The 64,997-nt window shown below is 42.6% G+C and overlaps 1 protein-coding gene across 1 annotated transcript; it reads right to left on the bottom strand.

The window, feature by feature from the left end:
* Positions 1-19,624: 19,624 nt before the first annotated feature.
* Positions 19,625-28,235, bottom strand: GPR78 (G protein-coupled receptor 78). Its single transcript, XM_007060039.3, has 3 exons — positions 27,163-28,235; positions 26,535-26,648; positions 19,625-22,009 (listed from the first exon to the last, which is right to left on the bottom strand). Exons 1-3 carry the CDS (start codon positions 27,828-27,830, stop codon positions 21,772-21,774), a joined length of 1,020 nt encoding a protein of 339 aa, XP_007060101.2. The 5' UTR covers positions 27,831-28,235; the 3' UTR covers positions 19,625-21,771.
* Between the last annotated feature and the right edge of the window lie 36,762 nt (positions 28,236-64,997).

Here is a 64,997-nt window from a genome sequence, read left to right as displayed (position 1 = left end):
AATGTTCCAGTCATCTATAAAAAAAAGTTGATGGGAAAAGGGAGGCAAAAGGTTGTGTTAATCCAAACAAAAAGTCTCATGATATAACTTAAGGACTGTGCTAAGGTCATGTCTGGTAAACAAGAGGTGTGGGACTCGACCCCATGCTCTGAGTGTCCCTAGCCTCTGCTTGCCAGAAGCTGGGAATGGGTGACAGAGGATGGATCACTTGACGATTACCTGTTCTGTTCATTCCCTCTGGGGCACCTGGCATTGGCCACGGTCGGCAGACAGGATACTGAGCTAGATGGACCATTGGTCTGACGCAGTATGGCCGTTCTTATGTTCTTAAATCAATGGACAAAAATTGGTGTGTCAGAAATTAAACCTATTTGCTCAGCAAAATAATGAGACCATGGGCTATTCCAACCATCACTCCCTTTTGAGATCCTAAAAAAAACTTCAGAGGAGGCGAACCAAATTAACTGGCTGGTTGGTGGAGACAGATGGTCTGGGAAGGAGCAAGCATTACCATAATGGCTGCTATTCCCACCATCTTCTGGGTCCCAGAGATCCACCTTGGCATCATTGGGCCTTTGTTGACCTGATCCTGACCGGACTGGGCCAGAGAAAAGGACCCAGATGACATCATCATCTCCATTGGTTTCTGCTAAATCCCAAATGCCATGTGGCTGTCACACACCCCTATATATGGCCTTTTCCTTCCCCACTTTATTTCTTCCCTCTTCTTTCCCTCTCCTTTTGCCTTCTGTCTAATAAGAGCCTGTCTTAGCCAGCCAGGTCTGTATATTTTGCTACACTGCTGTGAGCCTGTGACAAATAAGGCAATTAAAAGCAATGCCCTAAACAGCCTTACGCAAGTAAGACTTCTCCAGGTTTCAAAGCGGCTAAGACCATATGCTATGTCAATGTTTTTCCAGCAGTGAGGCTGCAAGTGAGAGTCAGCACTGGAGATGGAATCTTGTGTTTCTCTCTTCGTTATTCTTCTCTTTTTCCTTTTGTGTGTGTTTGTCTTGTTTTGTCTTATTAAAAGTGGACTGGACTTCAACAACAGCAATAACAACAGCTCCAGCCCATCTCAGCTTACTTTTCCTCTTTTCCCCCCCAAACAATGGTGTTTTCCTTATAGAAACTCTTTACAGCTAAAGGGAAAGGGAAACAAAATTGTATTGTTAAAACAAAAGCCTTTACTTAATACTTCATATTTCGAGTACTTTAACTGTTTTTCCTTCTTTTTTGTATCTTTAATAAAAGGTTTAAATGATGTTTAATTATGTGTTTGCCATGGCACTAAGCAGGACAAGGTCTCTGTACTTGAAACCCTGAGTCATGTTTAACTGTTTAGTGTTGTATAGTGACAGGGTTACATTAACACTTTTGAATCTTGAATTTTGATCATAGAAATGATCACAACAGGGGCATGGGGGGGGGTGGCCAGAGTGTGCTGCACACCAGCTATTGCCAGCTAGCATATGGTCCGTTGGGGACAATAACCTGCCTGCAGAGTTTAGAATAGCTCTGCAGTGCTGAGTGGATCGTGGCCTAATAGAGAATCAAACCCTCTAATCATAGTAGACTGACTCACACTGATGACTATCAAATATAATTGTAAGTAAAATATTGCACTGTATGGTAATGTAATCAAAGGGTAACTACCCCCTCCTACAGAGAAGCCCACAGGACAGGAAAATATCAATAGCATCTGCAGAAGCATTTGATTCCTCTTGGAATTTGGAATGGGTGAAGCAACCACGTGGCTTCTGGGGATTAGCAGAATCCTCAGAGGTTCAGCAGCAGGAACCTCTTTTGCTCCCCAGATGCGCAGAGGCAGGAGACATTTGCATGAGCACCTCCTGCCTCCATGCTGCTCCACTACTTCCTTCGAGATCTGAAGAATGCAAGATCCGTGCTTGGTTCCAAGATGCTATGGTGAAGTGCACCATAGACATGTGTGATAACTACAACAAAGGTCATAAGCAATTCATTAAAAAAAAATTCTAGGGAGACGCATTCCATTTGTATGGCTCTTTTCTGATCAAAGCTCTGTGTGTGTATTAACAAAAAGAGCTCCTCTCTAGTCCCAGTGGTGGTAACCTCCTTGAAACTGATGGGGTTGCTCAGATTTTATTTGATGGTTGAATTTGGCCCAAATTATCTCTAGAACTACTGATTTTTTCCATGAAATCTCTTAATTTCCACCAGTTAAAAGGGCAAAATCTACAACCCTTATTCACCTCGAGTGGCACTTGATCACATAATTAGAAGGGTTCATTTCTATGCTATTCAAGGGTGAGGAAGGGTTGCAGAACTGATCCCTAAATGTTTGGCTCCTAAAAGCTTTCCCATGTCCCACTGCTTTTTCCTACAGTGCCCTCTGATGTCCTTCCCATTGTCTCCCATTCCTATGCCTGGACGACATTTCTTCCATGGATTCCTTTTTCCTCTCCACTATACAATTTTTCAGGTTCTCTACACTTATTTACATACCACAGATCCTGTAATTTACATTTTCCACAGCTACGTAGATCAGCAAACAGAAGCTCAGTTTATTAGGTTCTGCCAAATCATTCTGTAAACCACAGTATCCAGCTTTCAACAGCTGCATTAGCTCAGCTATTTGTTTTTATAACAACTTGACCCTAATGTCAAATACTAATAAAATAAAGTAACGATTGCCTGTCATTCTGGGAATACTTATTCAGATGATTTTAGAAATAACCACAGCTATCAATTATTTCTCTGAAGGAAGTATTCTGGGGAGCCACAACATTAGATCGGCTTTCTTTCTGAAAAAGATTTTATGCATTTAGAATTGTATTGTATGTTGTATACAATTCATTTGCCTGTCCCAACAGACAAGCTGTCATGTGCAGCGAATGAGATCCTATTTAGCAGTATCAAACAGAAGACAATAAAGGGCCAGCTCCTCAGCTGACTTCAACAGAGCTCTCCCAGTTTACACCCGCTGAGGATCTGGGCCCCAGTGTCTTAAAAGAAATGCTGTACCTGATTTGACTGTCTTTGCCTTGTGAGGATCTGACACTCAGAAAGTTAGAGAGCCAGCATTCTGTATTACAGCAGCACTTAGAGACCCCAACTGAGACCATGTCCCCATCATACTAAGCACTATACTACACATGTACCCCTCTGGCCTGGTCTGCCCTTGAAGGTGCAGGTAAGTAGAAAACAGTATAACCCAAGCATTGCACTCCCCACAGTGTGGGTGCGTCCTAAGGTATAAGGAGGGGATTCAGTTGTCAGAATTAAACTCTAAAAATCTCTAAATAAATAAATACAATAAATACCCACTTTTCCCCAAAGAGACTGGATTGTAGGAATGTACATTTAAGACTGAGAGAGTCGACTGAAGATACTCCCAGGAACAGTTATATTAATGTCTGTTGGATTTTGTCAGTTTGCAGGAAGCTCCTACAGTTGTATTGCTATTTCCTCAGCATTGAAAAGTTGGCAAGAAAACAAATTAGCCCAAGCAAAACTCTGTTATCCCCTCCGCCCCCCCACCTCCACCATAAATACAGGTGTCTCCCTTCCTCAAGTCCAGGCATCCCTCACCTACTGCACAGCTCTGAACGGACTCTCTGTCTCTCTGTGTCTCTCACACCACTTGTGTCACTCTCATTGATTACACACGCACATACACATTCTGGATTTTCTTATGTGTGGATGCATGCTCGCACCTCGACTATCACACACAAACATACATACTCCCCACATCACAAAAGCACACTTCCCATGTTTCTCACACACTCTCCAGCCCCACACTACACCACCTCACCTTTCACTCACTGCCTTGACTCACTCTGATTTACCCCATTCATTCCCACACATTAGTCAGAGGTACACAAGAATTGTCACACTGGATCAGACCAAAGGTCCATCTAGTCCATATCCTGTCTCAAACAGTGGCCAGTGCTGGATGCTTCAGAGGAAGATGCAGGAAACCCACAATAGGCAGAAATGGGATAATCTGCTTCCATGGAGGTCTCATCTTAATCCATAATACTGAGAGACTGTCTTAAACCCTGGTGCATGAGATTTAATATCCCTTCCAAATTTTTCATAGCATTAACCAGTATAACTTGGACTATTCTTGTTACCTTACAAATGACCAGTCCCTCTGTGAATCTTGCTAAATTCTTGGCCTCAACAACCACCTGTGGCAATGAGTTCCCCAGTCTATGCTGTCATAACCATACAGCTAAGGGTAACCTAGAATTCCTCCTTACCTTTAAGGGGTTAAGAAGCTCAAATAAACTGGTTGGTACCTGACCAAAAGGACCAATGGGGAAAGAAGATACTTTCAAATCTTGGGTGGGGGTGGGAGAAGGCTTTGTTGTGTGTGTTCTCTTGGGAAGTAGAGAAGCATCAGGTCAGAAAACTCCTTCTCCTATAAACCATCCTAAAAGTCTCTCATATTACAAAAATTGTAAGTAAGAGGCAGGCAAGGCATGTTAGATTATCTTTCGTTTTGCTTGTGAATTTATCCTTTGCTGGAGGGAGGTTTATTCCTGTTTTTTGTAACTTCGAAACTAAGCCTAGGGGAAGTTCTGCTGTATTTTTGAATCTTTTGTTACCCTGTAAAGTTATTTTCCATCCTGATTTTACAGAGGTGATTTTTACCTTTTTTTTAAATAAAATCCTTCTTTTAAGAACCTGACTGATTTCTCTATCGTCCTAAGACCCAGGGGTTTGGGTCTGTGATCACTTTGTAACCAATTGGTTAGGATATTATTCTCAAGCCTCCCCAAGAAAGGGGGTATAAGGGCTTGGGGGGATATTTTGGAGGAATAGGAACTCCAAGTGGTCCTTTCCCTGATTCTTTGTTAAATCACTTGGTGGTGGCAGCCTCCAAGGGCAAAGAATTTGTGCCTAGGGGAAGTTTTAACCTAAGCTGGTAGAAGTAAGCTTAGAGGGTCTTTTATGTGGGTCTCCACATCTGTACCCTAGAGTTCAGAGTGGGGAGGGAACCCTGACATATGCATTGTGTAGAAGTATTTCCTTATATCAATTTTTAATTTGCCACCTTTTACCTTGTTCTTTTTTTGGGAAACATGGAGAGCACAAGCTCCCAATGTCCCTTCTCTAGGCCATTCATTATTTTATATACTTTTATCAGGATGCCTCTTATTTGTCTCCTTTTTAAGGTAAACAATCCTAGTCTTTATATCCCAGTCCCAATATCTTTCTATAGGATAGTTTTTTTCATTCCCCTACCATTCTTGTTGGGTCCTGCTCCATATCTAGGGCTCCTATGTGCAACAGAAATGGAAATTGTCATCCTCATCATCTGAGATGGGTGGCCGGGAATCATTACCAGTCTAGTCACTTACTCCTCCAATCATCCAGTATTTATTCTAATCTAATAAGCCATTCTTTATTATCCATATGTGACACTGTATGATTGAAAAATGACCAGTTATATCATTAATATTGCCATTGTTATACAATCGCAACAAATCTTGTACAAATTATGTCATGTCATGTAAGGTATCAATGGAAAAGTTACCTCTTTCCTGCTCTGATTTCTGGACTATGGACTTACACTAACAGGAACATTACAACCAATGGACTGAGGATCTTCCAATCCTTTAGAAGTTATCAGAGACTTTACAAGCCAGGAATCTGTAACATCATTGCTACAAACTTGCTCCAAGAACTTTGCAATGATTCTGTGTAAGTGATTTCTTTGACTGTTTCAACTCTCTCCTTATTCTTTTCTCTTACAAGTAAACCTTTAGATATTAGATATTAAAGGATTGGCAACAGCGTGATTATTGGCTAAGATCTGGGTTATATATTGACCTGAGTATATGGCTAATCTTTTGAGATCTGAAGAACCCCTTGTTTGGTTAAATTGGTTTTAAGTAGCCACCCATCATAAAGTCTAGTGTCTGGGTGGTGAAACAAGGGCTGGGAAGCCTAAGGAGACTGAAGTTTGGACTTCTTGTTAACCAGTGTGGTGAGACAGAAGTTTACTTTTGTTTCTGACTTGGTATATCTAATAATAGAATAATCACCAGTTTGGGGTGAGTCTGCCCTATTTCTCAGTGGTTTGTCCTAACTCTGGTGTCCTCAGCTGTGACCCACTGAAGCATGGTGACATTTGGTGTAGTTGGCAGGATCCATAGAACCAGGTCAATTAAGCTTTGGGTCAGAACCCCATGCTAATCAGACACTCGCAATTTGATATTGAGAGATTTGGTGATTGAAGAGGACTGACAATGAGTGAATCACAATCATATGTGGATTGTGACTCAAAGAAGTTTAAATAATTATGTAAAGAATGAAAAATAATCCTTAAAGGGGATAGCTCAGATCAGGGAATGAGAGATTTGCTTATGGACAATGACCAGGGAGCAGGGGTTCTGCCCTCACCTGCCCCAGATGCCGCTGCTGAAGCAGAAGCAGTGAGAATGCTATTAGTGAAAAACAAGCTATAGTTTGAACATGAACAAAAAGTGGCAGATCTTTGATTGCAGGAAAAGCAAAAGATAGCTGATATGGACAAAGAAGCAAGCCCTGATTTAGGGGGTGACCCTAAACTGAACCTCACTTGCTAACCAGAGGGTAAGGATGCCAAATCCCAGTGAAGGGGATAGTTGTTGGCCGGGGCCAGGGGGTGGGGGAGGTGTTCTTATCTGGTAGCACAGACTTTGCCCAAGGACTCCTTGATGCTATTTGATTGGCATCTTTCCAGAAGTTAACGATAGAGCTGATTGGACTCAGTTGAAAGTCCACGTTTCCGGTTGGTGATTCCCAGAGGTGACATCACTGCTGAGCCTTAGGCCTTGTTTGGCGACAGTGAAAGACAGCATAGAGACTGTACTAGCCGTGAGGTTCCCCACAACTTGCTGAAATCACTGAGAGCTGGGTTAAATGGTAGAACCTCAGAAAGTGCTGTTGTGGGCGGAGCAAGCAGCAGTGGCTAGTGGCAGCAGAGGGACAGTGGCCAGCAGTGGCAGGGAAGCAATGGCAGCAGTAGTCAGCAGCTGCAGAGGGACAGCAGCCAGTGAGCCAGTTGCAGAGGCAGGAACAGAGGCCTGGCTTGATCCCCCCCACCCCGCCCCCGCTCCAGGAGAGGGAGGTGAACCCCCATGAGCTCTCCTCCTGACCTCTGGGTCTTCACTAACCAAGGACCACCAACTGTGAGTGGGGTGCTGCAAGAGAGAGGGGAATTATGTCTTAAAGGGGCATTCATTCGTTGGACTGAGGCAAAGGACAATGCTTAGTACAGGCTGGGGTTGGGTTTGCTTATGGTCACATGCTTTGGTAAGTGGTTGTGGTGTTTTCCCAAATTAATGCCAGGTTCCCTTTCCCTCCTAATAAAAGTTCTCTTTTGTTATACACAGACTCAGTGCTTGAGCGAGGGGACATATTGCCTTCTAGACGCACCCAGAGGTGGTGTTAAGTTTCCCCTCATTATTAGCTGGTGGATCCAGGCAGTTCTGTTTTGTATTGTTAAGAGGAACCTCTGGCCATTGAACCCAGCCATGTTGCTGCCGACTCCACCTGGCAGAAGGATTACACATGCACACAAGCGTTTGCAGGTTTGGGACCTAAAAGTGTTTGCACTCAAAGCAATGGTGTCCATTCGCCCCTCTGGCTACTGTTAAACCTTCCAGGCAGGGGAATTCATTGATACCTGGCTCTGGCTTCAGTTTAATTGTATTACCAACGCATTTCCTAGCAGTAGACAAGAGAATCATAAATAAAAAGATTGGATTGGCTCTGGTTGGATGCAGCAGAATAACTTGCAGCAAGGGCTGACTTGAGCAGAGCCACTTGCAGGTTATTGCAAACATGCCAGGAGACAGTGTTACTAATGCTTATTACTGACCTATGTCACCTATGCCAAATCCATTCCTTTCCCTCTGACCAGAGCCAATGTGCTATGACCATAATTAAACACCAGCTGAAAACCACATTAGGATTCCTCTGCTGCTCCACACTTCACAACACTGCAGCCACAAAAGGGCTTGATTCGTATTTACCCAAAGGCACTCTCCTTAATTCTAATTTATTCTCACTTTAAGGCCCCTTTGGACTGCCAGAAAGACGTTGTATAAATACTCAGCTGGAGTACTGTGTCCCATTCTGGGAGCCACACTGTATGAAAGATGTGGAGCAACTGGAGAGAGTCCAGAGGAGAGCAACAAAATGATAAAAGGTTTAGAAAACCTGACATATGAGGAAAGGTTAAAAAGACTGGGCAGATTTAGTCTTGAGAAAAGAAGACTTGATATCAGTCTTCAAATATGTTAAGGACTGTTATAAAGACAACTGTGATCCATTGTTCTCCATGTCCACTGAAGGTTGGACAAGAAGTATTGGGCTTAATCTCAGCAAGGAAGATTTAGGTTAGGTATCAGGAAACACTTTCTAACTAGAAGGGTAGTTAAGCACTAGAATAGGCTTCCAAGGGAAGTTGTGGAATCCCCATGACTGGAGGATTTTAAGAACAGGTTGAAGAAATACCTGTCAGATTTACTTGGTTCTGCCTCAGCATTTGGGACTGGATTAGATGGCCTCTCAAGGTCCCTTCTAGCCCTACATTTCTGTGATTCTACAAGAATCAGGCCCAGAATATTTTCCCCTATATGACTGTCTGCAAAACCTGTATAGGCCACTTGTGCTCAAAAAATCACACTTGTGAACATTAAGGGAGGAGAAGCTGCCAAAGCCAAGCAGCCTAGATTAGTGTTTCCTCAATTGTGGTTTATGGACTACAAGTGGTCTGAGCAGGACTGGCTAGACACACGGCCCTGGCTCCCCTCTCTGCTTCCAGCTGCTAAATTTTGTTAAAAGCAGCTAACAACCCATGAAAGACTTGCCCATTTAATTAGTATTTCAATTTATTATTTAACATGATTAAGGACACAAGAATCTGGATCTGATTAATCTACAGCACCAAAACAAGCAGAAGATATTAGAATTTAGACTGGCCAAAGGACTAGAGAAAAATCCTGCACTTGCCAAGAGAGAGGCAGTGGGTGTTTTGATCAGTTCCCCTCCGCCCTCACACATCTCTGCCTTTTATGACAATTTTCACAATATTTAGCAAGGTTGGAATTTTTCTGCAAATATGGCCCTGAGCAACGTTTATCTCAACATTCTGTTTATCCTCCTTTATGATCCATGCCACTGTATCAGTCTTAGCAGTTAATGCATATGAGTATCTGTGGCAGAGGAAGAAATTGAAATTTAATTTATGGATTAAAATAGGAGGGTATTAGAAAAAGAGGGTGGAAGACTATGCTTTTCCTAAATTGCACCCTAGGATTTTTACCTCTAATGGATCATGGGCTAAAATCATCTACTCATCTCAATTATGGCTCTGAATCTCTGTCAACTAGTAATTATTTTTATCATTATCGACCTGAGCCCATATTTGAATCAGTTCACTAATGGCAAAAGGATAAGTGTTCTGTCAGAAATTCTCAGAGCAATTTAAAAATTAGATTTTCTGCAGTGAGTTTAAAATATGGCTTTAACCATTTAATTATTTTACTGGTTTTTTCCCCTATTTCTCTTCCCCTGAATTTTCTCATATATTAGAAGGGAAACCAAAATAAAATAATAATGATGGGCACAGTTTATGCTAGGATCAGAAAACTTTTGACTCTTTCTGGATAAATGTAATAACAAAAAATAAATTTACCAAAATAAATAAAATAAAATAAGCACTTAAAAGAACTCCAACTCATTTAAATTCAATAAAAACACCTACCATGATAATTATATTTTATTGTGCATTCTCTTCCCAGCTGGTCACAGGTTAACAAAATCAATGACTCTCAAAATAAGGTCCTTATACCCATTCCAGGTGGTCCACAGAGCTGATTCTGTTATAGTGCTGAAGCATGCTATTAAAACTGAAAACTGTCTTATCATCTTAGAAAGATTCAACAGTGCATATGTCAGTCTACTGTTATGCAGTACCATGGGTGCCAGCCACAGTTCCCTTGTACTTTCTGCTTATTTTGGCTGATGCATAAGAAGTGAAGTCTCTTAAAAGGTCTTTTTCTTTGTCGGGTGCAAGTTCTCTGTGATGAAAATTCAACTGCAATCAAATTTATGGATGACACCAAAACTGGAAAAGGAACAAACACAAGAGGATAGAACCATGCTGCAAAGTGATTCAGGATGGGCTTTAAATGACAGTGAAGAGATATTAGGTATTAATAAATATAAAACTGTCAAGGTTCCTTCCCCACTCTGAACTCTAGGGTACAGATGTGGGGACTTGCATGGAAGACCCCCTACGCTTATTCATACCAGCTTAGGTTAAAAACTTCCTCAAGGTACAAACTTTGCCTTCTCCTTGAACAGTATGCTGCCACCACCACGCGTTTTAAACAAAGAACAGGGAAAGAGCCCACTTGGAGACGTCTTCCCCCCAAATATCCCCCCAAGCCCTACACCCCCTTTCCTGGGGAAGGCTTGATAAAAATCTTCACCAGTTGGTACAGGTGAACACAGACCCAAACCCTTGGATCTTAAGAACAATGAAAAAGCAATCAGGTTCTTAAAAGAAGAATTTTAATTAAAGAAAAGGCAAAAGAATCACCTCTGTAAAATCAGGATGGTAAATACCTTACAGGGTAATCCGATTCAAAACATAGAGAATCCCTCTGGGCAAAACCTTAAGTTACAAAAAGACACAAAAACAGGAATATACATTCCCTCCAGCACAGCTTATTTTACCAGCCATTAAACAAAAGAAAATCTAAAGCATTTTCTAGCTAGATTACTTACTAACTTAACAGGAGTTGGAAGGCTTGCAGCCTTGATCTGTTCCTGGAAAAAGCATCACACAGACAGACAGACCCCTTTGTTCCCCCCCACCTCCAGATTTGAAAGTATCTTGTCCCCTCATTGGTCATTTTGGGTCAGGTGCCAGAGAGGTTACCTTAGCTTCTTAACCCTTTACAGATGAAAGGGTTTTGCCTCTGGCCAGGAGGAATTTTATAGCACTGTATACAGAAAGGTGGTTACCCTTCCCTTTATATTTATGACAAAAGCCTTATGCCCAGAGAGACGAAATAAGCAGCAGAGATACAAAATGACAGGACATCAGTGTGACCTTAAGAGCAGCCCAATGCCAGTTGTCACACTGATGTCAAAATATATACCGAAAAGGTGATATTGGAAAACTAATAACCTACTGATCATTCGTATTCTTGCAGGATGTCTGCACAGTAACCCCACAGAGGCCTTGATAGACATGTGCTGGAAACGTGTTCTTAAAATATATTTGCCAAGCAGTGCCTAAGCCATGTTGTTGCAGACCAAGGAATGTGAGTCTTCTTTCTTGAATGTGTCTCCAATGTAAATTAGGCAAGGTCTGACCAAAGACAAAGAAAAGCACATTTATACGCAAGGTGAACAAAGCCATCAGGAAAGTAATTAGGAAGGATGACTACTCAACAATCTGCATGGGGGATGGAGACTGCACTGCCCCAGTAGGCATTCCTGCCCCTTGGAACAGGGTCAGTGAACTTTGGGAGGCTATGAGGAGAGAGAAATGGGCATTTTTACATCCATCACTTGAGGGAGTAAAGAGGCCAGAGCTCTTGAAATCACAGAACATTGGGTCCTCCAAACAAAGGAGCTGAAGTCTCTGGGAACTGAGTTTAGATGAGAAATCTTCTTAGGCTGAAATTAAGTTTTAGTTTTAGAAATGTATTTTTACTCTTGTTTATATGTAACCTTTCTATCTTAATTCCTTATGCATGATATCACTTAAATCAATGCCTTTTTGATTAATACTTGCTTTACTTTTAACACAACTTTTAACGTAAATCAACACAGTTCTGTGATTGAAAGAAGAGGTGTTAGTCAAACCCCACTTAAATTAATGAGATGCAGTTTACTGTCTCTTTAAAGGTGCAGCAAACTGAATAACTTCTGTGAGTGTTGCAGGAGAAGGTGGGACACTATACCACTGACAGTTTGGGGGAAATCTGGGATTGGGGAGAGTTTTGGAGTCATGCTGCAAAAAGTTACTGGGTGATGGAGCTTCATGCGTGTTCACTGGCTTTGGTACCCAGGCTGTGAGAGACAGTAGCATAGTATTTAAGGCATCCATAGGTAAGGCATCCATAGGCATCCATTTAAGGCATGGCAGGTGGTGATACAACCCCTTACTGGTCTGGGTTTCAAGCAGCTGAGCAACATGTGTTATTATGTGCATTATAGTAATACTTTGAGGCTGCAACTCAGGGCAGGGCCCCGTTCTGCTAGGCATTGTACCCATAGCATGAAACAGTCCCTGCCCTGGGCAGCTTACAATTTAATTGGGGGGGGGGGAAGATGAAGGGTGGGAGAAAGGAATCAATATTATTTACTGATGGGGAACTGAGGTCCAGCGAGAGAGACAGAGTGATTTGCACAAGGTCACATTAAAAGTCTGTGGCACAGCTGGAAATTCAACCCAGAACTTCCAAGTCCCAGTCCAGCATTTCAACTGCAAAGCCAAGCTGCCTCTCAAAGGCACCAAAGGGCATTTATTTTTACCTAGTCCCCTTAATGTTACTGCATTGCTTTTTGGATGCCTAGTGGGCTTGCATGAACATTGTTAAGGGAAGTTGTGGACATCCAGTTTGGCTTGTTAGGAAAGATGAGATCCATGAGTGACAAATCTCTAGCTCCCTTAAAATGTGACTGAAAATTTGAATATGTCTGAGCACCACAGAACTAAACAAGGGGAAATAAGAATGCTGAAAAGATTTGTGCTGAGAATCAAAGGTCTTTCTCTTCTCCTGATCACAGATGGAATATTAAAAATTAATATGAGCTCTACCAGAAAAGAACTTAAAAGTCCTATTTTGAGGCTCAGTTCAATTACTCTCTTTCTCAGCTCAGAAAGCTTTATAGTCAAAAGGTGTAAGAATGTTCTCCAGGGCTAACTTGGGATAGTGCTGTGACACTGGCAAACCAGGTGCCAGCTTCTGCCAAGGCCCTTAGTTTTCAGCTGAACACTGCCAATACCTAGCTGGAACCAGTCTGGCTCACCTGTGTGTTAGTACTGTTAAAATAAGTATTAGAATTATTTAAAAAAGAGCTCAGTGTTTAGACTTTATGGAATGCTTGTAAGTTGCTGCATGCATTAATCTCACCTATAATATCTGAATCCCATGTTATAAGGTAATATTTAAGTGTTTGCTCTATAATTGCAAATCACCAGTCAGGAAAGAAGCATTAACAAGTGTGAAATACTAGTTTGCCACAGGAGGTGTTATCTCCCGTCTAACAAAAGGAGGCCCATCGACACCTGACAAAGCATTGTGGAACATCAGAGGACAAAAAGGCTTTGTCGATTGTTTCCCCTTCCATTCCGCCCCTGTGAAGAGGACACATGCAACTGAATTCCTCCCAAAAGCTGAACTTGCCACTTGAAGCATAATGGGGAAGAAATAAAAGGCCATAACAAGAAGAAACTGTATCTTTTATGCTTCTTGGACTCTGAGGGGCAAGGATTACTAAGCATAAGCAAAAGATCCCCAGTACTTAGCCTCAGTAAAGGACACGCACAGCTTGCTTATTATAGAAGTTTCTATTACCTTTTGAAACTTAAAACTGTAACTCATTTGTGTTTATATGTTTACCTGCTTTAACCTTGTAAATAACTCTCATTTCTTTTTCCTAATTAATAAATCTTTTGATAGTTTATTATAGGATTGGCTACCAGCATTGTCTTTGGTGTCAGATCTAATGTGTAACTGACCTGGGGTAAGTGACCGGTCCTTTTGGATTGGATACTGAATACTGCTGTGATGTTTGGTGTATGGGACCATCAATCACAAAGGTAAGCTTACCTATCCTAATCAGTGAGAGCTTTTTGATTGGCCTCCATAGGCATTGGGCCAAACCTATATATAGCAGCTCTTCCCTCCAAAGAAATCATGTGTACAATGAGCTCTAGATGCAGTGATTTTGGTCTGACTATTAGCAGGAAGCTCATTAGGTCCTGCACCTGAAAAGAGAAAAAACATATTGGTTGTAACAGTATCCAGTGGACTCAATGGCTCCTGTTATGCAGTTCAGCCTAGAAAACAAAGTTCAGACTTATCAGCACCACTGTGCATCCCTCCCTTATTCCCATCTTGCACTAAAACATTGAAAGCACAGGTATTTCAGTACCAGAAATGTCAACAAATTGAAAGGAATTTGTAGAGGAGCAACAAAAATTGTGAAAGGGCTTGAAGGACTGATTCATCAGGAAGTAGTATATGAACGTCAGTATATATGTTTTCCTTGGCCAAATGATGATTAACGGCTGATGCAAGAACCATTTACAAGTATTGGATGTATATACAAAATGGAGGAAGTAACGAATTGTTAAGGGTGGCCCAAGTGAGTGTTAGTGGGACTCGGATTAAAATGAATGAAAAGAAAATGAAACTGAATAGCAGGATACTTTTCAGAGGAAAATAGGATTTGCAATATCAGCACTGACCTTCAGCTAAAGTTTCCTCTTAGTTACATGTGTACATCTCCCACTGGCCAATCAAGCCAATTCTCCTGCTTCTGGCAGTGGTCAGTATTTTGGGCCCAATCCTCAGCAGGTGTAAGTCATTTACATCAATGGAACTACACCAGTTTGTACCATCTGAGGATCTGGCCCTTGCTGATAGTGTTTGGAAGAAGATGAGCTATTACAAATAATGTCCTTACACAACTCTATTTGATAGGAGCTTTTCCTAATTAAAGATTGCAGAAAAAGGACCATAATGGGCACAACAACAACTGTCATCAGTAATCTTAACATGATCCAGCCCTTTTTAATATCTAGCCATACTATTTAACTCCAGGACCTACCATGCCAACAGTTTCTACAGGATGACGGTACACTGTTGCTTGTTCTAAATTTCCCAGCCATTAGTTTCCGCGGGTTATCCATTGTTGTTCTTTCCATAGGGGAAGGGGAAGAAAGAGGAAGACTTATTCATCTAAATGCCTCACTGTGCCCTTCAGAATTCTAATGACTTCAGTCAGGTCCTACCAGGGAGCGGGACAAATCACTGCTTCCCAGCACACCTCTGGAGCACTGTTCACATCCTGAGAGGGGAGGACACCACAATGCCTCCTGGAGAATAGCTGCAGAGCTGCTCTGAGGCTAAGCCTCAAGGTGGTGACCCAGACTCCAGCGGCCCTGCTGCTATATATTGCTGCTGGGTCACAAGGGAGTAGTGATCCCTCCAGTGTCCCTTTGTGGAGAGCAGAGTCTCCCGGCTGAGTAACTCCCTCTCTCAGTGTCGGACCCATATGCTACCTCTCGAGTGGTGGTGTCAGCCCAGCCATTAGGGTCAAGTCGTTCCCTTCTATTGGGAGGCAAAATGTCTGCATGTCAAAAGGTTCTCCCTCCACCCCAATGTAATTTCCATCACCCCCATGGCATTCAGCTGAGAGTAAGGGAACCCAAGTACAAATCCCTGCTCTGCATCAGCAGAGGGGAGAGTTGACCACAGGTCTCCTGTATCTTGGGTGAGTTCCCAAACCACTGGACTAAAGGTTACAAGGGACTTCTCCCTTGCCCATGTCATTTTATGTGGAGTTGGGAGTACTCTGAGTACACCTACCAGATTGGTCCTGCAGGAGAGATAGGTTAGGCAATGGTTTGAGGATCCTCCTGGGGCTTAGGTGTGAGATAAGCTCCAGCCTCAGGACTGAGGCAGTAGCGTGTGTGTCCAGAGGCAGAAATTTAGGCATCTCAAGGACTTTAACATCAAAAACGTATGTGCAAAGGGCTTCAGTACTTCCAGGGTTAGGCAGCAGCTGATCAGGGTGGTGAGGATCTCAGTGGCACTTAACTTTTGGAATTAGGTACCTAAAGTGAGAGTCAGGTGCTACGTCCTTTGGTGGATCTGGGCCCCAATCACTTTGGATCTGCTCCTGCTCCCCTTTAAGTCAATGTCAAAACTCCTATTGATTTGAATGACACAGGATGAGTCCTTCCAACTCAGTTTCCTATTGCTGTACCAGTTTTTAAGCCAGGTCAAGATTTTGTCTCTTACTTTTTAGTTATTTGTGATTAGGGTGTGGGGAAGGGTCTTTGTCAATGCAGCTAGACAGATGCTGCACAGGGTTTAAACGTTGCAAGAAGAGGCTTTCTGGCTGTATTTAATAATACTTACCAAGTATTCAAGTGCTCTTCATCTCTGGCTCTCCAGATACTTTATAAAGGTGAGTAAACAATATTATGCCCATTTTACAGGTGAGGAAACTGAGGCACAGTGCAGATAAGTCAAAGAAATACAGTGTCAATGATGGATCCAGAAATAAGGCCCAGGTTTCATAAAGCCAAATCAAATGCCCTCTTCAGAGCATCAAACTTACTCCTGTAATTGTTTTTATATTTTAAAATAACATGCAGTATAACCCAAAATCACAGATTATACTTTCCCTTGCAGATCACAAAAATCACAATCAAACAATAAACACAATTCAAGATCCTGTTTACCAGTATTTACAGGCACATGTTTATGCAAACTAGGTACCTTTCAGAGTGCACTAGCATAGTCTACATGGGCAGTTAGAGTGCAACACATTAGCATGCTTTACAAATCACACCACTCAAACACGTTTGCAAGCATCAAGCAGACAAGCCCTGACTCCTGCATCAAGCCTGTTACACAGCTCTGAAGGCAGGGGACCAGCATGTTCCATGTCTTGTTGGACTGAGGTCAGCTCAATGCTTTATATAAGAGCCTGGTGGTTTGAATAATCAGATATAGCAGTCACGACTTATTTCCCAAACCAAATATATTAAAAATAGATTGACATGTCTGTTATCACCAAGAAAAAAATGGCTTTACTGGTCCTCTTTAAGTTTTCCCTTTGCCAGTTGTACAGCAGCGTTAACACACTGGAGGCCTTCAGTGCTTCAGCAATCCCTTGGCCAAATTTAGGGCCCATCTCGCCCTCGTGATCCCTCTGATCAGCTGATTTTCCCCTCACTTGCTCGGCACAACCTTCATCAACAATGAATAAAGAGGCAGTGTTTGTTTAGCCTGCATGCCAGATTCAAAGCTGAATTCCAATCTGAGCTGTGCAAATGCAAGGAGGGATGTACGTTAGTTCCATTGCACAAAGGTCATGTCGAGCCAATTAGCATTTTCTACCGGTGAAGTACCAGTCTAATACGAAGGCAATGGTGTAAAAAAAAAAATCAGTATTATTGTTGAAATACCTGGCCAATCAGCGAGGGTGCTGCTGCGTTCTCCGTGTAAGGCTTAGGACAGTTATTTACTGTGTTTGAACAAAACAGTCTGAAAATGAGCTGCAGCATGTGGCTGCTGCAAAGAAAGAAAACAGGGTGATTGGGTGTATAAAGAGGGGAATTATAAAGTGAAGTGAAGGTGGTAATGAGGCTGCTGTATAACGGCCTCGTCAGGCCTCATTTGGAATATTGTGGGAGTATTAAAGCTTGAGCTTAATACTTAAAAAAAAGACATTTGAATGTTAGAAAAATGTGTCTAGAGAAGGGAAGCAAAGCTAACTTAGTGTATGGGGAGAATGTCTTCTTAGTAAAGGTTTCAGAGTAGCAGCCATGTTAGTCTGTATTCACAAAAAGAAAAGGAGTACTTGTGGCACCTTAGAGACTAACAAATTTATTTGAGCATAAGCGTTCGTGAGCTAGAGCTCACTTCATCAGATGAGCTGTAGCTCACGAAAGCTTATGCTCAAATAAATTTGTTAGTCTCTAAGGTGCCACTAGTCCTCCTTTTCTTCTTAGTAAAGGTTTCAAGAATTGAACACATTTACCCTAGAAAGAGAAAGGAAGCTTAGTTGCATACCTAATTAAGGTTTACAAACACCTGACATGATGCCACAAAGGCTTGAATAAGAATCTGTTCACGCGATGTGAAAAGGGCAAGATTCAGAGTGTAGCCCATATTAACCTCAAAAAAACCAGGCAACAAAGGGAATGGACACAGGATGCAGAAGAAAAGTTTAGGTTGGATATCAAAAATGACATTTTCATCCAGAGGGTCTTTAACATATACAATAGGACTCCTAGCAACCTAACGGGAGCCATTAGTGCTAATGGACTGAAATCTAGGATGAGGACTTTTTCAGTAATCAATAACATTTCTAAGCACACCTGCTTAAAAAGGAGATGGCAGGAGTAGACTAAAATGATTGATGGTTCTCTCTGTTCAAACATGGTTTTGTTCCCATTTATACACACCAAAAATCCCAAGTACTTTATTTACAATGAATGAACACGATTCTAGTTAAGAGCCACTGGAGTTTTATTGCATACTCATAAAAGTCACCAGAAACGATTCAGCCATGACTCTGCACTCACTATCATGCTGACCTCCCTGCATGTCTGGGGGAAAAGGGAATACCAATGGTGAGAGGAGGACTGGGAAAGATGGGAGTGGGACAAATCATAGCACTCTCCACTGCGGCTATTCTGGCCTGTGTCACTTCCCTAGGTAGTAGAGAGAGGCTGCTGTAATTTAGAGCATCCCCTGGGCTGCATAAATTATGTCAGTTGCCATTTTGCCAACACTGGGAGGACATAAAGGTGGTTTAAATCCTTGCCTCGGCCTTCTGTGCTTCGTCAATGTACAGCACAGAATCTGACCCACAGACTGGAGAGATTTACTTGGACCTGCTTTTCAAAAAATCAGATGCACAACTGTGCACCTAACCTGCTCGTGTAGTTACCATGACAAGATACACACACTGGCTAGCCACATTAATTACAAACATACCAGGACACTTGCAGATACAAATACCTGAATCATGCTAAGTGTCCATGAAATTGTACACATAATTGCACAGGCATTTCTGTATGCACAACTGCACATGTAGCTTTTATGAAAAAGAACATGCTCATCGTGTCATCTAGTCTGCATCTCCCTGCTAGTATAGGCTTCTTTCTCTACAGTATCTTTTCAAGGGCTTTGTCTAGCTGAGTACTAAGTATCTCACGAAATGATGAACTGCATTTCTAAGGGTAATTTTAACACATTAAGATTCAAAGCTGCTATTTTTTCAAGCAACCTTAAGTTTAACCCCCACTCACTGAACTTAAGGTTGCTTTCTAAATGCACTGTAACACGTGGGGTACAAACGATGCTTAAAGAATTCTGATTCCACTGTATTTTCATATAGAAAGCCTGAAACAGAAGAATGCTGCATATGTCTGTCACAGTGAAGTTAAAAATCTCTCTGTGTTAGTCAGACTAGGGTGGGATAATTCCATATTCAGTAATCATTCTGTGATGATGATTATTCACAAAGGTACATCAAGTGCTAATTTATACATCTGAATTATCTGCTCTTAGGGCTCCATCCTGAAAGGTACTTAGCAACTTCTGGAATTGAAGTTCATGGGACCTGAAGGCACTAAGCACTTCCGGTAGGTACTCAGCATCTTGCTGCATTGAGCTTCTATTCTAAAATACATGCATGACACTCTATCCTCAGCTGGTATGAATCAGCACAGTTCACTTGACTTCAAAAGAGGTGTACCAGGCTTCACCGGGTTCTGGCTCTTGATTTTTAAAAGAGTGCTGTCCTGATTTCAGATGTTGTCACAATATCTTATGTTTCTCCTCTCATATTCATTTAACACTAGAAAATGTAAACACAAATAATATTTTTATTCATTTCCATATTGTTTTGGAGGTCACATTTTGCAATACATTCAGCTAAGTATTAAATGTAATATTCAAAGGGAGCAGCATTTTCTTTAAAAAACTATAGCCCAGCTAAACATTGCAGCTATCATTAAACTCACCAAAGTTAACAGATCAATGTCGTAGTGACAGATGTCAGAGCACATCGAAACTTTCTGGCACAAAAATGCTTGACTCTAAAACAAATTAACATTCCTCCAGGAGAGATGTCTAATTATTACACTGCTGATGCTGTTGCTATAAAAGATTTAAACACCAGGTTTCATTATTATAGGGAGTAGAGGGAGGGGAGGAGAAGGAAGAAAAGAAACTGAACATGTCATACACAAATACTCTTTCTGAAATATTGTATTTACACAAAGTTAGAGAGAGTACAAATACTTTACTAAGTAGACAAAAACGTGATAGCACATTCAGCTTTAATACTAGCCAGCTATAGATGCAGAACATGGAGGCCTAATTTACTTGCATGGCAACAGAGCATTAGAAAGGCCTCAACTTTTGAAAGCAGAGGATAACATAATGACATTGTATTTGTTATGCAGTATGAGCCTTTTCATTGGCTTCAGTGAAATTTCAATACGGGCCTTTAATCCTCTGCAGATTGCAGTCCTTCAAGCTACTGAACACCTGACCCTGGTCCTGCAAAGTCCTTAAACATATGCTTAACGTTAATCATGTGCATAGTCCCATTGACTTCAATAGGATTTATGTAAGTGCTTAAAGTAAATCACATGCTTAAGTGCTTTGCTGAATCAAGATCAGAATTCTCAGCTTTTTGCAGGATCAAAGCCAATATTCTATCCCTAATTTTTAATGCTACTATAACCTAAAAAATAAATACAAACTTTATACGTTGTCTTACAGGTATGCTTCTTCTTAAAAATACATCTTAAAATTGCTTTTGTTTGGCTACAAAGCATTAGTTTATTGAGCTCCACAGAACACTACTCATTCATATCCATTATAACATATAATTGATGGACTACTGTTCATAATTTGTTCCAGTATTTTCCAAAAGACTTTTTAGATGAATAATAATTATTATTATAATAAGTAATAAGTAATTAAATAGGTAAATCAAAGGGAAAAGCTCATACCATATTGCGGCTATTCATAAAATTTACCTGATGTATGAAAGATTTTTTCCCCATTATACTTTCTTTAAAAATAATTACTCTATTTTATCCTGGTATATGTTATCAGATAGCTCTTGAACAAAAAATATCTTAAATATAGTGTCACTTCTACAATCTAATTGACCTGATTTCCTCCTAATGAAAGGTGTGTTGAGTGGACCTGGCTCAGTGACATAAATTACAATGCTAGTTAACTAAACTCTGATTATGTCTTTGTTGCTGTCACTGCGATTACGGTAATTATGTAGTATCACAAAAGTGCTAAATATTAGTAAATCAGATACATGGCCTTTGGTTATGCTTGATAAAATACTGGCACATTGAATACACATATCACTTTTAAAGTCTATGTTACAATCATGTTGCCTTATAATAAATAATAGTAATCTCATTTTCAAAGTGCCCATCCATAATACCCATTCTAGGCATCAATACAACAAGTCATCAATTGAAATACTCTTTTAAAATGTTCTAAAATTAAGACAAATCCAGGATTGCAGACGCAACTATACTGTACAAGTGGTGCTCCAACTATCTGTTCATGCCCTAGGCTCCAATGGTCCCATAATCTTTGCTTTAAGAGAGTAGGTTGCTGGATCCTCAGTAAAATACCAGGACACGGCATCTGGAATGTTATAGGCTTTAAAAGTTAAACCCCAAACCTTGAACTTATTTCACTTACCAAGAAGCAGTCAGTGCAGAAGGCAAAGCAGTGGTTAGACAGAATCACCTCTGCCCATCCCTGACAGTGACTATGCAGCTACATTCTGTACTAAATGCAGACAATGGAAGAGCCTGTTTTGAAAGCCCATAATCAAACGCATTGCAGGAATCCAGCTTTCATATCCAAAAGGTATGTGTCACCATTGTCCAGTCAACATGTGATAGATCAGGTGATATCCTTATGGTGGCAAAAGTCAGGCCTAACTTGAAGACTAATGACTGTCATGATGTTAGCATGTTCTGTGTAAGCAATAATCATTTTCAGTGTCTAGAGAGCTGTTGTAGCCAGATGAAGGATACAGATCCCTTTTAAGTATCCTATTGACAATGTTGATCATGACTTTCTTGTACTGTTGACGTAAAAGAGAATAAACAAATGGATCTGATGCAGCCTTACTGTAGGTGAGGCACTTGCTTACAATTCCCCAGTAGTAGTTTATGGTAACAAAAGGAAGAAGTTCTATCAACCTGTTAAACATTAACAAAGAGGAAAAGCTGAATGTTACATCCACACTAGCAAACCGTTCAACTCACATTTTCAGGAATAATAGCATCTTAAGAATTAATTTTTATACTATGCAGCACCTGAGGGGATGATCCTGCAGTCATTGCACAGATAAATTTATCGGAGATTTTCCTGAGTAAGGACAGCCATGAGGAGGAAAAAGTGTTTTAACTATATATTTAAGCCCTGAGGCCACATACTCCCATGTCTTGTATACAAAGAAGTGTAGCAACTTATTGCAAAACTTCTGCCTAATTCTACTTGGTGAGCTGTCCTAGCAATTGACAATATATTCAAGATCTCTGTGCTGTCTGACAAGGTTTTGCCTTCCTGACTCCTCCCGTCTCCCTAGGCAAGCTGTAGAAAGACATGTAACATGTACTATAGAATATGGAGCTATATATTAATATATCCTTACTTAACGATATTGTGAAATGTTATGTATGAAGAGAGAATACATGCTGCATTGGTGTGATATACAACACCTCAAGATAATACACGTTGTCTCATGGACATTTGCTCTCCTTCTCGATCATTCAGACTACTTCCCCTCTCTTTTGCAATCACAAGATATCCATGTGCAAACTACTGCAATTGCTTACTTGGAAAAGTGAAATTAGGAAAGTATTTATGCATTTTAACTGTCTGTTAATGTTATATAGCAGATGGAAACAAGCAAGAGATGTTATTGCTATGTGACCAGCTACCTGTCTTTAGACCACCAACATGTGCTCTGTGAATAACCAGTAGTCACTGACCCCAGTTTTAGAATCTTGGGCATAAAGGCTTTATCAGCATGAGTTTGATATGGGTGCATTAATCATGAGTAAGGCTGCGAGTCTATCAGGGATGTCATGGAAGTCATAGATTCCGTGACTTTCTGGGATCTCCATGACTTCTATAGTGGCTGGTGCGGCTGACTCAGGGGCTGCCTGAGCAACTCGGCTGGCCCCCAAGCCAGCTGCTCTGACTACTGCTGGAGCAGTCTCAGACCATGGCACCCCTCCCCCACAGCAGCAGCAGGAGTTTGGGTGTGTGAGGGGGCTCAGGGCTGAGGCAGAGGGTTGGGCTTGGGGTGCGGGAGGGGGTGAGGGCTCGGGGGGGCAGGCTTCCAGGAAGAAGCAACATGTCCCTCCCTTGGCTCCTAGGCGGAGGTGTGGCCTGGCAGCTCCTCAAGACACCATAAATACCTTTGAGAATGACCTAACCTAGCTTTTCTATATATTAAAATGTAATGACTTCAAAGTGTGATATCCCAGACATTCCCAGAGCTAGGAATGAGCTCTTGGTCTCTTTGGGAAACTTGGAATTTCCCTTTTCTTGTAGTTCAAAACTCCCATTTTTCAGGGCTGAAGAATATTGGATTTTAAAGTTATATTCCTATAAATCCTGGCACACATCCAGGACTGAATCTTGCCCACCCTGAGCCTCAGATAGGTGAAATACTGCAGCAAATTCCACAGCTGTGTGTGTGCATAGGGTGTGGAGGGGAGAACACTTCTCTGGCAAGTGAATTTAAAGAAGGTAGATGCTCCAGTGCTTGGAATGTTAGAACAAGCCTCAGGGAGACGGATTAATGACAGAAAGCAAGCAAGGAGGTCAAAAAGTGCATTATAAATAAGAGTATCATGTGGATCTGCAATTTATCACATGGTACCTCAGTTTATCCTATCTTAGATATCACCTCCACATATGGCATATATGCTTGATCTGTACAAAATGAATATTTTTGTAGAACACTGTCAAACAGAAGATCTGTATATATAGATATACTTGAGTGTGTATGTGTATTATATGATAGATTGTGGTCCCAGTCCTAATCTAAAGTAAATGGAAAAACTCCCCTTGACCTCAGTGAGATAAAGGGTAGTATCCCATTAATAGCAATGCTGTTATATCAAAGATGAACTTCATCCATTGGGTTTAGTCCCAACAGACAGAATTTATTGTTGATTTCCAAAATCTCATTAACATTTCTTCAGTTAGGGGCAAATCCTGATCTCAGAGCATAGCCTGAGAAGCCAGGCCATGTGCTGGGGAATCCTCTATCCCAGAGCATCCATGAAGACTCTTCTAACTAAAAGGATGGCGTGGTCTCTGTGGACCCGACACAGCCCATCAAGTAGGGAAAGAACAGAAGGTCTGCATGGCAACAAATACTCCAGCCCTACCCCAACTTTACCCCCTGGCCTAACCCTGTAAGGAGCCCTCATAGATGCCTACATAGCCCTCCCCAAATCCTTTCCATTCTGCTGCCCTCTGAGGCCATGGGAGCAGGGACAGAATTCACCCCTTGATAAGTTTATTTTAACTTTCTCTCTACTGACATACGCAGTGTCACTTAATGCATTAAGAAAATGCATTAGCTGACATTTACAAAACACCTTGTCTGAGGAATGCAGTGGCTTTTTGTTTCAATTGTTTATGGGAAATATTTCAGAATTAAAAAGTGTCTGGAGGCCGGAATTTGCTGAACAGGGTATATATAATACAGCCTGAATGAAGATGGCAGAATTCATCCTTTGCTTGGTATAAAGTTATAGCTTGATGGTCACAATAATGAACAGAAAATGACTCATAAGATACTGAACATTAATAAATTAACCTTTTAACTTTCTGGTGTCAAGTTAATATTTGTAACAATTCTTCCAAAAGAAGAGGAAATGCAACGGCCTAGCCAATCAGGCAAGAACCTTTCAACTAATAAAAAAGTGAAATACTAAAAAGTGTCATCTCAAAAGTTAAAACATAGCTTTCCTTGGTCCAGCTGTACCACTGAAGGCAAGTGTGGTAGGAACAGGGTGAGGAAAGATGATAGAATATGTCCCTAATTATGCAAAACCAGCATACCAAACTCAAGATTTTCAAAAGTTAGTAGTATTTTGGGTGCCTCAGTGTTTGGGTCTCCTATCTGATGTGTCTTCAGAGGGCCTGATTGTAAGAATATAGATGCTCAACACTTTCTGAAAATCAGGCCCCTTCAAGGTATCGTAAATTGGTCACCCCAAAAATTCAGGTTCCCACAAAAACTAGTCACTTTTGAAAATCATGATTCAGGTTCAGCCATGGTAAAAATAATGGGCTGGATTCTCAGTTGGTGCAAATCAGTGTAGCTCCATTGGCTTCTACCCTGCAGATTTACACCAGCTGAAGATCTAGTCTGCTGACATTTTAACTAACCTCTGATTTAAACTGGATATTTCTTAGTGTTTAGGAGCTGACACTTCCTGGAAAACTATCCTGCACCACTGAAGTTAGTGGGAGTTTTGCCACTGACTTCCATGGGCACAGGATCAAACTCTAGATTATTTCATCAATGATATTTCCAGGCATAGAAACTATGGGCCAGATCATCAGCTGGTGCAAATCTTTGTGGCTCCATTTAAGTCAATGAGCTTCAACCTTTGGACTATAATAAGGGACCTGCTGATGATAAGCCAAACTGCTAAAAAAAACCAATGAGATGTGATGAACTCCTGGTTCCAGTCCTAAAAGCCCACTCTTTCTGGAAGAGGCATCTATACCTTGTCGTAAAAAACAAACAAAAAGATCTTATAAGACTGCAAAGTCTCATATTACTTTATCAGTTTACCAATAAATCTATTTTAGGATGATTTGGCTCCCTGTGTTTATATGTTATATATGCCTATACAAATCCATGGTACGCCCACACCTTGAATACTGCATGCAGATGTGGTCGCCACATCTCAAAAAAGATATATTGGAATTGGAAAAGATTCAGAAAAGGGCAACAAAAATTATTAGGGTATAGAACAGCTTCTGTATGAGGAGAGATTAATAAGACTGGGACTTTTCAGCTCAGAAAAGAGGTGACTAAGGGGGGATATGATAGAGGTCTATAAAATCATGAGTGGTAAATGAGACAGTAAATAAGGAAGTGTTATTTACTCCGTCTCATAATACAAAAACAAGGGGCCACCAAATGAAATTAATAGGTAGCAGGTTTAAAACAAACACAAGAAAGTATTTTTTCATGTAACACACTGTCAACTTCTGGAACTCCTTGCCAGAGTGTGTTGTGAAGGCCAATACTATAACAGGGTTCAAAAGGGAGCTAGATAGATTCATGGAAGATAGGTCCAACAATGGCTATTGCTAGGATGGGCAGGAATGGTGTCCCTAGCCTCTGTTTGCCAGAAGCTGGGATTGGGTGACAGGGCATGGATCACCTGATGATAACCTGTCTGTTCATTCCCCTTGGGGCATCTGCCACTGGCACCTGTCAGAGGACAGGATACTGGGCTCGATGGACCTTTGGTCTGACCTAGTATGGTTGTTCTTATGTTCATATTTCCCCAAATTTATCACCCTTGGTCCAACCCAGTATCCCTAATGACTTTTAAGGAAGGTTTGTTTGTTTATTGCTATCATCTCAATGTCTTTTTGCTGTCCCAGGAATCTTGGGGTAGCTTATTCTTGATGACATATTGCCCCCTAAGGCTCCCGAAAGAGGCAGGGAGTACTAACCTGGTGATAATGTAAGGAGCAAAGCAGATCACGAAAGACCCTATAAAAATACTGATTTTCTTAGTAGCCCGCTGCCGCCTCCTTTTCTGCTCATTAAGACAACGCTGTTTCACGCTGAAAAGGGAAAATAACAATCACTGCGTTAAGACAAGAAGCGAGGAGACTCTTGAGCCAAGAGTAAAGTCTGCCATGGAGACTCGGTCTCAGGTGCGGGAACTTGGCAAATGAAGGGTATGAGACCGAACAAAAGCCCAGAACCCACCAACCCTCTGGATACTGTTAGCGACATACACCCTGTATGCGTATCAGCTACATGAGGGACTCAGCCGTTCAGTGTCCTGGCTTTTCTGGGAACCTTCGCTTCCCGTTTAAACAAAGCTGCCTGTCAATATAGAGCCACAGGCTCTGACACTGAATGAACAGCTGAATTCATTAAACAGCTTTTGAAGTTTGAAAAGAAACGCTGTACCAGAAGGGGCCATCATATCTGCAGGACATGAATTAAGACGTCAAAAGGTGCTCAGGAAAGCAAGACATGGGTTTGGGTCCTTAAGGAAGAGGGTGATTTAAAACACAGTGAACACATCGAATTAACACACACACACACACACACACACTCACGCATTACCTGGGATGGATATCTACCAGCAAAACCAGCGTTTGCATTGTAATAATGTCTATCCTTTTGCAGTGGAACCTGGCCACTTTAAACACCTTTAAGTAGGTGAAACACAGTATCACCAGGGAGAGCATGAAACTGGTGGCGTGAAACACGATGGTGAACACGGTAAACCTCCTCCTCTCCGTCTCTTCTCTCAGGTGCAAGGTGCAAGAGGCGTACACGTTGCTGTAATCTACCCAAGAGAAAAACAGCGAGACCAAAGGGAAGGTCAAGGAATGAATCCAGGAATAGCTCATCAGAATCACGGCGTCTTTGTACCGCATCTTGCTGGTGTAACTCAAGGGGAACACCACGGCAATCCACTTGTCTATGCTGAGGGCTGCCATGCTCAGCATGGTGTTGGAGGTGAGGAAAGTTTCCAGGAAGCCCACCGCTTGGCAGACGCAGTCACCGACGGGCGGCTGGTTTCTCAGGATCCCCAGCAAAGTGAAGGGCATGTTTAAGACCGTCAGGAGCAGGTTGCAGAAGGACAAGTTCACCAGGAAGACCCCGGGGACTTGCTTGCGGAGCTCGGTACTGTAGATGAAGCATAGCAGCACCAGCAGGTTGGACAGCAGAGAAATCACCAGCACCAGCACCAGGAAGAAAGCCAAGAGAACTCCTGCCAAGTCCATTTCTTACCAGGTAGCCATGCGCCCCTTGGTGAGCAGAAGGCAGGCTTCAGAGACGGAGCGGCAAGGGGACATGGCAGGTGCCTCTCGGGGGGCCTTCCGGAGATCCCCAGGCATGTTGGTGGAGACTCGGGGTGGATCTGAAGCTCCGGCTGCCAGAAAGCACAAGCGACCGGCCCGCCGGCGCTGTCCAGGGTCCTGAAACGAGCCCACCCTCTGCCCAGGTCCCCCCCCGACCTGCCTGCTTCAAAGCGCGGGCAGAAGTTCCTCCCTTCCCCTTCCCCGACCGACCGACCCGACCCCGGCCCCAGGGGGGAGGCGCCTGCTCAGCTCCCAGCGAGCCCCTCCGGCGTCTCCTCGGCCGCTCGGCAACTCCGCTGCTCAGCCCCTGAAATAGTCAAACCGCCCCAGCCTCCCGGGGTGACTCATGCGCAGACGAGGAGCGCGGAGCAGCCTTGCCTCCCTTCTGCGCTCGGCCCAGAGCAGCGGGGGGAGCCGCCGGCCGCCAAGGGCGAGACAAACTTCCCGCTGGCGCGCGGCAGGGGCGGGATCCGTGCAGCCCGCTGCCAACGAGTTATTAATCCTTCAGCGATTGACGGCGCGCATGCATCCCTGGAAGCTGCCTGGTGCTTTGCAAGCCACGCCAGCACACTAGTAGTTATGATGCCCGCGGGGGGGGGGGGTATTTTATTTAGTCTTATTTGGGAGGGGTGGGGTGTGTGGCTGTAGCAAACCTGGCCCCCGCGTCCCATAGCAGGTTCCCCCTGCTCATTTTGAGTGATGTATTCTCTGGCACCGTTTCCCCTAGCGCCTCAAAGAGCCCACAGGTGCAATCAGCATTCAGGGACGGGGATCATCTCCCATGGGTCATCACCAGAGCAAAGAAATCCACCAGTGGGCAGTATTAATGTACCGCACAACCTGCTAGCCCTGGACTAACCCTTCTATTAAACCTGTAGACCCTGCTGGCTAAAGAAGGGATGGGCCCAAGGCTGTGATAGCACTTTCAGTAGACACCTAAGGTCTCTCTGAAACCACTTCCAAATCAAATTGTTAACATAAGAACAGAAGAATGGCCCTACTGGGTCAGACCAAAGGTCCATCAAGCCCAGTATCCCTGTCTACCGACAGTGGCCAATGCCAGCTGCCCCAGAGGGAGCGAACCTAACAGGTAATGATCTTGTGATCTCTCTCCTGCCATTCATCTCCACCCTCTGACAAACAGAGGCTAGGAACACCATTCCTTACCCATCCTGGCTAATAGGCATTAATGGACTTAACCTCCATGAATTTATCTAGTTCTCTTTTAAACCCTGTTATTGTCCTAGCCTTCACAACCTCCTCAGGCAAGGAGTTCCACATGTTGACTGTGCTGAGTGAAGAAGAACTTCCTTTTATTTGTTCTAAACCTGCTACCCATTAATTTCATTTGGTGGCCCCTAGTTCTTATGGGAACAAATAAATAACTTTTCCTTATTCACTTTCTCCACACCACTCATGATTTTATATACCTCTATCATATCCCCCCTTAGTCTCCTCTTTTTCAAGCTGAAAAGTCCTAGCCTCTTTAATCTCTCCTCATATGGGACCCATTCCAAACCCCTAATCATTTTAGTTGCCCTTTTCTGAACCTTTTCTAATGCCAGTATTTCTTTTTTGAGATGAGGGGACCACATCTGTACGCAGTATTCAAGATGTGGGCGTACCATGGATTTATATATGGGCAATAAGATATTCTCCATTTTATTCTCTATCCCATTTTTAATGATTCCTAACATCCCGTTTGCTTTTTTGACTGCTGCTGTACACTGCATGGATGTCTTTAGAGAACTATTCACGATGACGCCAAGATCTTTCTCCTGATTAGTTGTAGCTAAATTAGCCCCCATCATACTGTATGTATAGTTGGCGTTATTTTTTCCAATGTGCATTACTTTACATTTATCCACATTAAATTTAGTTTGCCATTTTGTTACCTAATCACTTAGTTTTGTGAGATCTTTTTGAAGTTCTTCACAGACTGCTTTGGTTCTTAACTATCTTGAGCAGTTTAGCATCATCTGCAAACTTTACCACCTCTCTGTTTACCCTTTTCTCCAGATCATTTATGAATAGGTTGAATAGGACTGGTCCTAGGACTGACCGTTGGGGAACACCACTAGTTACCCCTGTCCATTCTGAAAATTTAACATTTATTCCTACCCTTTGTTCCCTGTCTTTTAACCAGTTCTCAATCCATGAAAGGATCTTCCCTCTTATCCCATGACAACTTAATTTACGTCAGAGCCTTTGGTGAGGGACCTTGTCAAAGGCTTTCTGGAAATCTAAGTACACTATGTCCACTGGATCCCCCTTGTCCACATGTTTGTTGACCCCCCTCAAAGAACTCTAATAGATTAGTAAGTCATGATCTCCCTTTACAGAAACCATACTGACTTTTGCGCAACAATTTATGTTCTTCTATGTGTCTGACAATTTTATTCTTTACTGTTGTTTCAACTAATTTGCCCGGTACTCCCTTAGCATTTCATCGTCACTATCACTGTCCTGGTCAGGTGGTCGATAATAGATCCCTATTGTTATATTCTTATTAGAGCATGGAATTACTATCCATAGAGATTCTATGGAACATATGGATTCATTTAAGATTTTTATTTAATTTGATTCTACATTTTCTTTCACATATAGTGCCCCCCCAAACCACCCCACCCACACGACCTGTTCTGTCCTACCGATATCTTTTGTACCCTGGAATGATTGCGTCCCATTGATTGTCCTCACTCCATCAGCTTTCTGTGATGCCTATTATATCAATATCCTCCTTTAACATGAGGCACTCTAGTTCACCCATCTTATTATTTAGACTTCTAGCATTTGTGTACAAGCACTGTAAAAACTTGTCACTGTTTATTTGTCTGCCCTTTTCTGATGTGTCAGATTCTTTATGTGAATGTTTCTCATCTGATCTGGCCCATGCTTTATCCTCTTTCATCCTCTCCTCCTGACTAAAACCTAGAGACTCTCTATCAATAGACTCTCCTCTAAGAGAAGTCTCTGTCCGATCCACGTGCGCCTCTGCAGTCATCGGCTTTCCCCATCTCTTAGTTTAAAAACTGCTCTGCAACCTTTTAAATGTTAAGTTCCCGCAGTCTGGATCCACTCTGGTATAGGTGGAGCCCATCCTTCCTGTATAGGCTCCCCCATCCCAAACGTTTCCCCAGTTCCTAATAAATCTAAACCCCTCCTCTCTACACCATTGTCTCGTTCATGCATTGAGACTGACGCTTTGCCTGCCTACCTGGCCCTGAGGGTGGAACTGGAAGCATTTCTGAGAATGCCACCATAGAGGTCCTGGATTTCATTCTCTTTCCTAGCAGCCTAAATTTGGCCTCCAGGACATCTCTCCTACCCTTCCCTATGTCATTGGTACCTACATGTACCACGACCACCAGCTCCTTCCCAGCACTACACATAAGTCTATCTAGATGCCTCGAGAGATCCACAACCTTCGCACCAGGCAGGCAAGCCACCACATGGTTCTCCTGGTCATCACAAGCACAGCTATCTATGTTTCTAACAATCAAATCTCCCATTACTAACACCTGCCTTTTCCTAATGACTGGAGTTCCCTCCCCCGGAAAGGTAACCTCAGTGCGAGAGGACACCTCATCATCATCTGGAAGGAGGGTCCCAAATATGGGAAGGTTTCCCTCTATTCCCATTGACTGCTCTCCTTCTCTGGGCCTTTCATCCTGCTTAATGGCGCAGGGGCTGTCTGACTGGAAGTGGGACAAATCTACAGTGTCCCAGAAAGCCTCATCAACATACCTCTCTGCCTCCCTTAGCTCCTCCAGTTCTGCCACCCTGGTCTCCAAAGCCCGTACACAGTCTGAGGGCCAGGAGCTACTTGTACCGAATGCAAAAATACATCACCCACCCACAGGGCAGGTAATCATACATGCTACACTGAGTGCAATAAACAGGATAGCCCCTACTCTGCAGCTGGGCTTCTGCCTGCATTTTCTCCTACAGTTACCTAGGTTAATGATACGGTTTTTGTTTAAATCAAGAAGTTCTGATTATAGTTTAGTGTAAAGGTTTTAAAGAATGGCAAGTGTATCTTGCCCCCTTCCCACTCCCCTTCCAAACTTCCTCTCGAAACTCTCTGTTAGTGGCCCCTGGTTGCAAAGCTCCCTGGTCACTTGCTCACTACTTTATAAAGCCCCGGCCTCCTTGATAGCCCTGCCCCATGACTAAGGCTCAGCCAATGAACAGAGGCTTCTAGATTTCAAACCTTGTTTAGAAGCTCACAGCTTCCAACTGCTGGCCACAGCACATGGTCCTACAAACAAACAAACAGACAGGCAGACAAACATAAGCTCAGCACACAGCACATAACCCCCAAACACAAACACACACTACAGACAGCCACTTTTAGTTGATAGGGAAAATATTTCTATAGTTAGAAGACTCCGTTCATTTTCTTTCATCTAATAGTCACAGGGGAGAGCCAAACAAGATTTTATAAGGCATACTTAAGGAGGACCCATAGAACATTAGGGAAAGTTTGGGGGTTATTGGCAGAAATGACATGTGGACAGAGACTATCCCTACATGCCTCACAGAAGGTTGATCACACAGCCAGCACCTAGAAACTCCACAAGTCTTGTCCTTACATAAGAAAGAAATGAATTTATTCTGCTGCATCAAAACAGTGGCACAGAAATAAACTGCCAGGTCTAACCACTGTCACATTTTTCAGTTGATCTCCAGTGCTGAAAGGAAGAAAAAAGAGAGAGAGCTTGCCTGCCACCAGAAATGAGCATTATGAGCCCAAGAAGCTAGTGCAATACATATGCAATTACACAATGTAGACCTGTAAAGTACATGTTCCCACAGTAGGAATAATGTTATTTTAAAAATGCTCTTTAAGGGCCTGATCTAAAGCCCATGGAAGTCAACAGGAATCTTTCCATTGATTTCTGTGGGGTTTGGAACAGGTCCTAATTGAAAGGGTTGCCATGGTAAGATTTTATATTTTAATGAAAGCACAGAGCAGAGTAGCATGAAGTGTGTTATCTGGAAATGTGTGCTGTGTTATACCTGAGGACAACCCTGAAGTAGGATGAATGTTTTCTCTAATTAGTAAGGTGTCACTTCCCAAGTCACAAAACAGTGAATAAATCTGACTGTCAGTGCAGTTGTAAATTCATATCAATATTTCAAAAAATTCTATGAAAGAGAGAGAATAACATGAACACCTTTAGTCAATTTAGCAGGTCATCACTAGACTCACTAAATCGACCACAGGTCCATCAATCACTGCAGTGCCGATCCCTGGTAAGTGTAGACATGCCCTTAGGCCCTAATTCTGCAAAGATTTATGCACATGCTTCATTTTATGCATGCAAACAGTCACATTTAAAATCGATGGAACGACTCGTGAGTTAAGTAAAACAAGTTGTCAAGGTTCCTTCCCCACTCTGAACTCTAGGGTACAGATGTGGGGACCTGCATGAAAGACCCCCTAAGCTTATTCTTACCAGCTTAGGTTAAAAGCTGCCACCACCAAAGTGTTACACAAAGAACAGGGAAAGAGCCCACTTGGAAACGTCTTTCCCCCCAAAATCCCCCCTAGCCCTACACCCCCTTTCCTGGGGAAGGCTTGATAAAAATCTTCACCAATTTGCATAGGTGAACACAGACCCAAACCCTCGGATCTTAAGAACAACGAAAAAGCAATCAGGTTCTTAAAAGAAGAATTTTAATTAAAGAAAAAGTAAAAGAATCACCTCTGTAAAATCAGGATGGTAAATACCTTACAGGGTAATCAGATTCAAAACATAGAGAATCCCTCTAGGCAAAACCTTAAGTTACAAAAAGACACAAAAACAGGAATATACATTCCATTCAGCACAACCTAGTTTACCAGCCATTTAACAAAAGAAAATCTAACGCATTTCTCCCTGCATTGCTTACTAACTTTTTACAGGAGTTCTGAAGAGCATTCCTGATCTGTTCCTGGCAAAAGCATCACACAGACCGAGAGAACCTTTGTTTCTCCCCGCCTCCAGCTTTGAAAGTATCTTGTCTCCTCGCTGGTCATTTTGGTCAGGTGCCAGTGAGGTTATTCTAACCCTTTACAGGTGAAAGGGTTTTTCCTCTGGCCAGGAGGGATTTAAAGGTGTTTACCCTTCCCTTTATATTTATGACACAAGTGTTAGCAGGATCAGGCCCTTACTGTATGTTTGTTCAGCACCCCACACAATGGACCCCAGTCTTCACTGGGGTCTCTGGGGAGTACTGTGATACAAATAATAAATAAGAACAAGTTCTTTATAATGAATTATTCCTTAAAAGTAGATACCATCTAGTAGACACAAATCAGATAATTACTTCGTTCCTTTTCTTTTAACGGATGCATAAATTCTTAAATCTTCACATTCATCCATTCTAAATATTGACTACATTTTATTCGATTTAGTGTTAATGGACTGCATTAAATTGGAAAGGAAGAAGGGATGATTCAAATTCCCTTTCAGTTTCACACCAGGAGAGATGTGTCATGCAAAATTCCAATATAGATCACAGCTGAACATAATGTAGCTGTAATCCATGCATTTTGCAATAGCTAGGAATGCATTCAATTTGCATGAATTTTAATGGATAGTGAAACAGGAAGAAGACCTCAGACAAATTGCATCAGATTATCTGCAAGTATAGCCAGGCAGGGACAAGGACAGAGGGGAAACTTTCCACTTCCTTACAAATTCTTTTTCTTTCTTTCTTTCACTGGCAGGGTTAAATTAAATGAACTGTATCGTGGAATGGAATGACTCAGGAGACTGTTAGTGAGAACAGTACCTTTAAGCTATAGGTCACTGGTTTAAATATGGCCCAAGTCAGAAGTGAGCAAAAGTCATAACCATGTGACTGGTTTTCAAAGGGCTATGTAAACTGATGTAGTGGTTTCAGTGCACTTACCAATGGACAGACATGAATGTCATTAATCCTCATCACCGCCATTATAACAAGGCATGTTGGCATCATATCACTGGCTTTAATTAGTGCTACAGCATTAGCATTGCTAGCTTAATTTGCACAATCCCACCCAAGCAGCAGCAGGGCCTTGTTCTGTGTATTCCTTCCTCTATTCCAGTGTCCTGTTTCATCATGACTGATTTGGATTGTAGGGTGTTTGGGGCAAGCAGTGTCCTTATCTGCTAAGTAGAGCATTATGCATACATATAATGCTATATAGAAATATGAAATAATAAAATAAATAGCAATAAGATACATAATGATAACAGTATGATAATTAACACATCAGCAACTGCAGTAGAAAATCTATAAGCCTTATTTATCAGTCTAATGCAATTCTTTTACATTGCACTCCAGTCCACAAACAGCAGATTTGGTACCTGGGGAATACCCTCAGTGTAAAGATGTTCCTCATGTGGCACCTAAGAGACTAACAAATTTATTTGGGCATAAGCTTTTGTGGGATATAACCCACTTCATCAGATGCATAGAGTGAAAAATACAGTAGGCAGGTATAAATATATAGCACATGAAAAGATGGGAGTTGCTTTACCACATGGGGGGTCAGTGCTAAGAAGGCCAATTCAATTAGGGTGGATGTGGCCCATTCCCAACAGTTGACAAGAAGGAGTGAATATCAACTAATATTAATATTAATATTGAACTAATTTTGGTATCTAAATAATTCAACAGCATCCTGTTATTTGCCAAAAAGTGTCCATTTCATTGAGGTAGCAGAAAAGAAATAAAGAAAATAAAGAAAAATCGAAGAAAAATGTATATTATTTGAAATATAGGGCCCGATTCTTATCTTGTGCCAGCTTTACACTGTCATTACCCCTGATTTACAATAGCATCCAAGACAGCAGAATTAGTCCTTTAACTAGAGGACACTACTTTACCAAGTTAAGTGTTACTGTAATAGTGAAGAAAAAAATAGAATGATCAAGGAATTTCCCTGAGATTCAATAGTTATTATGAACTGAAAGTAGAGAATATGTAGCTTTCCTTCCTTCTTTCTGGCTCTCAATCGTGCCAATCACTGTAGTTCCTAGGTGCCTCATATTGATTTGTTTAAATCAGATAGGAATATATTAATATCCCTCTTTCATGTAATTTTTCTGCCACCGCAGCCCAGAAATACAATACTTCATGCTAACAACTTTGTATTGTCCCAGCTTGTAATAAAACTATTGTGACTGCAGGCATGCTGATGAAATTCCCGAGGGAGGGGGGAGTCTACTTTTTTTTGTATTTTTCAATGAATGTGACAATGGTTAGCACTCCCTGGAGCCAGCAGACATTAAGTGGCATTTTCTGAAACTGCTGAGAGAATGTATTTACTGTAGAGCGTTCCAGGAGCTGGAGTATGAAGAACCAGCCTACGAACTCCTATCTGACTACATCATCATCATGGCAAATCTGAAAGGGACATGGCCTGCTTGCAAATGGGCTGCCTCACAGAATAATCTCTGGTCAGGTGCTTAAGGAGGTCGGATTGTATATTCAGTTTATTATATCACTGGTAGTCTTGTCATGCAACCAAAGCTTTTGGCAACCACATATTCGCCAACTGTCTAGCCACGTTCCTTGGTACACACACTTCGAAATTTGTTGGTCTTCTATTTTTATAACATGTCCATGCTAAGAAAATCACCACAAAATCCATTGCTAATGGAGATGGTTACTGGGTTCGACTTCAAATATCCACATTTCTGATCTTCTCTTACTACAGATTACCCTAAATTCTTTGCATAAACCACACCATTCTGCTTTCATTGTGCTAGTGTAAATCAGGAGTAACTGCATTAAAGTCAATGGGATTACAGTGTAGAAAACCAAACCAGTGTAAATGAAAGTAGAACCAGACTTGTAGTGCAAGGCAGTGTTGTAAAGAACACACCTATGAACATAAAATGCAGTTTGGAGCATGTAGTGAGCTTTGCACTGGACAAAGCACAGAGAAAGATCCATCCTCTGGATTTTCAATTCTAAGGGCCATGTTGGCAGAGGCCTTTCCACCTTCCCCCACTGCACAGCTGTTCAAGGGCTACTCACAATATTAGTATTTCTGAACAGGGGCAAAGAGGGGTGGGAAGGAAAAGAGGTATTGGAGTGGGGCCAGCACACCAGGGACACAGGCCTCTTGGGCAGAACTGATGGCACAATGTCTCTGGTGTCATCCTGGGTCAGTGCAGCTCCATACAACCCCCTATGCTGGGCAGTGACATAAGTGTTGTCATCTAGCTCTATTAATTTATAGATTCCAAGGCCAGAAGGGACCGCTGTGATCATCTAGTTTGGCCTCCTGTATAATACAGGCCACAGAAATTCCCCCAAACTATTCCTAGAGCATATTCAGGCCAATGAAATCACCATCCCTCAATATACAGAATTAACCAGGTTGCTTTTTTTCCCTCCTTTAACCCTCATGTTTTAGTCTTGCAGAGGTATGTCCAGGAAAGCATTTGCTTGAGCCCTCTAAGCTATAGCTTGCCTCAGAGGTGCTGGAATAGGGGGAGGGCAAAGGGGCCATGGCCCTCCCACTTTTGAAAGTGAAAAACGCAGCCCCCTGCCCCTCCTTTTCTCCCCTAAGGCCCTGCCTCCCGGCCAGGCTGGAAGCTGGAGCCCGGCCTGGGTAAGAGCAGCCCAGGGAGTCCGGGCAGCTGTGGGGAGCTGCAGACCCTTCACCTGCCTGGTGTGGGGGTGCCTGAGAGCAGCCCCTGGCCCGCCTGGGTGCCCCCAACCAGGGCAGATTGAGGGTCCGTAGTTCCCCACAGCTGCCCGGTGGCTCTCTTACCATGGCCCGGCTACAGCTCTTAGGCCCCCAAGGCCCCTCCCCCAGGTCAGGCCGGAAGCCGGACGTGTTGGGGTAAGAGCCACGCTGCTGGGGGGAGTCGCTGCTCTTAGGCCCCACACCCCTAGGTAGGTGGAGAAGCCTGGGATCCCTGGCCCGACTCCAGCTTCCAGCTTCGCCAGGGGGCAGGTCCACAAGGGGAAGCGGATGGGCAGGGTGGGGCCATGGAGGCCCCCACCCCCACCACTATTAGAAAGAATCCATCGCCCCTGGCTTGCCTTCCTCTCGCTAATCACTGTAGAATAGTTTTTTCACACCCCCACTAGTAGGTGCAGCCTCTGTTGGTGAAGGTAAGCGACTGGCAGCATCTGCTTCATGAGAGAAATAGCGAGCTATTTTCAACCTAAACCTTTCTTGTGATACCTAAGTATATTCCCATCCTCCTCCTCCAGCCCACCCACTGACCCGCTCTCACACATACATGAACACGTTCCCATGGGAAGATTCAAACTCAGAAAGGACGTCAGTTTAAAAAACTGGGATTGGCAGGCAGTAAATCGGTCTATAATGTGCTACTCTCAAAACAAATGCTCTAAGTGGCCAAGGCATTTAAATTTAAACTGTGGCTATTGTGTACGCACAGCTGTTACAGAAATCACCATTGTCATGCACGTTTCCCGGTATGTTTCACTGAGCAGTTTTTTTTTAAAAAAAAACTCCATCCATTACAGTAAAGAAAGAAAATCAAGGAAATGCCAGGTTAGGGCTGACACTCTAAAACAAGCTACTGTGCCTTGTTATAGCAGGAGTTCCAGCACATTGTGTGATGTTGCCTAGGAACAATAATAGGACTAACTACAATACAGGCCCAAGTCACCCCTTCCATTACTGCAGAAGGAGAAACTGAAACCCTTGCCAGGAAACAAGAAGCAGGGAGCATGTCTTTTGCAGCAGCATTGTTCCTTCCCTCGGATTCTGCTAACGTCCCAGCTTTGGTCTAGGGCTCTATTTGTGGAGAGTGGGTGGACTCCAGCACCAGGTGCGCCATGAATCCACCCAAAAGGTAATGCTGCTGGGGTCAGTAAGCTTTTGTGCAGAGCCACTCAGCAAATCTATGGAGGCCACATGATCCTCTGTTCTCATACACTTCCTATCCAACCAGTTTACTTATAGCAATCTATCTAGATCAGTGGTTCTCAACTGTGGTCCACTGCTTGTTCAGGGAAAGCCCATGGCGGGCCAGGCCGGTTTGTTTACCTGCCGCGTCCGCAGGTTCAGCCGATTGCAGCTTCCACTGGCCACATTTCGCCGCTCTAGGTCAATGGGGGCTGTGGGAAGAGCGGCCAGCACATCCCTCGGCCTGCGCCGCTTCCGGCAGCCCCCATTGGCCTGGAGCAGCGAACCACAGCCAGGGGAGCTGCGATCGGCCGAACCTGCGGACGTGGCAGGTAAACAAATGGTCCCGGTGCGCCAGGGGCTTTCCCTGAACAAGCGGTGGACCACAGTTGAGAACCACTGATCTAGATATAAGCTCCTGGGAGAGATCTCCCACCCCTTTGAACCCCTCCACACATGGCTAGTACTGTTTTATTGAGGGGAAGGACTAGGTGAACAGGTAACCTTGTGTCCCCCTCTCCCCTTTGGCATCTATGTGGGGGATCACCTCTTCAATTCTTGGTCATCAGGGTCAGTAATGACCCTCTCATACACACTAAAAGAAGAAACACCACATGGCTCTTCTCTCCGGTGATCACCAACATTTTGTTTGAACCGGCTCAGGGAGATCACATAAAATACAATCAGTTCCTTGGAGCAACTGAGTCAAAATGGCTTCCACTAACCAATCACAGCCCCAGAGAAAATACTGTGTGGCTTATCTGACCTTACTTTGTTTAGAAACTCATTATGATTTCATTTATTTTCAGCAAGGGGATCCTTCCCGTACTTAACTTTATACTAATCTGACTCTTGAAAAGGTCTCATCTGAGCTGTCTCATAGAGCAGCTTTTGTAATTTCTACGGAAACAAACTGGTAAATTATTGATTGATTATGAATTGTGAAATTCATTTTTGCCCCTCTGCAGGTCACATTTAGCCTCTGTGTCCGGACAACACAGTCATTTTCATTAACACAGCCTCAGCTCTGGATCTGGATTTCTGTAACCACATATCCAGCAGCCAGGTGCACACCTTTATCATATCAAAAAGGGTTATAGAAATTCAATGTGGCAAGACAGGCAAGTGAAAAATCACTGTGCCCATTTTCTCAAGTGAGACAACACTAGACAAAGGTCTTCTAGGACTGTTTAGATCTACGTCTGTTTTCAGAAGAATACTGAAACTGCAGCTACATTTCGGTTCCTATGGCTATCAAAAAGAAAGAGAAAATGCAACTGATTCAGATATAGAGCTCTTCAAAAAGTTGTTGATGGGAAAAAGTTTCTTTGAAACTGAAATGTTTTGCAGAACTCTTCCTGTGTAAAACAAACAAACAAACAAACAAAAATGCTGGGAAAGTATCTGGAGAGCAAGACTCTTTCTCTGGAGCCCAGTGGTTACAGTACTTGGGTTCAGGTATGAGAGAGAGAGAGGTTTGAGGGCCTGCTTCGGAGTGATCTGGCATATAAACTCTGCTCTGAATCAGCCAGAACAGGGATTTGACCTTCGTCTTGCACTTTCCAGGCTAGGGCCCTAACCACCAGACTATAGGGACTTCAACCCACTCGTCTTTCCCCCTGACAGACTTTCACGAAATTTTTGAAAGGTCTTGTTTTCATTCCAGTGGGAACAAAAACACATTTCAAAACCTCAACGTGTTTTGAAAAATGGAATTGTTTGCCCGCCAGCTCTCTTCAGAAACAATCAGGCTGACCTGCCTCCTCTGTGGTGCTGCATTATTTTCTTACTGTTAATCTCAAACTCTTCCCCATCCGTCCTTTTGTTAGTTTAAGCAACTTCTTGTGTCTTGTCTTACATTTAAATTGTAAAATCTTTGGGCAGAGACTGTCTTTCAGTCTAAATCTACCCGAACCTAATTACAATGAGGCCCTGATTCGGATTGAGGTGACAGGCACTACTGTAGTATAGATAATGAATTACTATTGCTGTTGTTATTATTATTCCAGTAGCTCCAAATGTGATGGGTACTGAACCAACACAGAAGAGTTTACAGTCCCTGTCCCCAAAAGGCTTATAAGTTTTGGATAATAGATTGATAATATACTGATAATGTATTGGTCAGTCATATCTTAAGTCCTTAAACCAGAAAATTTACAAGAAATATTCTCTTTGCACATACTTAGCTAAGCCTAGTAAAGAATATAACAGCTCGTTCTGTAAGCTATTTTGTATAAGATATTGTACATGATTTAAGGGTGTATCAATGTTATTGCACTCAAATTATTTTGCAAAAGTGGCATTCTAAAACCTGGATGTTCATGAACATTACTAATTTTAGGGTTGTGTAGCATTGTAATTACATTTTAAAAAACTGTTAATATTAAAAATCAGTAATCAAGATACAAACAGGATTCTAGAGGAGATGCCCATTCAATGAATACATATATTAATTTTCATAGTAACCAGGTAGTAGGTAAAAACTGATAAGTTTATTGTAGTTTTTGGAGAAAATACCTTTCCAAACTTTAAAACTTCAGATCTGACCATTTATGTATTCAGAATCTGCAACTAGTAAGATGTGATACACTGTGCCTTTAACTAACTTAGGATGCAAAATGCATAAGTCACTAATAACAGGTTCTTTTAGTCAGGCGGCTACTTGACTATTTGTTATTGGAAATGAGATTGGTGAGTCATGTATATAGAGACATGAAAACTTTATTTAGTACTTAAATATATACAAGTATAATAGCAATTATAGAAAAGTAAGGTAAACATAGCAAAATGATCCCCTGCATTGTGCATAATCACAGCCTTATGGAGATCATCAGAAGTGAAAATGGAAAGAACAGGAAGTGGAAAAGCACCAGATACGGGAATGATGATACGGTTTCCACCGTATCTGGTCATCCCAATTAGGGGTTGTTCTGACATCCTTTTAGAACCCTTTTTCATTACATCCCCATACATCTGGGACTATATTTGATTAGGTCTCAACCTCTTGCCCATGTTTATTATTCTGGGGGACCATAATTAGGGTTCTGACTGCTGGCGTCAGCTAATTACATCAATACATTCCCCAATGGTTTTGGCACATTAACTCCAGGGTTACATGTACCAAAAAGTCCCTAAAAATCTGATAATTTAAACTCAATCTGTTATTTTGTTGTTTGTGTGTTCATCACCAGTTCCATATTGCTAAATCTTATAACCTTAAGTCAAACACTTAGGCTCTCTATTCAAGCCTTATATAAACCATGAGGCCCTGTGAGGCCTCAAGCTTATTGCAAAGTTTATTTCAAATACTTTTGCATCATATTTTTCCCTACTTGTGTTATAGCTTTAATTGTTTTTAGTATCACTTCCGTAAGCATCTTAGCTTTTCCTAACATATAGATTATAGTTTGATCCTAGTCATGGACCTCCCAAAAACCAGTCAGGGGTCAAAGGTCAACGTACAATTATAGCAGGCAGTGATATGTTATACTGTACAAGAAACAGCTGTAATCTAACAAACAATATACTTTATTGCCTATCACTGGGAGCTGGACACCTAACTTGGAATATCCCAGGCTAATGTGTTGTAAGCACTTTTCATTTTCCTTCTTAATTCACATTGTAAGACAATACTGTATATTATGCAGCATATTTGCATTTACAATAAAACAGTTTACATTTTTGAAAATTATGTTCTATATGTTTAAAAGACAAGTGACCCGATCATAATCATATCCCCTTTCTCCTTCAAGTGAGAACTGGTTCTGTTCCTTTTCAGCAATGCTTAGGGCTCGCCACTCTAAATCAGCCTCAGTTTCCTTTTTCTCACTTTATACCACTGTCCCACACACTCAGCAAGATTGAGTTTGAGTGACTAAGCATATGCCCTGCCTTTCCAAACCGGTAAGTCTACATTATGTGACAAGTGCAATCCATCCTTTCTGGTAATAAAGCTGGTGCTGACTCATGATGTAAGCAGCAAAAATAAAAAAGATGAGTTTAGAATCGATATGCTGGAAAGAGAAGAGAACTATGTGTTAACCAGGAGACATTTTTAGGTTACAAAAAATGTGTAATTCATCCATTTTATCAAGTTCTTTTGTTTTTATTTTTTGCATATGAAATTATAATGCGACAAAGTTTTCAGAAAAAAACAAGAAATTGCCTTCAATCCATGTATATTCTTGGTTGCACTATGAATAAACTGCACCATATTAATATATTCTCTTCTTCATTATCGACTGCCTCTAATTATTCTCAATATATAACATTAGTGCCGGAGAGTAAGCGGTTATATTTGGTGTCTCTTTCCACTGAACGAGCAATAATGGAGAATGATTAACAAGAAAACCACTCTGCCTTGCCAATCAAGTCTTAAAGCAAATTGGCCACTTGACCAGTGTGTTTCATTATATTGCACGTCTGAAAAGTGAATACTATTAGGATGTAGATATATAAATGTATGTTGAGTTAATTAATATGGGTAACCCATGGATCTGTTTTACCTTTGTTCCTCTTTCAGATACAAGTTCCTTTTTTAAAATGGATTTAACATTCACCACCATTTTATCCTCTTTAGTTTGGGTGAGAACAGATATGAAAATATATATTTTAAGTGTGCATTTTATCAAACTGAATCAAAATATGAAATTCTAAATCCAGGCTTTTCTGGTGGGAGGAGGAGATGTAGAACTGTAGTAGCTCAGCAGAGGAGGTTGGGACAAAGGGCTCTGCAGGACAAATGAAGCCAGAATAAATCTGTAGGTGTAATTAGCAGTAACATTTGTTGCTGCCCTAGAACATCAGTCCACTCCCATTGATGTCAATGGGAGCACCGGATGTTCAATAATTTTCAGGAGATACTTAGCATCTTGTCCAATCGTGCCCTTTCTTTAAAGTTTCATAGGGACCATTATGATCAGTTAGTCCAACCTCCAGTATAACACAGGCCATAGAACTTCCCCAAAATAATTCCTGTTTGAACTAGAGTATATCTTTTAGGAGTGGAAATCCAATATTGTGTTAAGATTTGCAAGTGATGGAAAATCTAGCACAACCCTTGGAAAAGATATAGCTTGAGCAGCCTCCTTCACCTATTATGGAGGTATGAAGGAGGGCAGGGTCATGGACATAACCCGTTTAGCTGGCTACAAGACTTTGGGACTGTCATAAATATAAAGGGAAGGGTAACCACCTTTCTGTATACAGAGCTATAAAATCCCTCCTGGCCAGAGGCAAAACCCTTTCACCTGTAAAGGGTTAAGAAGCTAAGATAACCTCGCTGGCACCTCACCACAATGACCAATGAGGAGACAAGATACTTTCAAAGCTGGGAGGGGGCGAGGGGGAGGGACAAAGGGTCTGTCTGTCTGTGTGATGCTTTTGCCGGGAACAGATCAGGAATGCTCTTCAGAACTCCTGTAAAAAATTCATAAGCAATCCATCGAGAAATGCATTAGATTTTCTTTTGTTAAATGGCTGGTAAAATAGGTTGTGCTGAATGGAATGTATATTCCTGTTTTTGTGTCTTTTTGTAACTTAAGGTTTTGCCTAGAGGGATTCTCTATGTTTTGAATCGGATTACCCTGTAAGGTATTTACCATCCTGATTTTACAGGGGTGATTCTTTTACTTTTTCTTTAATTAAAATTCTTCTTTTAAGAACCTGATTGCTTTTTCATTGTTCTTAAGATCCAAGGGTTTGGGTCTGTGTTCACCTATGCAAATTGGTGACGATTTTTATCAAGTCTTCCCCAGGAAAGGGGGTGTAGGGCTTGGGGGATATTTTGGGAGGAAGACGTCTCCAAGTGGGCTCTTTCCCTGTTCTTTGTTTAACACACTTGGTGGTGGCAGCATAGGGTTCAAGGACAAGGTAAAGTTTGTACCTTGAGGAAGTTTTTAACCTAAGCTGGTAAGAATAAGCTTAGGGGGTCTTTCATGCAGGTCCCCACATCTGTACCCTAGAGTTCAGAGTGGGGAAGGAACCTTGACAGGGACCATTGGAGCACCTCCAATCATGCTATCTGACTTCTCAAGAATAGAGGAAGTGCTAGTGTCAACATTATGGCTGGGTCCTGCATAAGCATGCTCGAGGGGAAGAGGCTGTCTGCACCCTCTCCCTGCATTTCCCTAAACACAGCAACCAGAATTTAGTCTTGAATTTAGTTTAATAAATACATTACATTGGGCCAAATGTATCCCTGGTGCACCTCCACTGTCTCCAAGTGTTTTATAACATATCCAGACTCCCCATTTAGCTCAGTATATTGACAGTTTAACAAACAATTCTTACCTATTTTCTAGCAGGCCTACCCAAATTGTGTGAGTCATGGAACATCAAGGTGGAAAATCTTATTTCCATGCAGGATTATTTACTATGCAGTGATATCCTAGTCAATGAGGACTTGCACCACCTCCTTGACAGATTATTCCATGTCTTGAAGGCTGTAAAATGTTCCTAGTACTAAATGCAGACCAGATCTTCCCTCTCTTAATTTTATCCCATTGTTCCCATTCTCCTATAGTTCCCTAAGTCATTCCTTTTGATCCTTGGAAATTTACATCCACCAATAATTTTAGATTGTTTGCTCTTCAGGACAAATATTATGTCTGTCTTTGTGTTAAAAAAAAAATCTAACACATTTTGAGTGCAACTGCAACCTAAATCAATAAATACAAGCTAGCCTCTGCCACACGTGTTTATGCCAAGTAGTACTTTACTTCATGAGTAGTCCTATATAGTTCAATGGAGTGCAAGTACAAGGAAGGTGGAATCTAGCCCCGTGTTTGCAGATTATCATCATATCCATATTGTTTCATCTCTACATGGCTCAAGCTCCACATATTTGGCTCTTTCAGTCTTTCCCCATAAATCAGTCCTTCCCATCCCTAATCATTTTTCATGTTCTCCTCTGAACTCCCTCCTACTTGCAAATAACTTCTGGTAACGTGGTACTCAGAAACAAATGCCGAGTTCTGAGTACACTCATACCAAAGCTGTATGGAAAGGCATTGCCTTGGGGCTCTAGTCATGGACCAGACTCCCTTTGTGCTAAGCGCTGTACAAACACAGAACAAAAAGACAGTCCCTGCCTTGAAGAGTTTACAGTCTAAATATAAGCTCAGAGACAACAAGTGGATGCAACCAATAGATGGGGAGAACCTAAGGAAACAATACTGGTCAGCATGCTGTAGTCACAGCTGCCTCCTTAGTCCTTCTCTAGTCTATAACACACCTCTGCAGCTCCAGCCTGAAATTTCATTGGCCTGTTTTGCTCTTTTGTCATGATGCAAACTCCAGTCAAATATACTCTTCACTATTAATCCGATGTCTCTTTCATCACTACTGCTCCCCAGCCTTTTGTAGCCCATTGAATATCCATGTTTCTGATTATTAAGCCAACAGGAAAGCTCTCTCCTATAGGCTTAGAGCGGCTATACAGCTGGACCGCTGTAAGCTCTCTTAGCATTTGTAGCCATAGCCTAATTCTTAACTTGTTCTTTTCCTATTTTGGCCTCAGACCCTACCCCATTTACACTGATGTTCACTATGTTAGTCCTCTAATCACGGCTAACTTTCTTGGTGAAAACTGAAACAAAAAAAGCCTTTAACTCCTAAGCCACTGCTGCATTTTCTGTTATTGTCCTTCCCTCCTCATTGAGTAATGGCCCTAACCTGTCCTTGGTCTTTATCATGTATTTGTAAAATGTTCTCTCATTACTCTTTTGTCACCGTGCCTCAGTGGGTCACAACTGAGGATGCCAAAGTCAGGACAAACTGCTCAGAAATAGGGCAGACTCACCCCAAACTGGTGGTTATTCTCTCATTAGATTATACCAACACAGTAACTAAAGTAAACTTCTATCTCACCACACTGGTTAACAAGGAGTTAAAAATGCAGCCTCCTTAGGCATTCCAGCCCTTGTCTCACCACCTAGACACTGGACTCCTAACTTCAGATACACAAAGATGATACATGTATATCAACAGGATAATCATACTTAGCAAATCATAACTTTTCCATTGACACCTTACGTGACATACTTTGTACAAGAGTTGATGCAATTGTATAACAGTGGTAGCGACAATGATATAAATGGTCATATTCAATCATACAGCATCACACCTTTATACCACTAGCTAGTTTTATCTCATTCTGTGCTTTGGCTTTTCTAATTTTGTCCCTGAACGCTTGTGTTGGTTGTTATATATATATATATACATATATATTCATCCTTTGTAATTTGACCTAATTTCCACTTTTTACAGGACTCTTTTTTGAGTTTCAGGTCATTGAAGATCTCCTGGTTAAGGCAGATTTGTCTCTTACCATACTTCCTATCTTTCTTATGCATTGGCATAGTTTGCTCTTGTGCCCTTAATAAAGTCTCTTTAAAAAAAAAAACCTGCCAACTCTCCTGAACTCTTTTTTCCCTTAGACTTGCTTCCCATGAGATCTTACCTACCAATTCTCTGAGTTTGCTAAAGTCTGCCTTCTTGAAGTCCATTGTCTTTATTCTGCTGTTTTCCCTCCTACCATTCCTTCAGATCATGAACTCTCATCTTCATGATCACTTTCACCAAGCTACCTTCCACCTTCAGATTCTTAACTAGTTCCTCACTGTTTGTCAGAATCAAATCCAGAATATCCTCTGCCCTAGTCGCTTTCTCCACCTTCTGTAATAAAAAGTTGTCTCCAATGCATTCCAAGATCTTGTTGGATAATCTGTGCCCTACTGTATTATTTTCCCAACGGATGTCTGGGTAGTTGAAGTCTCCCATCACCACCACGTCCTGTGTTTTGGATGATTTTGTTAGTTGTTTTAAAAAAGCCTCATCTACCTCTTCTTACTGGTTTGGTATAGTGGACACCTACCATGACATTACCTTTGTCTTCCACCCCTTTTATCCTTATCCAGACTTTCAACAGGACTTACTCCCACTTTTATCTCAACCTCTTGCAAGTGTGTACATCTTTGATATACAAGGCAACACCTCCTCCCTTTTTTCCCCCGTCTCTCCTTCCATAACAAGCTGTATCCACTATGCCAATATTCCAGTCTTGTGAATTATACCACCAAGTTTCTGTGATGCCAATAATGTCATAATTGTGATTATTGACTAGAATTTCTAATTCTTCCTGTTTATTCCCCATACTTATTGAATTAGTATATAGATATACTTCCCCTCATAGTCCCTCTTTGTCTCTCCTTTGTTCCTGCTGTGACTGTCCATGTTCCCCCAAGATTCTGACTCTTCACCCAATCTCCATGTTTTTGACTTACCTGTGGACTTTTGTCTCCTGCCCCGTCGAACCTAGTTTAAAGCTCACCTCACTAGGTTAGCCAGTCTGTATCTGAAGATACTCTTCCTCTTCCTTGATAGGTGGACCCCACCTCTGCTTAGCAATCCTTCTCAGAACAGAATCCCATGGACAAGGAAGCCAAAGCCCTCCTGGTGACACCATCCACTCAGCTATGTATTTACCTCCAGGATGTGGCTGTCTCTGCTTGGGCCCCTACCCTTGACCAGAAGGACTGATGATAACACCACCTGTGCCCCCAACTCCTTCACCCTCACTCTGGATGAGCAATGTGAGGTAGCAGTCAGAGGGCCAGATGATCCTCAGCAATCCTTCTATTATGTCTCAGATACAGGACCTTAGCAGGCAGCACACCTCCCATGACGCCAGGTCAGGCCTGCAAATGGATGTCTCCACCCGCTCTTAAAAGGCAGTCAATTGACCACCACCACCCTTCATTTCCTCTTCGGAGTGGTGGCAATCCCCCCAGTCTTAGGGGTACATGGCTTCTCCTCTTCTACCTTTGGGGGAGATTCCTCATCCCTCTTTGCCAGGACAGCATACCATTTTTAAATCTCTATGGATGGTGGGTTGGGAACTAGGGTGGTGCACTGCCTGCTGCCCCAAGTAACTGGCAGACCCATTCCTCCCTGTGAAGGAACAGTTTCCTCCTCCCCTGCTGGTGCTACTGCAGTCCTCTAGAGCTGGATTTCTTCCTCAAACTTGAAGGTTTCCACATACATGTGCACAGATGCTCCTCAGCCTAGCCACCTCATCCTGTAGCTCTCCCACCTGCTTCCTGAGAGATTCCATCAGTAGGAACCTCTCATAGAGGATGGTCTCCTCTGCTTGGCTTTTTGTGAGGGGGAAATGGAGGGCACAGTCTTTGAAAATCCACACCAGGACCTGGGTAGAGGCCTTTATGGTCTGATTTTCTGTCTGGACACAGGTGCAGATGGAGGAGCCAGGAACAATGTTGGCACTGGCAAGGCAGCCTTTCTGAACCATACTAAGTTTATTTTGTCTCCCTCCTACAAATTCCATCTCAAACTTCCCTGTTTGCTGCCCCTGTTTGTTAGCTCCCTGTGGTCGCTTAGTGTGTGGCTTTTCATTCTTTGTTTACAGTCTGTCAGACAGTTTTCAGCCCACCTGACTATGCTGCTATCCAAGTTAATTTGGCAGTAAGATTTCATGAAACACAGTGCCAAATGCTTTCCTAAAAGCCAGATATATTATGTCTCGTTTGTTCCCTTCAGACACATATTTTGTAAATGAGGGGTACATTTTCAAATGGCACTTATGCGCCTTTGACTGTCAGTAGCAGTTATGTGTCTAAGAGCCCTTTGCTTTTTTGGGTATGGGGTAGATTTTTGAATCAAGTTCGCCTGCCAAGGTCTAGTCTTTATAACCTCTGCCTAGGCAGGGCCTCCCTGGCTATACAATAAGGGGAAATGGACCATGACAGTCAGATGCAGAGATCATTGCAGCCTAGCTGACAGCTCTATGGACCAGCCAGGGGAGGGACAGAGCATATCATGGTGAAGAATCCCTTTGCCTCAAGGCAAGCGTGGGAGCAGGGAGGATGAATACTATCGTGCTATCAACCCTCCTCTGTCCCCACTTGCAAACAAGTAATAACTGATTGCAGAGGAAGAACATCATTACAGAGCTGCCTCTCTCTCCTCTGTAGTGATTCTGCGGAGGTTGTTATAGCTGTGGTGGCCTTTGCATGGCGAACAAGGCAGGATGCTCAGAGGGTCTCTGGAGGAGGGGCGGGGGAGCTGTTTTTCCTGTGGTGTTTCTATTGGTTTCAGTCAGGAATATGCTGCATGAAAGGTTTTAATTAGCATAGGTTTTAAGGAGTTAGCACAGAGTAAAAAGAAATTAAAGAAATTAAACACCTTCAGAAGGAACTGTGTGGGTTCCTACTGTGCATGACTATTCGATTAAGAGCAGCTTCTGTTTAATATGAAGTGCTGGAAATGAAAAAGTATAGCAGCAGTAAGGTTTAAGTCATTCTGTCTCTTAAAATTACTAGAACCAACTCCAAGCAATGGTTCAGTCAGCATTGCATTTGAGTTACTGGACCTTTACATTTTTTAGTGCGGCCCCTTTACACCACTTAACATAGGAGTAAATGTAACCATTCTTCACAAGTCAGAGTGGCGTAAAGGGATTTTAGTGTAAATGAGACTCGGGCCCACTGTTTTGTCACAAAAGACTATTATGGAGGTGACAGTGGTGATTCCATAGATAAGCATAGAGCTTTCTGAAAGTCAGAATTTTTGGTTCATGAGAAATTTCAAGATTTTGAAATTTGGGTTCATTCTGAATCGGACCAAAACCAAATTTTAAAAAAAAGTCTCATGAACTGGCAATCCCGTCTTCCTCCCCACACCAAAAATTGTTTCAGAAACACTGACACATAGTTTCCAAAATGAAATACCCTCCCAAAACCAGGGACAGTTGACTGAAATTGACATTAGCAACTGTGAAACTGACAAGAATGTCAATTTCAAGCAGCATCTCTGCCATACAGACAGCTCCAGGGCTGGGGAGCCCCAAGGCTTCTAGCTGGCCAGGCCAGCCGGCTCCCTAAGTGTCCTGATTCTAGGGCATCTGGCTCATTAGGCTGCTGGAGTCAGGCAGCCTGGGGAGCCAGCTATCCAAGTAGACAGAAAGCCTGGAGGTTCCTAGCCCCAGGGCAGTCCAATTTGAAGTAAGGAAATCCAAAAGTTGTTATAGGAACATTGACATAGGAAGGGACCTCCTGGGTCATTGTATCTGGTCCCCTACTCCTGCAGGCAAACCTGTCCTATCATCCCAGTCATAAAAGGATCAAGCTCCATCCTAAAACTAGTTAGGTTATTTGCATCAATCAAATTGAGTTTCACCAAAAAAGCCCAATGGACACTTAAGTATGTTTGTTTTCTGCATCATTCTGAGATATGGCTTTTGAAAAACAAACATTCATGTCAACTTTTGGGAAACTGATGATTTCTGCGTGCTGATGCTGCTTCATGAAATGGCTTTTGATACTCAGGAAATAGTGATTTAGTGTCCATCTCTGTCAAAACAACTGATTGGCATTACATAACTTGGTGGGACAGGATTGGGAGGGGAGAGAAGTGACAGTGATGAAATAGTTCATTTTAAAACCACCATAAAATGTCAAGAAGAAAGAGTGGATGTTGACACTGACGGGAATTTGACTCATCCTGCATTTTCAGTACAGGGCCAGATCCTGATCTCCCACTATAAGCAGTGGAAAGGGGCCATACAGTTGGCCTAGCCAGCCAGTTGAGGAATCCTTCAGCATGGGGAAATACCTAGGTTGTGCAGAGCCGTCTCTACACCACCTTCTCTTCATAGCAGCTGGTGCTGGGGATACTGCTGGGGGACACCCTGGGTAACTGCATAGCCACACTGCTACTGTACTGAACCAGTCAACTGGTCACCCCAGGACTGGGGGAGTGCAAAGGTGGTGTAAAACTACCTTTTGCCCCCTCCCTTCAGCAAGCACAGTTTGGCCAGAAACAAGAATTGGGGTCATAGATTTTTTCCTAAATTTGCTTTTTTGGAATAAATATTGTGTTCAAAGTAGCACAGCACAAGCGTGTTCAGTCAGGAAGAAGCAACACTGAGAGTTGAGAAAACAAGGTTACTGTCAAGAGCATGTTTTAAGGGAATGGAAAAATGCACATGAGAGATAAAGGGTAGTATAGACAAAACTATATAAATACATATGCATTGTTGCTTGAGAACTACTGATAGCGCATGTCGAACCATGAAATCAAGACCCCTGAAATATTTATGCAAGTTCCATCACATCTCTAAAGCCAGAAATTAAAACCTGAACATTACGTTTGCTTGCAGTTAAATGCTGATTGCGTGAATTACCTTACTTAAGAGCTCTTCACCTTTCTTCAGTCCACTGACATTCATTGTGTCACTTAGATATTTTATGCAATCTGTCAACAATTCCTGCCTACTTTCTGCTTCCTCCATATGTGCCAGCCTCAGTTTCTAATGTGACTTCGCTTTCTGATTCAATCTCTGTCAGATTTGCTGTTCTTATTATGTACTCTTCCTTCTGACTCACTCTCCAAGGCCAGAATTGCCTCAGCTAAAAGCCAATAATTTAGGGAATCCAGATCTTTATTACCCTTATTTCTCATTTCCTGCCTATTATTTTTGTTATAAGGCTCATTCCCGTCTCTGTCTCATTGCTCTATGGCTGTTATTTTGGTGGCTGGCATTATGGTTTTCTTGAGAACATGAACAAATTCAAGGCTTTAGAGCAATTGAAAGTAAGTGAAGAGAGTCTTGCCCAATGACCCAGATATAATAAGAGTCTCACAATTCAGTAGCTTGAGGGTACAGATATGGTGGGGGAAGAGGAGAAGAAACTCACCTACAAAGCATCTGCCTCTGCAATTTAGCTCACACCACTATGCATTCACCAACTGGTAGAAAGAAAGGAAATCCACAGATTGGCTCATTTTAGTCATGACAATTTTTCATTCATCTTTATCTTTTCTAAAAGTATTTTGGGTTTCAAATTTCATCCCTAAGGTTCTTTTGACCTTTAAAGCTTGTCTAAACATATAACACATAATGATATGATGGCACCCTGAATTGTCTCCAAAACGAACATGGGACATGACATAAGTGTCCTCAAATTGTTAATTTGGTTCTGCAGCCTTGTACGCCGATTGGATTCCATACTAAAAAAATCTGCCAGTGACTGTCGGGAAGACTGCATCTTACCCCATTTGCCATAGAACTGTCCAGAGTGCCCCTTTTAACTGTGAGGCTGAGTCCAAGAACCTATATAAAACAGAACAATAGGTAAGGCTGGTAGTTGCCACCTATTATTAAGGTTGTCTTATGCTTCCCATTATATGATCCTACTTTTAGTGGCTTATAACTTTGCCAAACTTTAATCATCCGAGCTGAAATTTTGTACGCTCAGCATCTAGCTCAGTTTGATTTTTTCTGGAAAATTTTAGCAGAAAGGGTTCAGCCATTTCCAAGAACGAGACTAAGAAATGATGTTGTTTTGCCCATAGTAAAAAATTCTGATGACTTTTTCTTTGAACAGCTCTAGTGCCCCCATGATTTGGAGCAGAGACTTGACATTTGGTGGGAGAGTGGCCTTTGTGCCAGGGATGTGCTTTTTTGCCATCCCTATGAAGAGCTGCTCAAACTTGGCTAAGTGATAAGACTTTGAAAACCCACAGTTTGTGCATGCTCTGTAGAGACAGATTTAAGTAGCTAAAATCACCAAATATTCCATCTTCACTGAGCATGCTCAAGCCTTTCACAGCTACTAATGCTGACCAGATCTCACATGTACCATCACCACAGAGTAAGTGAGCATGCTCCAACCTAGGGTTGGGGGCTGAAGCCAAATTTTTCCTGTAATGGCTCCTCCCATCTGGTCTGGGCCAGTATGGTGCTAGGCAGTGGAACCAAGAACAGTGAGCCTGTCTCTCCTGCGCTCTCAGTAATGCCCTTCTTGGCAGTGAAGCATCATGGAGAAAAAAGCTATCTGGATAATACTAGATAATACTTAGTCCTGCCATGGATGTAGGGGACTGGACTAGATGACCTCTTGAGGTCCCTTCCAGTCCTACGATTCTATCTGATTCCAATGCAGAGCGGGGCAAAAAGCTGGACCAGAGGGGAGGGAAAGGAATAGATTGGGACAAGGAATCTGGTGAAACTAGGACTGGAAATGTCTGCACTAGGAAGGCTACCTATGCTGTCATAATTTTAAGGACAGACACGTTAGGGCCAGATTCTGCATCCCTAGTCATGCTATTCAGTGTCTCACTTTATGACTAGTGCCATTGAGCTGATTGGAATGACATTGGAACGTCTTGAAGAGTTGGTACTTTCAACATGAGTAAGAAGTAGCCTGTTCCTAGATGCCCCCTCATGGCCTAAAGTCACTCTGCAGGTGCCCTGCCTCAGTTTCCCCTCAAAGGGCTCCTCAGATAAATGCCACACAGGCTTTCATGAGCCCAATGACAACACCTCTCCTTAGGGTCTGATTGTATTCATAAATAAATACAAAAGCTTTCCACTGCTGCCTTGAATTGAGAACAGCCCCTCCTTCCTGAGAGCTGTCTCTTCTTCTCTCTGAGCAGCTGGAGAAGACACAAGGCTTAGCCTGCCTTCTTAGCCTTCTCACCAAAAGAAAACAAAACTCCTATCTGGGGCTTTCTACTCACTTACAACTCTCAGGCTTCCCGTCTGGAGTCTCTCTTCCTCAGGAACCAGTGCAGGTGACGCTCCCTTCCTGCAGCTTCTCCTCTCTGGTTCTGGACATTCACGTTGGAGCTTCCTGCTGCCCATGATAAGAGAGTCAACCGATCGCTGCTCAAGCGTTCCTACTTGGTAACTAGGGTTAGCTGGTGCCAGGCCTCTTGCCCCTAAAGGGGCAACCCACCCTGCTGCAGGAAGGAATAAAAATTACTTATCTGTTGGAACAGCAACAAATCAACAGTGGCAGGTTGTAAACTCTTTGGGGTAGGGACTGTCTTGTGTTCTGTGTTTGTACAGCACCTAGCAAATGGGGGCCCTGATCTACAGCTGGGGCCTCCTCTAGGAACTACAATAATAAAATAACATACAATAATAATGCCTCACGGGCTAGCAATACTGGTTTGGCACCAAGTGGGGTACAGTCTGCCAACCCAACCCAAGCAAATTAATACTTATTATGAACGGCATAAAGCGGGCCTCAGAAGAGCTTAGCTGGACTGCAGATAAACTTCTCACAGTTAAACTTCTAACAGCAATTCTGGCAAAGATCTGGATAGTGCCAGCTCCCAATGGAATTCTCCCTCCTGAGCCAAAAAGCTTCACGGTAAACACAATAGGGACAAAAGATCATCTCAGGCTCAACAGGAGGATTACAGCAGACGCAAAACAAAAAAAGAAAAATTTAGAGATGGTGTTGATAGACCACCAAAAGGAATATGACAGCCTCACACACTCACAGATAATTGAGACCCTGAAAATGCGTAAAGTTCATCCAAAGATCATCTCCTTTCTGCATTTCTTAATTTATGGCTATCTGGAACACTTGACTCTACCTGGAAAGAACTCTCATTGGCACATGCGCTGGCGCCGGGGGGTGCTCGACGTCCTGCCCCTGCCCCACCCCCATTCCAACCACCTCCCCAAATCCCTGTGCCGGCCCCACCTCTTCCTGCTCCTCCCCTCTCCCTCCCACCCAGCACTTGCCACACGAAACAGCTGTTTTGCAGCAGCAAGCACTGGGAGCTAGGGGTAAAAGTGGAGACACGGCATGCTCAGGGGAGGAGGTGAAGGCGGAGCGAAGGTGGAGGGGAGCTGGGGCAGGGGGCAGGGTGGGAAGCTGCCGGTGGGTGCATAGCACTCACCAATTTTTCCCCGTGGGTGCTCCAGCCCCGGAACACTCACAGAGTCGGTGCCTATGCTCATTGGCGAGGTCCAAATTAAAAGGCGACTCTTCCAAAGGGATTCCTTATCCCCAGTGCTGTTCCTGGTAGCGATGCTGCTGCTGACATGGATACAGAGAGGCTTTAATGTGCACTGAGAACATCACCTCAGTGAACTGAAGACACTCCATGTCCTTTTTTCCCCCGTGGAGATTTTCTCTTTTGATTTTTTTTCTCCCCCTTTTTCTATGTTACGCAATTTCAGGGACACTGTGTTAGGTATGCAGAACCCTCTTGACTGCTGTTAATGACTCCTTCACCTGCCAGATTAAACGAAACTGCAGGGGTCACAAGAAACTTGTTCCTGGAAAAAGAGAATTTTCAAAACCATGCAGCTTTCTATTATCTTTGAATTAGAGAAACGGGCTGAGAGAAAGATCTGAACATTCCCAGGGTTGGTCAGATCCAGGATATTGCTTTGGCTCATAAAAGCCAGGATGGTTCAGATCCAGATCTGGATCTGAACAGTCCCAGAGAAGTGTTTAGAACTGGGGTTTGGGTTCATGACTCTCTCTAATATGTCTGCTTCTCACACTCACGTGTCCTGTGCAAACTAACAGGTACAAGTATTTTTCATACGTACTTTCCCCCTCAGTTCACCAGTGTAAGTTGGAATTAGTTGTTTCATTTATATTTGCAAGCTAAGAACTGGTTTAGAATGGGCAGGGAAGCTAGACTATGTGAATGGGATTAATGAACAAAGGGGTACAGGGTTCTAACTGAGTTATTTGTATAGCCTTGTTCTTTACCTGCTACTTTTAGGATGTGATGCCTTGAGATCACTTTTTCATGCATGGCAGTGATTATTATTATGGATTCATAATATTTGAAAAATGAGGAAAAATCGCATTTTTTAAAAATAGTTCCCCTGTTCCCCCCACCCCAAATTTACAAAATTGTACTGAAATTTTGACCAGCTCCATAGTTGGCTTGAAAAATGGAGAAAAAGGTCATCGGTTTTTTCCCTTTATTTTAAAACGTTAAATTTTGTCAAAATTTTGCAGTTGGAAAAATTTCAACCAGTTCTATCCAGCTCTTTTAAATTTGTGTTTTCTCCCAAAGTGATGATAGTGTGCCACTCAACAATAAAACTTTCCTGCAATATATCATGCACATTGTTACATCTTGCTGAAAAATTAGGAAAGAGGTTTCAGGAAAAATCTTGAAATCTTGCAGGATTTAAAATGAACCTTTTTATTTTCTTACCGAAATTCTCAACAAAATAATATTTGAAGTTGTTTGTTTACTGAAAAATCTGTTTTTCAGTAAGAAAATGTGGTTTTTTGGTAAATAATTCATTGCGGGAGAGAGAGAGAGAATGACTCTCTAGCCTATTGATTAGAGCACTCACCTGCGAGACCCAGGTTCTAGACTCTACTCCAATGGATATTTAAATATTTCATACAAAGTGGAACAGTGTCAACAGGAGGGCTTGTGAGAAACTCATCTGTACAGGCTATTCAGCTAGGAGGTAGACCACCGGAATTCAAATATGGGCTCCATATTAGGCACAGTGGAGACTTGACTCTAGATTTCCCACATCCTGGGTGAGTGCTGTAAGTACAGGCAGGCTCCCCCTTGGCTGTATTTTGGGGGGCCCAGTTTGGTAAAAAGCTTCCGTGAATGCTTACCAGCAGAATTTTAAACATCTATAGAATTTAGGTGCCAACAGGATTAGGTGGCAGTTGAGCAGGGGTTCTGAGGCTCTAAAGTGGTAGTCAGGCACCTAAATGCCTTTGTGGATCTAGCCTTAAAAGGTGTTTCTCCAAAGAGCATCTCTATGAGCTTTAAATAAAAAAAACCACAATACAAAGAAATTTTACATTTTTTTCCACAATTGACGTCCAAGCACAGATTTCGTATAGCCCACCATAAAGAAATGTGTGGGGAACAGCAGCTTTCATCACTCACCAGCATGCTGCAGCTATAAGTTGTTAGCACTAAGTGAGGCAATTAAGTGTTTCTCAGAGCGATCTTCATACATAATTATGGTTCCATTATTGAACTAAGTTTCCCTAATAACACTGTACCTGCTCTGTAATTAGGTGACTACCTTGTATTTCTGAGGTGCTCTGAAGTTGTATAGCAAGAACTAGCTGCTCACATACACCATGAAATGCCTTCTCTTACTGAGACACAATAGAACCCCAATAGTCTATACACAAGGTGTTTTATTCCCTTTACAAGACCGCAGAGGGTTACAACAACTTCCCTTTGCAAAGTATAAAAGCATAATTGTTTTAAATTGCACATATTTTATTTGACTTTAAATATTCAGTTTAATTTTACCACACAATCCTCAGTGCATCAGCAGTTCACAGGCTGATTCTTATTATTACTTATTATTTGTGTTGGAGTGGTGCCTAAAGCCCCACTGTGCTAGATATTGCACAAAAACAGTGTCAAAGACGTTGCGTTCACGCCTTCTTCAGGGAAAATGCTGGCTGATTGCTGCCAAATATGGGATACAGGAGCAAAGTGAAAGGGATCTTTATTTGGCTTTGTATGTTTAATTTTTTCTCTGTCCATCTCTCAGATCCTAGGTGTATTACAATATTGATATTAAACAATTTTAATAGGTAGAACCGGTCAGACCTTTTTCAATGCAATGTATTTTCATCAAAATATGGTGTTTTGTCAAAGCCAGCACATTTCACGGAGAAGTATCAATTCTAACAAAGTTTTCAAATGGAAGGCTTCTGAGTTCCAGGGTGACCTCTCTGGCCCTTTCGGATGAGAAAGTGGGAGAGAGAGAGAGGAAGGAACTGAAAGCTTGAACTTTTCAGTCTGAAAAACAGCTGTTTTGCCACAATCCACTTCGTAAAGACATTCAGAGGATTTGGTTTTCGTTCTAGTTGTGGTGAAAGCTCCCCAGGCAGGCAGGCCTGATGCACTCTTAGCTCTCTCCCCTGAAGGAGCCCAATGCCAACCAGCAACACCCCCTGCCCATGGAGACTGGCTTCTGTGAGATGCTCCCTGAGGGTCTCACTCACTGCTGCCATGGAGCTCCTGGCTCTGCTGTTGCGCCTCAGCCCAGAGGCAACGCAAGTTCCCCACACCCTTTAAATTGTGCCCCCCACCATCAAGAGATATGTTTCATCTCTGCTTGCTTACACCTGCATAAAGCATACTCATCAGCACAGACACCAATAGGATGGGCAAAGGAACAACACTGACTGTGAAGTCATAGCAGGAAAGCAGACCACAGGGTGGGAGGGATAGCTCAGTAGTTTGAGCATTGGCTTGCTAAACCCAGGGTTGTGAGTTCAATGGCCATTTAAGGGGGCCATTTAAGGATCTGGTGCAAAAATTGGGGATTGGTCCTGCTTTGAGCAGGGGGTTGGACTAGATGACCTTCTGAGGTCCCTTCCAACCCTCCTATTCTCTGACTCAGACAGACCCACATTTGACTGATACAGGATGACATGAACGATTGATATCCGATGAAGTGAGCTGTAGCTCACAAAAGCTTATGCTCAAATAAATTTGTTAGTCTCTAAGGTGCCACAAGTCCTCCTGTTCTTTTTGCAAATACAGAGTAACACGGCTGCTACTCCGAAACCTGATATGCCAAAGTCATCAGCACAAATGCTCAGAGGCAGACTCCCTTTGGCAGTGAGTTGAGAGTCGAGTCCTGGGTTACTAAGTAAAAGGTCTGCAGAAAGGGCAGGACACAGAAAAGTGGTTCTATGACTGCACAGTAGGACATAGTCTACATTCTGTGCTGTGTATTCTTCCCTTAAGTCATGTATATGCAATGCAATGAGGGCCAACTTCATGTGTGATCACCCCATGGGGAAAAACATGCATCTTTTTCCAGGGTTAGACATTCTACTAGCATTGTCTGCCTTGCAGCGCATTGGCAAATGTCCCACAATCTGAACACTTTAGTTCTTTTAGTTCCACTAAGCATCCTTCAGATCAATGAGCAGGAACTGAAGATAGAATGCAACTGAATACATGTTATCTAACTGGTGTGCAAGTGGTTATAGGTTTGGCAAATAATATATTTTCATAATTAACATTAGAAAAGATTGAAAATGGCTATGAATGAAACCATATGGATGTGGATTCCCCTTTCCTGATATCAGTGTTTTCTTGTGAGCAGCTCACAACTAAGCCCCATCAAGATCCCCAAACTAAGCATCTCCCCACCTATTTCACTTGCAGGGCCCACCCGATAGGTATGCTTAGAGCCCTGGACCTTGCATAAAGCATGACTCCTACATCCCCCTACAAAGCCCAATGGTTTGCACCTTCACCCAGGACATAGGAGACCTAGGTTCAGAACCTCACTCTGAAAAGAGCAAGGACTTGACTCCTGGCCTCCTACTTACCCGGTAGGTGCCCTAATGGTGGGGCTACAAAATCACTCTCTCTCTGGCCCAATATTGAAGTATTTTATACAAAGTGAAATAGCTTCAGTGTAGAGATTAGGACACCCACCCCAGAATACCCCAAAGCCCAGGGCACTCACCTGAAGGGGGGAGACCTGGGTTGTTCTCAGGCAGAATTTGAAATTGAATTTCATTCTCCCACATCCCAGGTGAGAAGAGGGTGACCTGGCTTAGACCATCTAACTCCAGAAGAAGGGTCACAGCTGTGAATTCTAAGTGCCATAAATGCCTCCCTCCAGCCTGGAGTTAAGGCCCTGAAGTCCCTATGAGGGGCAGGGCTTACACTACAGCCCTTTCTCAGAATTTTCTATTGGCTTGCTGGCTTTGTGAATCCCATTCCTAGATGCCTAACTAGCCCCATGTAGTGTATAGGCAACCTAGGCATCTAACTCAGGGCTGTGGGTTCCAGTAGGGGGCAGGACACCTAAAGTTAGGCACTGCAGTGCTGAGTTTCAATCCCCTTTGTGGATCTAGTCCAGTGGTGGGCAACCTGTGGCCCATCAGGGTAAGCCGATTGCAGGCTGCGAGACATTTTGCTGACATTGACCATCCGCAGGCACGCCCCCACCCACCCACAGCTCCCAGTGGCCGCGTGTGACGCACTCTATGTGATTTTATAAAAATATGCTAATGAGTGTGAATATAATGTAACTGGAATATGCTTCTTGCAAAAGGTCTCTTGTAAGGTACCATTACAAAGCTTATAATCTACTGAGTGTGGTCATCCTAGTTGTATAAATGTATCACTCTTGTATTTGAAACCAGAAATATAAAATATAACTGAGGGCCTATTGTAATTATGCAAAGTGTGGACCATTAATGGTGGTTTGGAATCTTGATGGCTCCCATTAACCAGGACAATTGTCTGTAGATGGCTCTGTTTCACTTGTAAGTCTTCCTGGGTAACGAAGTCTTCAGGTGACATGTGATCATGTCACCTGAACTGGAATGCATCTTTAGCCTGGTGCTTTTCCACTGAGAAGGAGGGGGTGGGAACCCAGAGAAGGACAAAGGATTCTAGCCTTATGCAAAAGATATATAAGTGGGTGGAATAGAACAAAGTGAGGCATCCATCATGAGAAATCCCCTAGTTACCACCTGAGCTGGAACAAGGGCTGTACCAGGGGAAAGGACTGTGCCCAGACTAGGAAGGCATCCAGTCTGTGAAAGAAACTTATTGAAACATCTCTGAGGGTGAGATTTTATCTGTATTCAATTTTATTACTGTATTAGGCTTAGATTTGTGCATTTTATTTTATTTTGCTTAGTAATTCACTTTGTTCTGTCTGTTACTACTTGGAACCACTTAAATCCTACTTTCTGTATTTAATAAAATCACTTTTTACTTATTAACCCAGAGTATGTATTAATTCCCCGGGGGGGGGGGGGAGCAAACAACTGTGCATACCTCTCTATCAGCGTTATAGAATCGAACAATTTATGAGTTTACCCTGTACAAGCTTTATACAGGGTAAAACAGATTTATTTAGGGTTTGGACCCCACCAGGAGTTGGGCATCTGAGTGTCAAGGACAGGAACATTTCCTAAGTTGCTTTCAATTATGCCTACAGCTGTTAGGGGATGTGGTTCAGACCTGGGTCTGGGTTTGCAGCAGGCTAGCGGATCTGCTCAAACCAAGAAGGGCACTGAAGTCCTAAGCTGACAGGGCAGGAGCAATAGTAGTCTTGGTACATCAGTTGGCAACCCCCAGGGGTTTCTGTGATCCAATGCATCACATTGTGGTTCACCGTTCCCGGCCAATGGGAGCTGCGGGAATCGGCGGGCCACAGGGATGTGCTGGCTGCTGCTTCCGTGGCTCCCATTGGCCGGGAATGGCAAACTGCAGTCGCTGGGAGCCACAGGGGGCCATGCCTGTGGAAGGTCAACTTCACCAAAATGTCTCGCAGCCCGCAATCAGCTTACCCTGATGGGCCACATGTGGCCTGTGAGCCGCAAGTTGCCCACCACTGAACTAGTCCTTCATGCTGTTTGTGAGAATTCCGTAGGAGGCGTTAAGGAAAATATTCTCTCTCTAACATACATTTTAATAAACCTCATGGGCCAATTTCAGCAGTGACACTTTATGGACCCCTATTAGGTCAGCTGGGTTACATGTCAGCATAGAATTTAGCCCTGTCTGATTTATTCTTAATAGTCTCACCCCTTACTTTTTCCACAGATTCATAGATTAGGAAGGTGGAAAAGACACTGCATGCACTATTGAATAAAAGAAAAAATAACCTGCTGCCTGTTCCAGACTAAGTGTAAATGACATTTTTAAACACAAAGAGCCATAGCCTCTGCTAGTCCAAATAAGTCAATTTGGACGTGTGGAAGTACACAAGTCCTGTTCACAATGGTTGAAACAACACAGCAGCAATTTGCTCCCAAATTAGGTAGTACAACCAGTGCCCTTTGGATACTGAGGGCTAGTTTGATCTCAGAGTGACACATTCACAGCATGAAAATTTAGATCTCTCTATATATACAATGGAGTTAAGTACCTTTCACACAACTGTTGTGTCTACATGGCCATAGGCTCTACCCCAAAACATCTCTGGTCAGATATCCAGTCCTTGTAGTGCTGTGTTCAACAATACTGATGGTAGAACATGGTACAACAAAAACGGAGACGGTATTTTAAGCACCACACACAAGTTACTTGCACAATTCTACCTCAAACCAACCTCGCAGTGCCCCATTGTGCTAGAGGCTGCACATGCATGTAATGAAAGAGACAGTCACTGTCTTGATGAGGTCTTGAGTTCTGCTTCAGCTATTATTGTAAAGTTCTGAGTAGCTGTAGCTTGGCGTATGGGGAAAATTTAAGGAAGGATTCAAAACTATTGCATCTTTGAATTTTGTAACCATAACAGACTCACAGCCCCTTTAAAAGTGGAATATAATTTAGCAAGTTTAAATAAAATGTAACAAAATGTTGTGTTTGGGAATCTTTATTTAACTTTTGAAGAACCCCATGTTTGAGAGTGCGTACTTGAATGGAAGCCACTTTGCAATGTGTATTTCACTTTACTAGTAGGCATGTTATATGTAAACAAAAAATGCTGCAACTCCAAGAAGAAAAATTTAAGAATACTAAGCTATTTGCAACTGGTGGGCAAAAAGTTGCTCTGAGATGTGCACATATTAGGAAAGCAGAATATCTCAGGCACGATCCATCATGGAGAAATGGCAACATATCTACCTATCTTATTGATTTATACAAGGGTCATCTGCATGTTATTTAGGTGACAAATACAGTAGCAGCAATTGCATACAGTTTAGTCCATAGCGGCCCTACTTTTGTTTTTTTATATAGCTATATTGTATTTTCTGGCCATACATTTTTGTTGGTTGGTGTGTTTGGAACCAGAAATGTCATCTAAAATTGTCTCACATATTATTATTTGAACTGTGCTAACGGTGTGCTGGCACTGTTGTGTGCCTTTCCATTGACCTCAATGGGCTTTGGAGTAGGCACTACATGTCTTCGTAATAGTCAGTAAAAAAAAACACAACAGTTTGAAAGCCTGATATGGACCCAACAACCTGAACAAGGCAGACAAAAACATAGAAACAGAAAAGATTACATTAATTTAGATCAGTGGTTTTCAGCCTTTTTTCCATTTGCGGACCCCTAAAACATTTCAGATGGAGGTGCAGACTCCTTTGGAAATCTTAGACATAGTCTGTGGCCCCCTGGGGGTCCACCATCCACAGGTTGAAAAACCACTTCCTTAGGTGGAACTTAAGCCTTGCTCATAGTTGTCATTAGCTCAGATAGGAAGCACAGCCATGTGGAAATTTACGAAAACAAAAGATCAGTTCTAGGAATTATTTTGGGAAAGTTCTTTGGCCTGTGTTATCCAGGAGGTCCGACCAGATGATCACAAGGGTCCAACCTGGCCTGAGAATCTATGAATTTAGTTATTAGCCTTTCTCCAAACAAAGATGAGTATTAAGCTTTGAGTAACATTGTAAAGCAATTTTCACCTAAAACATGTGAAGGAATAAAAAGGGCGACGTCAGCAATTCTACCCACTGGCTTATTTAAGGACACCTCTGACTAATGGAAATACTCAGTGGGTAAAATCTGTGTTTGTTATTAACAGAAAAGACAGTTCTGAGCCTGGGATTGGAACTATAGAGTGCTACCCACCTGCTGAAGATGAACGGATTGATGGTTTAATAGGCACAGCTTCATGTGCCAAATCAATATCTAAGCTTCAGGATAAAGAGGTGTGTTGAGGACAAATGCAAAGGAACTCCTTGTGGATTACTTCATCCTAAATTCTTGAAAGCCAAATCCTATTCTGAAGTCAGCGGCTCCCATGTGTCCTGGCTGTGCTCTGCAGCTCAGGAGAAAAACCCAAACAAGGGCACCCTATATGGCCTCCAAATACCTCCCTCATGGGTCTCCATCCCCACCCTGACAAGAGATATTGATGACAGCCTGAGCAGTGTGGGATTCTGTCAGCCTAGACAGTGCCTTTGCAACATCCCAGTAGGGAAGCTGACTGACAGGCTGATCATGAATACTGAAAAAGCCACACAGTCCACAGGGTGAGCTCCCACCTGACAATTCTGAAATAGACCCATCAGCTGGGAGAAGCTGGAGTCACCAGGGAAGAGATTCACCTCTCCTATGGGGACTGCAGGGAAGAAGAGAGACCTTCCAGTGACTCCCTCAAACCAGGTAAATATTGCCCTTTAGCAGAAAGCTATGTTAGGGAACCTGGACTTTATTTCCTCTGTCTTCCCCGACAGCTCCATGGGGTTGCATGATATTCTGTGGGCATAACACACCCAAAGGAACAGGGGATTTGAATAGGGCCACTTGCAGAGGCTGCAGATTCATTTGCAAGAGGTCCCTGCCCTCTTAATATTCTCTGCATTACACTCCTGAGGAACAGATACAGAACTCATCTAATTCCCTTTCACACCAAACCTGCCCATTCTCAATACGGCTCAAGTCCATGTGGTGCTGGGTTAGGGGGCAGTGAGTGGCTAACACTCCCCGTACTC

Source organism: Chelonia mydas, chromosome 4 (genome assembly GCF_015237465.2).
Source record: "Chelonia mydas isolate rCheMyd1 chromosome 4, rCheMyd1.pri.v2, whole genome shotgun sequence".
Classification (NCBI taxonomy): domain Eukaryota; kingdom Metazoa; phylum Chordata; order Testudines; family Cheloniidae; genus Chelonia; species Chelonia mydas.
The sequence above is the reverse complement of the archived record's forward strand: the minus strand, read 5'-3'. Positions and strand labels throughout refer to the sequence as shown.

What these genes read in the sequence shown, in the direction of transcription:
- GPR78 (XM_007060039.3), bottom strand. Translation starts at nt 27,830, where the DNA reads ATGGACTTGGCAGGAGTTCTCTTGGCTTTCTTCCTGGTGCTGGTGCTG. An exon ending in CTGGTAGATATCCATCCCAG is followed by an intron (nt 26,649 to 27,162) that starts GTAATGCGTGAG and finishes TTCCCTTTTCAG; the next exon opens with CGTGAAACAGCGTTGTCTTA. An exon ending in GCTCCTTACATTATCACCAG is followed by an intron (nt 22,010 to 26,534) that starts GTTAGTACTCCC and finishes AATGTTTAACAG; the next exon opens with GTTGATAGAACTTCTTCCTT.